This window comes from Acomys russatus, chromosome 7, assembly GCF_903995435.1.
Source record: "Acomys russatus chromosome 7, mAcoRus1.1, whole genome shotgun sequence".
NCBI lineage: Eukaryota > Metazoa > Chordata > Mammalia > Rodentia > Muridae > Acomys > Acomys russatus.
The window spans coordinates 38,302,796-38,364,667 of record NC_067143.1 but is presented as its reverse complement, the minus strand read 5'-3'; the positions used below and the strand labels follow the sequence as shown (position 1 = coordinate 38,364,667).

At 45.4% G+C, this 61,872-nt stretch overlaps 1 protein-coding gene across 1 annotated transcript; it reads right to left on the bottom strand.

The window, feature by feature from the left end:
* Positions 1-1,150: 1,150 nt before the first annotated feature.
* On the bottom strand, positions 1,151-57,019 carry Tmc3 (transmembrane channel like 3). Its single transcript, XM_051149311.1, has 25 exons — positions 56,957-57,019; positions 56,765-56,838; positions 55,406-55,524; positions 40,016-40,130; positions 38,755-38,901; positions 33,312-33,387; positions 28,062-28,143; positions 25,762-25,868; positions 24,964-25,062; positions 24,717-24,859; positions 23,194-23,341; positions 22,371-22,414; positions 19,943-20,090; positions 18,505-18,614; positions 15,752-15,830; positions 14,274-14,522; positions 13,614-13,742; positions 12,807-12,874; positions 11,191-11,319; positions 8,405-8,515; positions 7,532-7,657; positions 6,864-6,942; positions 5,712-5,754; positions 3,819-4,074; positions 1,151-2,051 (listed from the first exon to the last, which is right to left on the bottom strand). Exons 1-25 carry the CDS (start codon positions 57,017-57,019, stop codon positions 1,214-1,216), a joined length of 3,582 nt encoding a protein of 1,193 aa, XP_051005268.1. The 3' UTR covers positions 1,151-1,213.
* Positions 57,020-61,872: the final 4,853 nt, after the last annotated feature.

The window sequence follows — 61,872 nt, the reverse complement described above, 5'->3', positions numbered from 1 at the left end:
CTCACGGCTTAGTGTCAATGTGATGCTCTCTGTTTCCAGAGAAATTCAATTTGTGAAGAGTCTTCATTGTTATTCTGATCGACAGCAGTGATAGAAAACACACGTGTAATGTCTATTGTGTGCCAGTTACTGGGAATGGAGAACCATGCTGCCATGTTTGTTCCAAAGACACTCAGAGTAGAGTAGACAGAAATGTTAAAAGTCAGAACTTAACAAAACAGTGCTATGGAAATAGGAGTCAGGGCACTGAGCTGGTTACCACGGGATGGAGCACACACAGCTGCCACGTCCTGCACAGGACCTGTCAGAGGAGCCAAAGAATGATTTCCGAGAGCAAACACAACAGAAGTGGGTAATGTCGGCTCTGCTCTTTTCTGTGGGCTTGTTGGGTGGAGGCTGCAAGCCTGGCATCTCTGTGGCTGTGAATTCCTCACCTCCTACTTGAACTGAAAGCAGTCTATGGGCAGTGGGGCGGGGGGAGGGAAACAAAGTCAGCAAACATGGAAACAGCTGAGAGGAGAGAAGCAGGTGCTCTTGGGGATGTTTCAGCCTCGGTTCCAGCTGAGCATACTGCATCTTGACCCCCCCATCCCTCGTACTGAGCCAGGAAACCCCAGCTATAAATTTGGGATCATTTCTAACCTATGTCCTGATGAATACAAAGTTAAGTAAGTTTGCAGTGCACTAACTACGCTGGCCACTACTGAACTAACTGTCCTCATAAACGAAGTACTGTGAACCCATCAACGGTGGCCACCTGATTTTGGGCGCTCACTATGGAGTGTTGATGATTATATGTCGAAAGACCATAGTGCAAAGCACTCATTCATATCATGAAAGATAAACAAGAGTGTCAAAGTTGGTGTTTGCAGTCCCAGTAAGACGGCCGGCTTGCTAGTGAGCACAGCCACCATGAATGGAATCAAAGGCTTGGCATTTTCTTGAAATGACAGCCTGATGTGGTGATGTGCGCAAGACATTAAAGACACACCAGGCATTGTCACTCGCTCACCATTGCTGTGAATAGGAAGTTATAGCCTCAGGGTCTCAGAACCTCAGACAGCAGCAGTGCATACGCCTAAAGAAGCACCACAGATCTCTAAGACCCCACCCCTGCGACATGTCACCTCTTTTAGAAAGGGTGGGGCCGTGCGTTCCCAATACTTCCAAAGGGGTCCAGCTTCAGGAAAGGACGTGGAAAGAAGCCGAAAGCCTAAACATTTGAGCAAATTAGGTCATTTAGATCCATGGGCAGCACCTGCCTGGGCTTGGCCTTCCTCCTGCCCAGCTGGCTGGCAGACCTCGGGCATTTGCCCTGGCTGGACAGGACCTGCAGGTATTGGTCATTGTTGCTGTTTTGCTGGTCACTGCTGGATGCTGCGGACACAGAATCAGATTCTGTGAAGGATGGCTCGAACTTGGCTTTGCCTCTGGCCTTCAGAGGATGCTGTGGGTACCGGGCATTCCTGGACCGTGGTTTTTTGTTTATAATTGTGGGCCTATCAAGCTGGCTTTCAAAATTGTTATCCCCAGATCTATAGTACACCCTTTGCTGGTACTCAGGGTCTCTGTTGTCACTTTCTGACCTGTAAAAACAAGAAGCCCGAGGGAGATCTGTCAGGGAGCCTGGGGGGATTGACCGTTGGACCAAATCTCTCCTCGGCATCTCTTCGTCTTCTTCGCTCAGCTCTGGAGAGCAAGGCTGGCCGGGGGCCCAGGACATGTACTGCTGCTGCACATTCCTGGGCTGAAGCTCTACAATGTCACCAAAAGCATCTATCTTGAAATGTCTTTCTGGCCAGAAAGCTGGCTGGGTCTTTTTGTGAAAGTCACGTGCATTAACAACATAGTATCTGGGAGCACGGGGCCTGTGACCCCGTGTCATCAAGGCAGAGACCTCAGGTCCACAGAAAGGAGGTCTGATGGGCTGAAAGTTTTTTCTGGAAAGAGGCTCAGAGCGGATGTCTTTGAGGGTCTGTGTCTGTGTCACAGGTGAGCAGGATCTCTTTTTGTGGAGGTTGCCGGTGCTGGCACACGACCCACGTGGATACCTGTAAGACAGAAGTAGCTAAGTAGATATAGCCTTGGTCTCCCTCCACATATCCAGTAATTCCACAGCATCTAGGGTGATCTGTGAACTGCAGTGGACATCTCAGCACCATGAAGTGACAAGAAATGCGCCATGGGGGTGCACAGAAAGGCAGGCTTCATTAATATAGCCTATCACTGCTTCTGTAAGCAGCCTTTCACCGGACCAATGTTTGTGGAGTTCATGTTGGGAATGTTGCTCTAGTGGGCTAACCTGCCCTCCAGCTTCTCAGACACTCCCTTGAGTGTCCACTTGGGGGAAACAGACCTGCTCAAAGGATCAGTGAGTATGGCTTGACGCTCTCTACCCCCACCCTGTGATCTCCCAAGAAGGACTTAGATCCCTCCTTGTCACGGTACTACAAGGATAGGAAGACAACTTGCTTAAAAACAAAATCTCAAGTTGTATGAAAGCTTGAAGAAAGGAGGGAGAAATTTATATTTATCTCCATGGTGTCTACTGTGCCACAAATGATGAACATAGTTGTGGTTGTGATTTTGGCTCAACACAGCGCTGCTCCCCCATTCTGGGATCCTGGGTTTGCCCCTTTCCTTGAAGATGACACCGAAACATTTGGCCCATGTAGTAACACCCTCAAGATCTTGCCAATAACATAGTCAGTCCTCATGTGAAGCAGAGACCGTATGCCGTTCCAGGACTGAAAACAGAGTGAGGCCAGGTAGACAGATAGGGAAGCTATGGGACATGGGGGAAGAGGAGGATGAGCTCTTCACCCCATCACCTCACCCCAGGGTGTAATTGGAGCCTCTCACCAGCTGAGAGGCAGGAATTCCAGCCCACTCAACACTGGTTATGACAGTTAGGACATGGGATCCATATTCATCTCATACATAGATAGTTCATGTGTAGTAAGGAACCAGGGATAAGGCCTGAGTGTATGTGACCTCGGACAGAGTCTTATTCCTCCCTTAGACAAGGCCTGAGACTCTCAAACAAGACTGCTCACGTTGTTTCCAGTGATGGTATCCTGACATTCTGTGTCCCTGAGACCTACATTTTTGCCTCGTAAACTGTAATCCTGTCAGGTGTTCCTCAGAATCTCATTGAAGTCTCTTAATTAATCTTTGCATATAGTGACTTCAATCCCACCAAAGTCCTATTATATAAGACTATCACAAGCAAAGGGCAACAACATCAACAAAGCGAAACTAATGAGCTATGACTGTTGAGGAGCCCACTGGTGCTCCCCAGGGCATCTTACTTTTCCTTCTGAGTGTACCCCTCTTTCACTTAACCCTCCTACTTAAGCCTGAATTAAAATGCCTTTACTAACCTCAACTCTACTTCATAAACTGGCTCTTCCTGAAATTCATCCCTGGGTAGATGCAAGTTTGGCCTGAGTCAGGTTCTTAAAAGTCTTGGTGACCTCCCTTGGCTACTGAGGGTGACAGCCGGGGGGCTTCTGCACCCTAAAATGCTGACTTGGGATATCAACTGTTAAGAAGATAGCTTACTTTCCAGGGCTACAGAAATGCATACTAGGCTATGAGGGAGGCATACTTACAGATTACATGACAATGCTGCTTTCAAAAATCTTGAGCTCCCCTCTCCCACCACTTCTACATTCTCAGGGTCCCAGCAATCCCTGCCCTCTGATTCCTCCAGGCAGACCTGGAATTTAGTGGCCTTGGCCTCCTGTAGTTCTGGTCCACCACTGGCATCACATTCAAGAAGGCTGGTTTCTTTTTGCATCAGAGTTCACCCTCACCTATTGGTGTCCTGCTCTGGCCTTGATGTAGATCCACTTGGGAGAGGTGAGCACGGGCCCCTGGACACTTGTCCAGGGCTCTGGGGCAGGGGCCTTGTGACTGTCTCCATCCTGAGACTCTTGCTACTCAGAGAGTCAAAGTTGACCATGTTGCCATTGTTTTGGGGCGTTGCCATGTATGCTGAGGACAGCTGGCTGATGAGGTCACTGTCCTTCAGAAGCCTCTTGGTGCTTTCTTCATGAGTCTGGATTCGAGCTGCAGGCAGAGAGAAGAGCAGGTGACATGTCCAGGTTCCCCACAAGACCCACATGCTAAGATTTGGTCTCTTACCTGGCACTCTTAGAGGAAGGTGGAGCCTTTAAGACTAGGGCATGGTGGTAAGTCCTCTCTGGTCATAGCGGTCGTGTGCTCTAAGGTAATTGTGAGAACGCTTTCTGCTTCTGACTATGAGTGAACAGGTTTGCTTGGCATACATACACACAGCAAAGGGGCTGATAGAGCATAGATTGGGACCTGAAACTGTGAGCCAAAGTAAACCATTCTTTTGCCCCAGTCTGCTTTTTCCTTTGGGATGTCCAGGCACCATTGTGCACCGGGCTAGATTGGAAGCAATGCAGCTTATCCGGGTCAGATGGGTTACACAGGATATCCACTGTCATTGAGACCAGGACAAACAGCCATCTCAGAGATAGTGAGAGAGGTGTTTTTTGATTGGGAGTGAATAAAGGGCTATACAAACCTTGGGGAGTGCGTAGGGATTTTGGGGGTGATTGTATATCATTGGCTGGGGCCAACATGCTGGAAATGCTTTATTTGCATGAAGAGGAAATTTCAGGTGCTAGCTGGACAAGTCCTTATAAGGAGATAGGAAGTTCAACCTGAAACTTGGCTACCAGGCTACATGACTACCTCAAGGGTGGCAGAGGTGGGATTCACGTGGCTTTCCGGCCCCACACCTTTGTGTCTTTATAAGAACATGATGTATTTGTCATTGCAACAGAAAGTTCGCTGACACAAAGCAGATACAGTAGGTTTTATAGCACAAACCACAGTCACTTTGTGCGTGACCTTGTCACCTGGTGACTTCTCCACATGGAGTGGACCCTCAGGCTTGAGTCTCCTGGAGGAGGAGAGCTCTCTTCCAGATAGTTCACCTTAAAGTAGTTACAGGGGCTGGCTCATGGGATCGTTTGAGTTCCATTTTGTTTTATGCTGGGGCAGGTAGTGTGGGCTGAGCTAGCCCAGTGGTACCAACTGAGTATCCTGGCTCTCAGTGTGCTCTACCAGGGGCCTCAAGGGGCAGAGCTACTGACTCTTATTTGAACTGCACCTGTGCCCCCACCCCAAAATCTGACCTTCTAGCTACACTGGATATCTGTTCACCACACTCCTTTCCTTCTGGGGGCTTTCTCTTCTCCTTGATGAGAGGGAAAGAAGGTATGGCCTTGGAGAGTTTTCAGCTTTGTGTCTTTACTTTAAGATCTGCTTTGGTGGCTGGGCCTGCCTGGCTGGCATCACTAGGTGGGAGCTAGGCCAGAAAAGGCAGAACTTAGGAATGTGGGAGCCTGGGCAGAGGCTTGGGAGGTGGGCTCACATGGGAAGAGAGCGGTGTCAGCGATGACATACACAACATGGTGAAATAAACACTCTTGAGCATTTTATACTTTGCCACACAGAGTTTTCTGTCCCGTTTCCAAAGCCCCTTCTGATTACAGCGGTGTGGGAATTAGTTCCAGCTTTGGGCAAGCTGGGAGCAGTGCGCAGCATGGGTTTTGCTTTAGTGTGCCCGGTGAGTCTTGCAACTCCAGCACCGGTTTTGACCCTCTGTCCCTTCTTTAAGTGATCATCAATCAACTTAGAGACCAGACATTTGTATTTTAAGATCCACTTACCCTCCACCATCTGTGCAACCTTCTTCTTATCTTCCGATCTTGTCTGAAATGTGAATGACAATCAGTTTGCTTCGGTTTTAAGGGGAAGCGGTTAACATTTTATTCTGAGGAGATAAAGACTTCTGTGCTACTGTTCACACCTTGAGCATGGTGGTCCTGCTGAGCACAGAACGCTCAGGCTATAGGAGCTGGGCCTGTTATTTGAGTGAATAAATGCAAACATGGAAGAGCCAAGGTTTTTTTTTCCCCCTGATGGGTTTCCTCTAAGAACAACTAAATCATGGGTGTGTGAGATCCTGCCAAGGCAAGCAGAGGATCCTGTATCTGGAGGATTGGGAACCTTAGTGTTTCATATTCTGGTTTCTTTGAGGCTGAGACCCACATCTCAAATGAGATGCCTTTCACTTCAGGTGTACTAAGTACATTTGGCCCGGAGGTGATTTTATACAATGTTATTTTTGACAGGTCTGTTTACAAAAGAGTGTCACGAGTGGAATTTTACCCCCGTGACCTCATGTTGACAGTTTAAGACTTTCAGGTCTTAAAGCAGTTTAGATCTTTAGATTAGGGAGGCTCAGCCTGAAATGGCTTGAGTCACAAAGAAAACACAGATCAGCCACTAGGGAGATACCTATGGGCAAAATGCCCTGCAACTGGAAATGGATTTCTAACTTGACATATCACAAAGCTAGATTGTTATCCTTTTACATAAACTTGTATTTATGGGGGCAGTTACTTTTCTCCCCTTAGTGAAAAGGCTACAAGGTTTGTTGGTTGGTTTATTTGTTAAATGAAAGTAAGATTTAAAAAAAAAAGGGGGGGGGAAGCAGACTGGAAGTATGACTCTCAGGGTTATGAAAGGCTGTATAGACAGGGCTCAGAAAAAGCCCCTGGATGCCTTCCTGCCCTCCTCTTGACACTGAGGGAGGGGGATTCAGAGAAGCCAGAGAGTACTCAAGTGAGCAGGCTTGCCCCCAGCAAATGAAAGCAGCCACTGTCTTAGAAATAACTTGAGGCGGGCTTTGGGGATAGCCACTCTGTACCACAGGACATGGTTTGAACTACTTTGCACTCTCCTGATGGACAGGGTGCAGGCGTATGGGCCGGGGCGGACCTTGGCATGGATGAGAGCTGAGCTCACACAATACTTGCGTTTTGGATCTGCATCCGGAGTTGCTGGCTGCTGAGCTTCAGCGATCTCGCGATGCTCTGAAGGTAGTAGATTAGCATGCTGGGATGGAAGGACATGGAACAGTGAGAGGGCTTCAACTGACGGTCAGCTTTCAGGTCCTGCTCAGGTGGCAGTGGAGTGAGGGTTGCTGGGTTCGATGTAGGCTACTCACTGACCCCTGACCCCTGACCCAAAATACATCTTCCTTCTCTCTTATAGCCCGTGGCCACGGGGATAGAGCAACTTCACTTTTTTTTTTTCTTCTTTTGCTTCTAAATTCTGCACCCTGACAATAAAAACAAGGTCCCAAAATCAGTAGATACCTCGCAACCAGTCAAGCCATGGCTATTGGTTCCACTTCTCTCTGTAAGCCCTAATAAACCTAAGCTTCTCAGCTGAAATATGATATTTCAAAATCATCTATCTACATTTTTGCAGAATACTATATTGGTACTAATAGTGTCCGGCCCCCTTATAGTGGCCACAGTAATCTCCCAGGTGCTGTTGAATTAGTAGCCATGCAGCTGTCTCTGCGGCATGGTGGTTTGTGCTACTCTGAAGTGTGGCACCCCCTGGAGGCTGGGAGGTTTAGTATCCCCCAGGTCAGAAGGAATGGCGCCCTCTGGAGGTTGGGAGGTGTATCACTCACAACAGAAGCAGTACAGCTGGGAGTATCACCACAGGGCTGCTGATGTGTCCAACCACAGCGTGAAACCATGCAGGGAAGTCATTCTCTATCGTCTCTGACACAATGTCATAGATTTTCTCTTGTCCGCTGTGAGAAAGGAAAGAGGTAACTCCAGGTTTGACTGCTTTTGGCTAGGGAATGTTTCAAGACCTATCAAAAAATGTTTGGATGTCTATATGCTGATCTCCAAAACCAGCTATAAAAACAAGAAGCAAATCTCCAAATGGCAAAGATTCAAGACTTTCCCAGAAGTTCTATAAAGTAGCCATCTAATTACCCACTAGGCCTGGAGGCGGGGCCTCTAATCACACTTGCATACACAGGCCTTTTAAGGAGTATAGAAGACACCTCTAAGGGTTCCTGTGTCAAAACCGCTTTAGGCACTGAGGGAGAGGACAGGTGGGACTTCGTTATAGTTACAGTGAGATGCTGTAGACTGAAGACTGAGATGGGCTGTCTCCAAATAAAGCCTGGTTTTAGCCACATGGATTTCTATGCAGCCATCTGCTCCTTTTCCCCTCCTCTTCTTTTCTCCCTCCAAAACCCCTCTTTAAGTACCTCCTTGCTCTCTTTCAAACTCATGCATATACATAGATCCCTAAATACACAAGTACAGCTGCTCAGTCTGTATGTTACTTGTATGTAAGTTGTCAGTTTTGAGGCAGAGTCTTACTTGGTAGCTCCAGCTGACCTTAAACTATTGACAGCCCTTCTGCCTAGACCTCCCAAACACCAAGATTATAGGTACAATGACCCACACCATGCTTTCGTTTTCTGCTTTTTAAAAATATTATATTTGTCTATTTGCTTGCTTGGGTTTCCTGTGTGTGTTACCTGAAGGGGCCGCAATTCAGAGATGGCTTGTAGTGGACAATAGCAAAGATAGTTGGCAGCATGCAGAGGAAGAGCATAAACAGGAGCATGGCCAGGTAGAAGTTGTTGGATCTGCAGAAAGACCAAACATCATGCCGCAGTCATTCCATAGTCAACGTGGGCGCCTCCGTATAACCCACCCGGAAGCAGCCACCACCTCCTACCAGGGGCCTGGAGAGATGGCTCAGTTGGTTAAGTGCCTGTGACACAAGCATAAGGACCTGAGTTCGATCCCCTGCAGCTATATAAAAAGGCTGGAGTGGGCAGCATGCTTGAAATCCCAACAGCGAGGAGACAGGGATGGGAGAGACGCTGGCCAGACAGGCAAAACATAAGGTGGAGAGTAATTGAGAAAGACGCCTGATATCCACCTCTGGCCTGCACATGTGCACCTTCATGTGCAGATGCACTTGCATGTAGACGAAATCTCTTGTGTATTGTGTGGATACAACACCTGTCAGTTAAAAAAAAAAAAAAACCTATGGCCTATGGCTGAGGCAGAAAATAGGTGGGACATCCAGAAGGCAGAAGAAGGCTGGGAGAGATCCAGACATGTGAGATTCCAGCTGGCAAGACGTGAGAAGAATGGGTGCACAGCACCTGAGCCCAGGTAACCAGCCAGAACATAAATTAGTATAAATGTGTTATTTTAAGTTATGTAAACTAGTATAAATGGGTTATTTTAACTTATGAGCTAGTCAGAGAAGAACCTGGATATATGACTTAGGTATTTGTAAATAATAATTGAGTCTCATGAGTCATTATTCTGGGAGCATAGGGACAGGAGAAAAACCTCCTACAACACTTGCATACACACACACACATAGAGAGAGAGAGAGAGAGAGAGAGAGAGAGAGAGAGAGAGAGAGAGAGAGAGAGAGAGAGGAAGGGAGAGGAAGGGAGAGACATACATTTATCTGTGCTGTGTGTGAAAGGCATGCACAGCTTAGAAACCTGGAAACCAGATTTCATAGAGAAGCTTCCAGTCACATTACAAACACTAGCTGGGCACTTGTGAGCTGTAAACCAAGAAGGCAGTGACTCTACTGTCTTGTGCACGGTTTCTCCCCAGCTAGCTCTACTCATCACAACCTGAGGACTGCCTTCCACTCAGCCGGGTCCTTACCTAATGCCGCCGTCTCCTGATGCCAGCCTTGAGCTCCCCTCTTAGGTCTATTAGTTATGACCATCAACCATCTGACTTGGTACACATTTACTCTCATTTTCTTTATTTCTCTGCTCCTTATTGCTCAGAATGAATGTTCTCTCTGGGTAAGCCTTGGTACCTGGTCCCTGAGTCCCAGGTTGGGATCAGGGCCTTCAGCTGCCCAGGCTTCCCCAATGGTGGCTCAGACCAATTTGGCACATGGGGCCCTCTATATAGTCCATCTAGTGATGTCCAACTGCTCTGTCTGAAGGTTTTCCCACTGTTTTCATTCTCTGCCGAAAAAGACTTAACCAGAAGTCCTGAATGAAATATGGTTCGCAGGTACGAATGTCTGTACTCTCCACAGTGCACACTGACACATGGTTGCCTTTGTGGGATCTTTGGTCCATCAAGACTCCATTCTCATAAGATATATAAATTCACCTAATCCCATTTGCTCTTTTGGTCTTTGTGTTTTCACATAGGAAGTCCTGTTCTTTCCGCTAGAGGACATCTTGTATGGACTTTCAAGCCTTCAGAAAAGTAAGCCAAAAGATGTACTTTGTAGACTTCCCAGATTCAGGCATTCGGTTAAAGCAGTTCAAATGGGATTGACAGAGAAGGTCTGTGAAGCCCCTCTCTGTCTCTATCCCCCCAAACTGTATGCATATGAGCATCCACACATATGTATTTAGAATATGAATAGATTAAATAACTACATGTAAACATATAAAACCATATATATCCAAACATAGCCATGAATGTGTGGTCATAAGATAAAATATAAATAGACTGTTATCCAGGTCACGTTAAAAAAAAGTTTGATAGAGACAGGCAGACACTCAGATAACTACTGTGACAAAGTATTGTAGCCATGGGATTCAAAACGTGCTATGAATTCACCCCTGTGGCTACAATGAGATGCAGGAAAGAGTGAATGTTGTCAGGATTCTAGAACAATTCAAACTTTTATAAAACTATGAAAACTAGTGTGTATGTGTCTTAAAACTCAGCATTATACTTTGTGGGATGCTCCTGACAAAAGACACTTAGCAGAATATTCAGAGGTGTCAGCCTTTACAGTGAGCAGCTGGAAGTGGCCATGGCTCAGATAAAGAAATCAGGTCAGTGTTTGTATTTGCTCAGTGACATGAAGCTGAAATACATAATGTTGAGTGGAAAAAAAAACCCTGAACACAAAAAAGCACATTCAGTGTGTCACATTTTACATAAATGACAAAACCACACAAGCCCTACTAGTTCTGTGGAAATCAGGCATGACTGCAAAGGAGGAATGGGGCATTCTGGGAATCACTCCTATTCTGCCTCTCCATGAGTGTTGGTTGTACCTTTGTGTTCAGTCTGTGACGTTCAAGTCTGATATTTCTAACTTAGGCGTTTTAAAAATGTATGCCAAGAGGTTCAGCGGGAGAAAAACTGATTCCAAGGGGAAGGGGGGCGTAGGCAGTGACGTCATGGGGAAACCAAGCAGAGAAACAGCAGGGTTTTGAAGGACACTGTGATAAGAGGTTCCTTGTTGGAAGAGCTATGCTCGGAGGACAAACAGTCTCAGCCCAAGGCAGACACTACTGCTACCAACCTGGAGGCTCGAAACACCTGCTGGTGGGGTACATTGCAGGTCAGCACCGCCCAGCTCCTCAGGTACATCAGCCCGATAAGCTTGAGGACATTGAAGGCTGGCAGGCACGGAGAGAAGAAGGCCCCCATCCTGAAACAGCAGAAGGTCAAATCAGCCTCTGTGTGTCCACATTCAGGGCTATGTACCCGAGGCCCCGTGGTGGAGCAAGGATCTGAGTCATTGCATTTACACCTTATACTTCAGGACCTGAAGAAAGCTCTAAAGAGCTGAGACACAGTCTCCACATTCCAGGGCTATGACAAGGCCCCTGTAGCTGTGCTGTGGTATAGTCCTTTCTAAGTGTTTGTCCTTCTGCTCCTAGTTTAGCAAAGGGAAAGGCCTCTTCTGGGGAGAAGCAGACACTGGAGAACCAGGCCCTGGCCTAAACCCTAGACTTTGGAAGTCTGGGACAAGAACTCAGTTAATAAATTACTGAGTTTCTGACCAAATCAACACAGGTCAACTACCCTTGTTGACCCTTTGTTGGCCCCTAGTCTCAGCACCCTCCTCTATCTTATTTAATTTTCTGGAATTGTGAAAAGAAGGATAGATAACCAAAGTTAAAAGATCAGAAAGGCAAAGCATGGAAAACTAATCAATTTGCTCAAAGACATATTGCCAGTAAAGTCTAGAAGAGGACATTTTAAAGATCAAAGGAGGTGAGCTGAGAGAACTCAACTACCCACAGGCAAGCTAGGGCACCCAACCACTGCGCAGATATCAGTGCACAAAAAACCCAGGACCTCCACGTTAGCTTTCAATCAATTTATATTGGACATGTAATTGAACCCATCCCTTTGGAGTTCACACTTAGTGGCAGGAAAATAAAGTGTTTAATAAGTAAAATGGTTTTAAAAGCGAATGTTTACTTTTTTATGGCAGACATGTCTCCTGGGCCTCTGTTCCCTTACCTTTTACTGTATACAGTGACTGCAGTTGAGGGGCTTGGAGTAAAAATTAGCTCAACATTCCAGGGATCTAGCATATACTAAATAAATAGTATATATGGTTTCAAACACGAGATTTATATACTACTGGTTCCCAGTGCATTCTGTGACTGATGGTGCAGGCTGTATTTTCTGCATGCATAGAATATCCAAGCCTCTTCCTCTTTTTCCTTGTCTGACAGTATTTGGAGCTACAGCACCATTTGTGGGCCCATAGGTAAAGCCAGATGTCTCCATCCATAGGGAAATGCCCAAGACAGGCCTGGCTCTCAGTGCTCCTGTGTAAGTACGGAGTTCCCAACACCTTCCTGGCAAGAAGCAGCCCCTCTTCCTGGCTCACCTGACCTCCCAGCTAAGGGATTCCACCTGTCCCTCTGCAGATGCTCTGGGGGCTGTGACCAAAAGTTGTTTAAAAAGGAGCCACTCCCTCTGTCACTCTTTCCTGTAAAATCCTCAGAAAAGTCACTAATAAAAAAAAAAAAAAAAATCACCTCACCTGAGAATTAGTCCCTTATCAATATCCTTTCCTGATGCTGCTTATGGCTGCATGTATTCATGGGTCTGTCTGAGCTCACTGAAACCTTAGCCCAGACCACAGAAGCAAAGCTGGGAAGTGGCTCTGATACCTACCAAATCATGCCTTGATTGTAGACGAGGTGTAGCACATTCTCCGCAATCTTGAATTCCCCGTATTCAGGCTGTTAGAGAAAAGCATTCGTATTAAGAAAGTCATGAAGTCCTTTGCGCACAGTGGTCCATTATGGCCACTTGTTTGGACTTCCTTGCTTGTGCAGATACCCAGAGGTCACTGTCTTACTGGTCACCCCGCAAGCGGTGAAATGAAAGGCTAGGGCAAGAGCTCAGTGGTACGCACTCTCTCCTCTTCCCCCGCAAACCCCCTTTGAGGATCTCTACCTCACTCCCTGGGCCATGCTCTTATGGAGCTGTTTCCTTGAACTGAAGCATCCCTTCCGGGATGGAGGAGGGTCAGGCAACTTAGGAAAGCCAAGACTTAGAGGCTCAGGAGATGTCCAAGGCTCAGAAGATCCTCCTCTAGGCTGCATGAGCAGTTCACAAGGAGAGAGAAAAGCAACTCTTCCATGGAGCTGCCTGCAAGTTGTGCAGCAAGCTTTGCTGTCGTCACCACCTGGGCTGGGGTAGGCATTTCAGTGAAGTAGCTGCCTGAGCCACGCACGTGTCTGTAAGTTACCATTCCCCCCAGGCTCTTGTAAGCAACTCCAATAAGCCCACAGGTTCACCAAGCTAGACTTGAGTGGTAATCACTTCTTGGGTCTGTTTCCCTCTACTTGAGGTGAACAGAAGTAGACTTCTCAGAAAAAGCCATCTAACATGTGCCTGACTGATTCCTAGGCGAGCCAACAGAAGGAGATGGATCTAATTCTAGAACCTTCCCCAAGCACACAGTATTGTACTTACAAACTTGCTTTCGAGGTCCCAACACCAATAGTCACTGAGGTAGCGGACAAAAAGTCCTCGGAAGAAGTCTATGAGAAGGATGCTGGCCACCGTGAAGAGCATGTCAATGACAGACAGCTTCAGCATCTCCTGCAATGCATTGGTGCCACATTGCAATACACTGCTGCCACCATGCCCCGCCCACCTCTGTATCCTCCGTTGTCCTCCCCGGTCTGCTGTCTCTGTCCATTCCCCGGAGCCAGAGCCAGGGGCCTCTAATGTTTTCCCTTCACACTGTTATCTAGCACAGTGGCAGATGGAGGGGTTCTACTACATCATGGCTTTTTAGAGAAATATCTGTTAATTAGAATTTGGGTCACAAGATCCTAGACAAAGCTTGGGAAGACCCAAAGGTCTGAGGTTCTGAAACACAGGTTCTCAAACACATGTGCCTCAGTTTCCCTGTTTGTGCCTATGAGGTTGATGACAGCATCTCACAAAGGACTTTGTTTAGTTACTACTTTGCTCTGATCACCATGATTAATTTTGAGAGCTGGAACATAAAAAAATAAAACCTCACTGGATTCCATATTCCTTTTCTATGAAAAAGGGACCGTAATGACCTAGGCAGTTGCCAGGGTGAGATGTTGAAGGGACTTCCCAAGGGGCAGAGGGAAACACCTGGCCGACATATGTCTCCCAGCACTGGCCTTGGGGGCCCTGCATGTAGGGCACCGTCTTGTTGGCCTTCGTGTGTGGCATGGTAGAAGTCAGAGTGCTTGTCTCTTCCAAGCCCCATGTGCTGGTGTTTCCCCTGAGCTCCACTCCTGACCCAGGTGTGGGCCATTGCCCTTCTTCGGTCACTGTCCTGGTGGCATAGACGGTGGAAGGATCTGCCCAATGGCTTGTGATGTTTTTAGTAGCAGCTTCCTGTTGGGGGGTGCAGAGAAGGAAGAAAGAAAGGTTGTTTACTGTTTATAAGTAGGAATCCAGCTTGGATGAATGAAGGAGGACACTGCATTGCTTTAGAATAACCACATTCTCCTCTCTCTCTCTCTCTCTCTCTCTCTCTCTCTCTCTCTCTCTCTCTCTTCCTCCCTCTTTCCCTCCACACTCTATCTTTTTCCCACCTCTAGTCTCTCTTTTTCTCAATTCTTGTTCCTCTCATTCTTCCCTCCCTCTTACCATTTGAGTACAGCTGGCCACACTCACAAGACACCAGCTGAAACAGACAGTGCTCACTGTTCCCTAATGAGTATCAGAAATGGTTCTATGGTTTTGACATAGCACCATATTCATTTCTTTCATAGAACACAGTCATCTCTTTTCAACCTCAAGGGAATTTTAGGTCAAGTTCACAAGGACACTGGACTTCAATGAGTGGTAAGTTAATGCTCCAGACAGGCAGGTCAGGACAAAGGTCTGTGTGACTTCAAAGCCCTGGATCTCCATGGCCTCTTTGGCCTATCTGCCCTGAAATTTATGTACACTTTGAGTAAATGACCCTCAGGAAGCTCCTCTTTCTGCTTCCCCACCCACTCCCACTCAAGGTGTCCTCCAAGGCTGAGCAGGTTGAAATGAACATTAAAGTTGCCCTGTGAGGTTGAGTCTGGAGCTCACACTGAGCTATTCTTGATGAGCTTATGGCCTGCTCATCTTCCTGGAGTTATTTGAAAGAGCCACTAACCATTTTTCCTGATGGAGCCATGAAAAATAACATAGCATGGCCCAGGGAAGTGTGGACGCAACAGCTCACAGTCTCATAACAGCACTGTTAATTTTTTTTTAATCTTGGAAATGGGTCTTAAGTTTCTCTCCACAGCTTAAAAGGACCACAGTGGTTTGGGCATGCCAAATGAGACACTTACATAAACACTAAATGGGACAAAGAAGATGACAACACTGGCATGGGGACACTGTGTGGGGAGCAATGAAAAGGGACTGTCCAGTCTGGACAGTGATGGGTCAGGGGCTGTTCAATCTAGGCCTTGATGTTGGGTGACCATTCAGTCAAGGCAGCAGGTGACTGTCCAGTCTGTACAGTAGTGGGAGGAAGGCTGTCCAGTCTGTGCAGGGATGGCAGGTACTACACAGTCTAGGCAGCCATGACAGATACCATGCAGTAGTGATGACAGGTGCTGTCCCATCGGGACACTCACCTCAATGTTCATGCTGTTCACTTTGTCTAGAAGAGCGATGATCAAGCTGTAGAGATTTCCTAGATAGAGTACCAGGACCCTGAAAACCACAAGCTGTCTTGAGAAACAAGATCACTAACACACAGCACCAGCAGTCTAGAGCTACCAGCAAGTTCTAGCATCATGGACATGCTAAGAAGACGATGGTTTCTTTGAGTTACCCGAGTGTCGCTGAAAAACCAAAGATTATAAGGCAGGTGAGATAGCTCAGTGAGTAAAGGCACTTACTGGTCATGCCTGACCTTTTACTTTGATCTCCACGAGCCACAGGGTGGAAAGAGAAAACTGGCTCTCACAGATTGTCCTTGTGATGTATGGATCACGTACATCATGCACACGCACACACACACACGATAGTGTAAAAATGAAGACAAAACACATCTAGCTTTAGCAGTGTAGATGGGGCTTGGAGTCTACATCTTTCCCAGGCGATCCCATGGTAGCCATGCCTGAACCAGACTGTTTGAAACACCGGTGCAGGAGAAAAGAACACGGGTTCAGTGGGGTGATAGCATGTCTGGTGCTTGCTTTCTGGTCTGTGAGTTTTTAACCCAGCATCATTCCACTAAGTCCTCAGCAAGTCTATGTTTTACTCCCCAGTCAAAGGAGGAGTGAACAGAACTGTGGAGTGCTGAGAGTTGCTCAGTCTATGAGGCTGACAGGACCAGCACATCACTTGGAGATCTCAGCACTCATCCTTGGAAATACTGTCTGGGCTCCTTAGCAGCGCAGAGGGACAGTGCTACCATACCCCACCCAAGCAGATGCCAGAGAGTGGAATCGCTTGCTACAGTTGGTGCCAATCACTATAGACACAATGTCTGTTCTTTTATACTGGGATATTTGGGAAACACATCCTGGCGTTGCCCACAGTGGAGCCTTGTGTCTTACAGGGGATCCTGGCTGAAGAAATAAGATGGGCAAGGAAAGTAGCCTCGGCAGACCCTTTGCTGGGCCAGTGATGTGCAAACGTGGACTCTATTCCAGCAATAGGGAAGCAGCTGTGTCTTAAGGAGAATAACTTCAACACAGAAATGATGATTCAGACATCCGCGCCAGCCTCCATCATCTCTACGGGATGCAGGTGACTCCATGTGTAGGCAGACAACTTCTCTAGGAGACACCCTTTGCTTTTTCTTAGCATTTGCCTCGCCTATGTGGGCCACGGCCCCGCCAGTGGTACTCGTGGTGAGTGCTGATGGAAAAAGGGCCTTATTAGCTAGCATTCGGCAGAGCCTGGGCTGTTGTTTGAGATCTCACTGCATCTCAGATGAAAGGGATCATGGTTTCCTGGTGAGTAATGGACCTGAAATAATATGCTTTGCTCTTATTACCAGAATTATGCCTCATTTGTCTGGGGTTACGTCTCTCCGTGGCTCTGTTTCTCTAGTTTTGAATATGAAAAACGAGGCCAATCTGTGTAATAGGATTGCCGTTACACCAAATGCAATAACGGAATTGATTCTCTCCAGTGCCTGTGGGCAAGGAAGGAACTGAGGAAGGCACTTCTCATCCAGGCTGGAGAGGTGCAGAGTGGAACAGAAAGCAGCAGGGTGAGGGTGTGGGGGCCCAAGGCTTGCCCAGGTCTATCCCATGCTGTGAGGTTTTGGTCAACTTCTGGATCTTTCTAGTGATGGTTTTCTGTCTTTATGGCTGTAAGGTTTTAGGAGTCAGGGAACTAGAGTCTTCAAGTCAAACAATACCCTCACCTATTTTAGTAAATCAAGTGCTGGCTGACAGCCCAGCCCTTTGTTTGCTCTATCAGCTGTGGCTATTTTCACAGTCCTCCCTTAGAGCTTGGATTATGGCAGAATCAAAGATGGCAGAATCAAAAATATTGACTGCCGTGTCTTGTTCCAGAAGGTATCTATCTACTCCTAAGTGGAAGCAATCCTTCTTAGAGTGGTCTGAGGTTTAGGGAGTGTCACGAGGTATCAGTGGGATGGCATGGAGAAGACAGTGTGGACAGGGTAGGGAGCAAGTGACCAGGGCTCCACTGTCCCCTATGCCATGCTCTCTGCTTACCAACACATCAACTAAAGTGGAGGAGACAGAACTTCAGGGAAGAAAAGCAGATTTTTCAGAAAGATGTCCACAAAACCCCTGGTAGACATTAATGTGGCTCTAGCTCTCCCAGAGGCAGTCTTGGGATGTTCCCCTGGACTCAGTCTGCTTAGGCCACATCTGTTGATGACATCTGCTGTGGCATCCACTGGCTGTCTTGGTATATCCCATAGCATTATACAGCTTGTGCTGGGTAGTTTCTAGTGGAGTACAGGCTGTCTTTCTCATGTCTGGCAAACAATGATGGTCTATTTCACCACTCAGAGTCAAACCACAGAGGGAATTCAATAACGAGGGAAACCAGACATGCATTCCATCATCTTGCTGCTCTTCTGCATCTGCTTTTCCTGTCGGCTTCCCCCTTCTTCCTCTCCATCCCTCCTCCTCTTTCTCTGCTTCCTTTTCTTCATTACCCGTAACTCCATCTATGTTGTCTGCACCATTCTGTTCTCTCCTTCCCTGACTCCTCTCCTTTCATTCCTACTGCGCCCAGCTTTTCTTGCACTATGCCCCTAGGGAAATCTCTATGCCAAGTGTGGAGGAAAAGGAAGCGTGCCCTTAGCTCTGCAGGGATTCAGCCCCTCTGTGGATGGACCGTGAGGCTGATGAGCCACCTTGAGGCTCCTCCCACCAGAATGCTATCTATATACCTTGCTAACTGGAAGCGCAGCGTGGTTCGTGGGTGGTACATCTCCAAGGCGGCGATGAGGTCGAAGGCAGATGGTGCTAGCATGGTGACAAGAGAGACCACCACGCTCACCTACGGAGAGAGAACGTGCTTCCTCATCCCAGCTCTCTCATCCACATCTGGTTTTGTATTTGGCCATCTGCCAATGTGAATGGTAGTTCATGGGGACACTGAGCCCCTGTTTACAAACCTCCCCAGGTCTCTGAGCCATACCCCCTCTTTTTTTTTCCCCAGGGTTACCACCACTCCATCATGGTGTGTTCCTTTCTGGAACTCTCCTTTAGGGTTACGTAAGCATGCCGACTGGGCTTCAGTCCTATTTCTGTCACATTTGATAACCACTATCTCATTGTATTTATACCTCCCTGACCTTGGGTGGAGGATGGAAATAATTGTGATTATTGCGATCAGAAAGGGGAAGGCAGAGAGGTAATTGAATATCCCTCTCTACGCTGGGGATTAATTATCTGGAGCGCCATGCCTGGCTCTTGTTTGTCTGGACTTAGGCAGAAGATAGGAGTTTAAGCTGTTATCCAAGATGTTTGAGCTAAATTAAGAAATGATTTCTGAGCAGATGTTAAAAGGTCTGCCACTTTGTAAGTGTGCAAAAAGGTACAGATTTACTTAACCCACATAACTGGCATAAAATGAAAGGAGGTGTGAGAAAGACTACCTGGTATAATCTCAGTCCTAGGAAACAACTGAGCACAGGTGAATACAGGCCCTTCTAACTGCTTTTAAAATGGATGCTAGTTGAGTTTTGTTTTTGTTTTTGTTTTTGTTTGGAGCTATTTTTGTCTTTCAAATCTTGGCGGGCAAATTGGGCCAAATGCTTAGGACAACAGTCACAGAAATATTAGAATTCTGAAATTCTCCCTAACCTCTTACTGGTACTTTTTTATTTGTGGAGATAGTTACACAGTGTGTGTGTGTGTCTGTGTGTGTGTCTGTGTGTGTCTGTGTGTGTGCACGTGTTGCGGGGGGTGTTATTCAATACATGAACAGTTTGTGTGGCTGGTTTTGGAAATGACCTCAGTGGGATGGAGGCAGCGAGTGGGGTTTGAGGCGCACAGTGTGGGTCAGCGTGGTTACCGATGCAGGCCTGTGTGTGGAGTTCATGCCTGAGACTGCGGGTGCGAAGGAACAAAAGTTAGGTTGGCAGAGCTGAACCATAAAAGGGTCAGTGTGAGCGCCTGGAGGAGTTCTTCAGCCAAGATCTTCCTGGTTACTTCACCAGGACCTGATGCTACCAGAGCTGGAGACTGACTCTCACTCTGGAGCTAGCAGGCTTTCCTCATTTCTAGAGAGCTTCCTATCTAATTCACCTATGAGGAGGCAATGCTGCCACCCCCCCTAAAGAGCATCTGCTTTATAAAGCCTAACTGCTGGCCACTGGGTACCTCATTCTTTTCCCAAAGTGTCAGCTCCTTCTTTGACTGCTCCAGTTTCTGGGACCGGTCCACCACAAAGTAGATGAGGTAGATGCTCCCAGCCAGTGAGAGGAGCACCAGGATGTTGGCGATGATTCTCAGGCAGACAGTCACTGCCCTGCAAAAGAGAGAAGCAGGACCAGGATGCGGACTGCGGGACTTGGGGAGGGGGTCTTTCCCCTGCTTGTGGGCCTCTCTGCTCCTCCCCCACCCCCACTTCAACTTCCCATTTTCCGGAGATCAACAGTTGTAAATTTGGCCAGCCAGCAGCTTGGAACAAAGAAACCATCAAACATTGGTTTTAGGATCCAAGTATGTGGGTTTCAGTTTGAGGTTTGGAAATCAATAATAATTCTGGAATTTACATAGATCATATCCACTTTTATAAGTCCTGGGAAGCTGACTGGCTGGTCTGTTCCCAGAGCCTTTTCTTCTGCCTATTTTTCAGGGCCAGCCTTAGCCCTGGTTTCTGTAAAAACAGAGTTCTAGGTAAAGGCTTGTCTGCAGTTGGCTTGGGAAAAAATTCCAGTAAACAGGAGTGATGGTTGGGGGAGGGGAGGTCAGGCGAGCTATCACCATGAGGGTGAGTGACAGGACTGGCCACAGCTCCAGGCACCTGGATGCTTTCTCAGGGCAGTGGACTGCTCCCCAAATACCTAGCATGAGAGAGAGAGAGAGAGAGAGAGAGAGAGAGAGAGAGAGAGAGAGAGAGAGAGAGAGAGAGAGAAAGAGAGAGAGAGAGAAAACGCACTCCATTTCCTGTGGCCCCTGGGTGAGTCCATGGGCACTCTCTCCAGATTGTACCCAGACTATAGACAACAGTACATGAGTGTGGATCAGGACCCTATGAGAACTGCTCAGAGCAGGGTCGGGGTTGCTATGCTACATACAAGCAAGCTTGCTCAGCTCTGCCAGGAGAAAGGGCCAAGATGATTTGAAAGGGCACACAAGAACTGAACCACTCCTCCCAGGAAGTCCCACTGCTGAGGAGCTTGGGCATGTCAAGATAATTCCCTTTATGTATATTTTGCCCTTCATATGCATAAAAAGAAGCTGATTCCTAAATGGAATGTCGAATGACATCTTCCAGGTATGAAAAGAAAACCTAGTGTGCTAAATGACATGGCTACTCCTCATTCTGGAAGGAAACTACCATAGGCCCAGAACTGTGGAACACTGGGGTAGAAAAAAACTGAGTGAGGTAGGCTCTCACCTCCAGAACACACTGTTACCATGGCCAGGTGACTACTCAGAAGACACCAATTAGGAGGAATGTAACAGGGGATACAGGGGCTGGCTCCTCACGGCCAACCACCAGACATCTTTCCTGATGATCACACCAGTAAAGCCATACTGGCCTGGAGTAAACTGCCCTCTTTCTCTGTTTCTGTCATGCTCCTGGGTACCTAGTATATGTCTGCCTTCCTCTGAAGAAGAGGACCGAGACCAGGGTTTGTGGAAGAAGATTGAGAAAACTGGTTCCTCCTTGGTTCACCAGCAGTAAATTGTTGGATAAGACCTCTTGGATCAAGAGTGAACTTAAAGGTGGCCATCATTTTCAAATGCCAGGGATCATTTAAATAATTTGATTAGATATGCTAAAGATATAGACTGTGAATCTCAGTGCCAGGGATGCTAATGCAAACTGATGTCAGTGCTTTCAGGGACTGTAGGTGCCTGTTGGGGCTTGTTCTATGGCCTCTGAGAGACCTGGTGGACCCCATCCTGCCATTTCACTGGAGAGGAAATGTAAGTCCAAAAGGTGTGGGTCAGCTATCTGGGTCACCGGGTTTATGCCAGGGAGGGCTAGAACTCACCTCTCCCAGATGCCTGTGTGAAGTTCTTTCCAGCACCGCCCCTGCTCCCAGCATTCCCAGAAGGACTATGAAATCAGCAAGGACGTGAGGCAGGTGGAGGTGTCTGTCTTACTGAGGACAGGACCATCTCCCCTTTGTGGCAGCGCTCTTGCAGTGGGTCTCTGTTTAAAGACCTCACAACAAATGGAGCCCCCAGGAAATCATCCACGAGGACTGTGGTCATGGCAGGATGCTCTTTGTCTCTTAGGAACTCAGAGGTTTGTTTCTAAATAAAATTAGTCCTACCTACACTCATGTGTTCCCTTCACTTAGCAAACTAGAAATTGTTGCTAAAAATAGCTATTTAATCATGTAAGTAAAAGAATAGGAAAGTGGTCCATTTCAGACCTCCTGTCCAGTTTCAGCAGGTTCCGAAGGATAAAGTAACCCAAAAGGCTGCTGTGGAAAGGAGGAGGTTCCCCCAGGTCACATTGCTAAGGAGATTGACATGATGAGGAAAGAGTAGCTGCCTAACAATTATGAAAATAAGATAACTTTTTGTACCAAATGAGGCAAAAATTAATGGGCATATTAATACTTACATGTTTTTGTGTTTTTTCTTTTCTTGCTCTTCCAGTATGGCTTCCTTGGAGGAAAATCACACACAGCATTAGAAGCTTAGCATTATAATCAATTATAACCACTAGGAATAATTTATCCAACTGGGCATGATGGCACACCCTGTAATCTCAGGCCTTAGGAGGACCCAGGCATTCTTGGCTACATACTAAGTGTGAGGACAGCCTGGTGCTGAAAACAAAAACAAACAAACAAACAAAAAACCCGGATCTATTACCTCAATCTTATCATCAACATCTATGGCTTTCTTCTATAAGTTTCTACTGATAGCAACAAATTAGATATCAATCATCTAATACTTAAGCAGAAGAATTGAGATTAGGAGGAAAGAATGCAGAGAAAGGCTGTGACACTTTGAATGATGGAAGTGTTTTTTCTCTCACAATAAGGTTTCTCTGTATTTTGGTTACCTATGACATTCAGATGACCCAAAACTCTGACTGATTTTGATCACATTGACTTGTAAGTTAAAGATAAAAAAAACTTATATGTATAATGTAAACGTATTTATTCATTTATAGACTTTAGTCCGTTGCGTAAATTATTAAACATACACAAATAAGCAGTTTAAGACCATGGAACAATACACAGAAATAAAGAGACATTGGGACCTTTTGTTCTCATATCCTATGGGTTCTTGAGGTCCATTTCCGGTTGTGTTCACGTCTTTTTTTTTTTTTTTAATATATTTTGTTTGAGCCTGTTGAGTCTGGGAAGGAAGGGAGCAGTGCTGGCTTGGCCAGCAGAGGGCGCTGACTGTCTTGGTGTCTGGTCCCCTTCACTCACCCTGATGCTGTTCACTATGGCGGCTGTTTTGCTCTCTGCAGCCTCTGGGTTCCCAATGAGGTAATCCCAGGCACAAAACACCCGCCAGCAGAAGGTGTAGTTTTCATTGGAAGCACTGGCCAGGCTGGTGCGGGAGTTCTTGGCCATTCTGCAAGAGAGGCCCCAGTCACATGAGGAGTGAATCTCAGGGGTGGGATCACCCCCTCCATGGCGCCACAAATGGACATGGAGCCTTTGTGTGACCTGGGTAAAGCTGTCCTACAAAGCTCCTCAGGCTCTGCTTTGCAAGCAGAGTCACTGGCTGGACTTTAGTCACACTTTGCCCCTCAGTTCATCTTTTCATCTGTGTGTAAAGGGCAAAGGTAATCAACACGTGAGTCCATCATGTGATCGCACACCACCAGCGCTGTGGTGGCCAGTGAGGTGTGCTTGTCCCTGGAGGTCTCATGTCTGCAGCTGTGATACTACAGACCTCCCCTTCCCTCTGGGCTGACGCTGTGTGCCTGAAGCTTCTGCCTATGGTAACTCCTCCCCATGGGATCCCCAAGAACTGCCAACTCCCTCCTGCATGGGACATTTTTGTATATAGTTGAAGGCAGGAGAAACCCCTCTCTGTCCTTTAGGCCATTTCTCCGGTAATAAGCTTTGGCCTTCTTTCCCAGTTACATCTCTTGCTCACATCTACTCTGAGTTGCTTTTAAAGAGTACCACCTAGTAAAGGGTTGAAGTTGTTCTGGTGGGGTCTCGAGGCCACCAGCAGCTAAGCTGGAGAGCCTTCGGTCATCTGAAGAGCCTTTCCAAGTCACTGTACGTCTCTTCAAAGTTTGTGGGTTTCCTATGTATTTGCTATATAGTTTCTGCTCTCAAGCCCTCTATGTGCACTTTGCTACCCGGCCACCAGGGGGCGCGGTAATGATGTCCAAAGACAAGAGATGGAAGCCATGGGGGCCAGGCCTTCCCTAGGCTCCTTTGTGAACTCTGCACCTCCCCACCCCGAGCTTTATACAGAAACATAGAACGTTAACCTGAAAAGGAGCCTGGTACTTTTCTGAGCCAGTGTATGCACAGAGGAAAAGTGGATTGCCACAGGTCTCTAGGTGAAGTTGGTGGAGCTCACAGTGGTACATTGTAGGACACTTAACTCTAGCTAGGTTATTTTCTTTTATACTGTGACCTTCTCTCAATAACGAAAAGGAGGCTGCTTTATCAGTGGGTCTCAGGTAAACATACAACCAAAGAGCTGTTTGCTTTTTTATCACCCCCAGTCACCTAGACATCACTGCTCATATGTTATTAGTGCAGCTATGACATCTAAACCAGACCCCCTCACAGAGCCTTGCACAAAGCAGTCACAGTACAGTAAGTGCTGGCTAAAATGAGTGTAACTCTTGAGCCTTGGTCTCTTCCTCTCCAAAATGGCTACAGTGACTCCTAACTTTAACAAGCCTACTGACAAGATAAGGTAAGGTCACACACGTTCTAACCTAACTCTGGGCATGGTTTTGAGAAGTTGACAGTCATACTTTTTTAAGAGAATGATGAAGCTGTAAGCAAACACTGCCATCCCGACCAGGAAATAAGCCAAGGGCAGGCGGTAGCCGGCCCTCCCGATCCTCCTCTCTCTTCCATAGTACCCGTAGAACAGGACGGAGTACTGAAGGTAGCCCTGCAAAGAGAGTACTGAGGTGTTTCTGATTTCCAGGTCCCAGAACTGTAGCCCTTTCAGTCCCTGCCCCCCAATGGCCTGGGTGTAGCCAACATTGGCCTTACCCCCAGGGACCAGACAGTATCCAGATCTTGTGCAGACATAACCTGCTCCCGGGGGATGGTCTTGCTGACTGTACTTCCAAAGGGCTGGCCTGCGATCAGCTGGCGAGAGAGGAAGGGTTGTTATGTTTCTTCGGGCTAGAGGACCAGATAAAAGGAATGGTGGGTCCACATGTGTCTGTCCAGATGCCATGATGGCATCTCTAGGGCTGCGGTAGATTTTTTGCTTGATTCTCTTCAATGGGAAAGTAACGTGTGCCCGAGTTTTCTTTCATCTGATTAGTGTGTACCTGCCTGTACTGTTGCTGTGTAAGCCCATCTGAAGAAATACAAGTGGCTTCTGTGGCTAGGTTGATGAAGCCCCTGGACCTCTTATACCTTGAGGGAATGAGTGGCTCTGTTTATAAGGATGGAGTTCAGTTGGAATACTGGGTAGGCAAATTAGCATGGAGGCCATATGGACATGAATGTTTTCTTTTCTTCTTCTTTTTTTTTTTTTTTTTTTTTCTTTTTTTTTTACGTCATTAAGTGGTTGGGGAAAATAATCAAAAAGAAAAACACTACGGTATGAAATTCAGATTTCAGTCACCCTCACTGGTCTCTGCCAGTGCTCAAGCCTTTTGGGATTCATGGCGAATTTGAGTAGTAGTGACTGAGTCTGACACAATCACTGTGTTCTTTGGCAGAAAACTAGCCACATCCTACCCAGCCTTCCTAGCACGACAGTAAGAGCAGCAGGCAGCAGCACCCACCTGTTCTTTACGCCTTGCACCTCCCAGCGGCTCCTGGGACAACACTTACCTCAGGAATGACAACAAATGCACCAGTCATCATTGTGAGTACTATGTTAATTCCGAATAACCACCTCAGGAAGATGAAGTAGGAGGCCACGCCAGATCCGAAGTGACCTATGGAAAAAGGGCAGACTGGCTGTGCTCAACCCTCATGGCGCAGAAAGGCCACACCCAGCATCACTGTCATTCACCTTGGCCAGCAACACACGCAGGAAGAGCGATGCTATATTGGTGCTGTGTTGTCCTTGTCCCCTGCCCCACCCCATCATGCCCAGCTTAACTGGGTTAGCATCCTGTGCCTGGCCTCTGGCTCTACATACAGAAAGACCAGCTCTAGTTTACCAAAAATACTGACAATCTACGCACTGTGCTCAGCTAATATGGTGAGTCACATTTACTGAGTCATGTATGTTTTGGAATGTTAGCAACCTAGAAGAGTTTCATATACTTTCCTCCTATTTTGCATTACTTTTCATTTCCCAAGATTTGTCTCAGGCCCTATGTCTTAATTTCAACATTAAAACTATCATGGTGTTAACTGGGGGAGCCAGATAAAGGGTAAGTAAATGCTCTGTGTTCACTCACTTCCTCTAAATTTAAAGTTAAGAGAGCATTTAACTCTAGTGAAATGTTGGAAATGTGTTTTCTAACTTTCCATCTAGCTTTTGATTTTTTTTTAAAAAAGATTTATTTGTTTATTATTATGTACACAGTGTTCTGCCTGCATGTACATCTGTATGCCAGAAGAAGGCACCAGATCTCACTATAAATGGTTGTGAGCCACCACGTGGTTGCTGGGAATTGAACTCAGGACCTTTGGAAGAACAGCCAGTGCTCTAACCTCTGAGCCATCTCTCCAGCCCTGAATACATATACATATACATATACATATACATATACATATACATATACATATACATATATATATATATATATATATATATATATATATATATATATATATATATATATATCTTCTGAGGCTAGCGAGGTGGCTCAGTGGGTAAGAGCATTGGCTGCTCTTTCAGAGGACTTGGGTGGGTATGAGTCCCAGAGTTATATGGTGGCTCACTACTATCTGTAACTCTACTTCCAGACAGCCTCTTTTGGACTCTGTGGACAATACACACATGTGGTGTGCAGACACATACATGTAGGCAACACACCCATGCACACAAATCTTTAAAAACTATTTTTCCAATAATTAAATTAAAAGGCAGTTTTCTAGACAGTTTCCCCCATTTACTTTAGTGGTCAAACAGGTCTCCAGGCTAAGATGTAATTTCTTATATTTTCTCTAACGATTTCATGATTTCTGATCATACATTCATATATTCAGTGTAAGATTAAAATGAAAGAGATTATTTCCTTTTTGAATTGGCTAAGCCAAGGGTCTCAGCAATGTTTACAGAGTGATCTCTGTTGACCAGTAACAGTGGGGTGCAGAAAGACCATACAGAAACTCCTGTTTAGAAATGCTTGCCTTTTCTTTAAATGCTGGTCAGTTCCTACACTGCACCACGCTGCTTGCTTGTTTAGCTTTTAATAATGTATTTTATTTTAATATTTTAGTCATGCAGTTTTCAGGACTATTTTCTTACTCTTATCACTACATTTACCTTTCGGATGTTTTTATCTTTGCATTTTATGGCTATTTGATCAAGGGCTCTATGCAATACACTGAGCATGTTGTAGAATTGTATTAAAGTCAGGAGCTGGCTTTTGAGAGAGTCTACAACTTCCAAAAAAAAAAAAAAACCAAACAAACAAACAACAACAACAACAAAACCAAAACCACTCCCCTGTCTCTTCAGAAGAACACTGCCATCTTGGCTCCAACTTTATGGTTTTCTTTGGGACTTTTTAAACTCGTTCATTCCTCTGTGTGTGGTGGGAGAGGGTAAAAAAAGGGACCTGGGTTATGATCTGTTTATTTTTAGCATGTACTTTCTAAATTCTTACAGTCTTTTCTATGAAACATTCATTTCCACGTTTATATCTTGAAGTCACTATTTTATCCTTGCATGTTTCACTGATCCTTCAGAATGTGCTGTCTGGCTGACCGACTGAGCTGGGAATGAACACGGGGCAGTGGAGGGATGTGGAAAGGCATCACAGGGACTCTTCCCATCCTGGGAGGTGGTGAGGGCACTAGGACCTCATCTCCGAGTCCCACATGAACAGGGCCTCTAGCTGCACAAGTGCCCTGGGCTGATTCTGCTCCATGACAGCCAAGACCTATCAGACTCTCAGGCCATGTGCTGGCCACAGCCGTACAGTGCCTATGTTCTTCTAGAGGATACTTACTCTCAATTTTCTTTATCCTCATTTCCCAGGGGATGAAGATGACCACAAAGTTACAGGCCAGACGAGCGCATTTCCGCCAGAGCTAGACAGGAGAGGCCATGATTAGAAAACTTCTCATTCATAACCTCGGCAATAACTAGGGCTCTGGAGTTCTGGGTGCAGGAGGGGCTCCCAGACATACCCTTTAATTATGGCTTCTTATGCCATGAAGCATTTCCAAGAATAAAGTAGCCCTTTATCTTCCCTGTGTCCTGACCAGGCAGTATACATATGGTTTGTACTATGAGCTATAGGGTCAGCCTTCCTTTTTTGGAGATGGAATCTCATTAATTCTGGACTGGCTTCGAGTTCACTATGTCCTTAAGGAAAATCTTAAACTTCTGACCCTGCTGTCACTACCGTCCATGTGTGGGGACCCCAGCACATCCAGTTTCCGTGATGCTGATTGAGACCAGGACTTTGTACATGCTAGGCAGCTGCTCTCCCAACTGAGCTACAGCCCAGCCCTGAGAACTATATTCTTTTGGGCCACAGTCTGCCTTATTCATGGGTAGAGGGCTAGGGAAGTGGAAATCACATGAGGAATGGTATCTCAGGATACCCATTTGATCCAGCCATAGAACTCCAGTAGCTCTTTGAGTGGAGCCTATGAATCAGTTTGATTCACCAGCTCCCCCCAGTGATTCTACTTGCACCCCAGTTGAAAGACTAGAATCTTCCCTGAAAATGAGATCCACCATAGATGCATTTCACATCCTATAAGACAGTTCTCAGCCCATGTCCTAGCTGAAGCTGCCAGGAATAAGCTTGGGAATTTTGTCTTATGGACTTATTACACAATGGCCAAGAGTATAAAACCATGACTTTCTCAAAGGGGAATAAAGCAGAATGTGGCCCAGGCCAGCTCTGCTCTCCGGCAAATTTGACAGGTTGTGCATTCTAACACACAAACAGTCCTGGTTTGTGTTTGAAGCAAATGATATCATTGCACAAGGAAGAACCACAAATGTAATTATTGCATTCCCAACTGCAAGACGGCACACGGCCCTGACACAGACTCACGGGGTAATGTCATTCTGGATGCGTCTGCTGAGGCCAGACGGCTGCTTGCACATGGAAATCTGAGGTTTATCAGAAGTTGGAATTGTCTTCAGCTCATGATCTGAGAGCCAAGTCAAAGACAGCCGCTACTCCCGTGAGTAGCCAGGAAGAAATATGTCTGTCTCTGAATTCTCCTTGCTAGGGTCACTGGTCTCTCTTGCAATTTCCATATGTCTGCCTGGCATCCTCAGCATATGGCACATCTGCCTCATACCCAGAGCTGGAAAGTGCAAACTTTCTGGCCCTTCTTGTCCCTAGGACCCCTGAGGCAAGGCTGCTCAAAACTTCCTTCAGCAAAGGCAGGAGCTTAATAAGCATCGAGTCTCCACACTGTTTTAAAGTCCTAAATCAAAGAAACCCAGGGCAGGAGTCCAGAGAGCTGAGCTCTAGTGTTCACTGTACAAAGTTCTTTTCTATCCCTGGGCAGCCATTGGCTCATCTGTAGAAGGAGCAGTGGGGCTCGGTGAGTGGCACCCAGTCTTTCCCCCAATTTTAATTGTCTGAGGATTTCAGTGCGTGAAACAGGCTAAATCAGGGGAGCTATGTAGGTGAGAGGTGTAATCTTCTTACCAGTGTGAGGTTTGAGAAGCCAGCTTCCCCATACGTAAGTGGTATTTGGTAACAAGAGCTCTGCCTAGAAGGGCCTCCGGAGCCAGGCATGGGGTGGAAAGTCCTGGAATGCTGTCTTCCAGGCGCAGCATGGCCACTGCACTCTCCCAACTCTGAGCAGTGGCTGTGATTACCTATAGGACTGGGCCTGTCAAGGAGCATCAGGGAGGGAGGAAGGACTTAACAGCTCCTGCCCCTCTTCTACGACTCACAGACAACTAAGGACTGCTGGTGGAGCGGGGGTCAGGAGGCTGCTGTTCCTGTCCTTTAGGGTCTATAGGCAGTTAATGATTGCTGGGTGGCAGGGTGGGGGTTGGGGGGTGTTGCCCCTGGGAAGTTGCTCATGCTCCTGTAAATAAGCCCATGTTAATATAATTAACTTAGTTAAACTTGCTGATTTATAAACAAACAACAAACAGACATGGGAGTAGAGGGTCTACCTGGGGACATGAAGGGATCAGCGGGGCAAAAGGGAGACAAGAGAGAATAATGGTGGGTGAATATGATCAAAAGGTGAAACCCATGTATATATAATTAGCATATGCTAATAATCTTAGAAACAAATGTGATTGGAAACAGTGATTTGTTTATGACCACCATTAGGTAAGGCGTGGCCAAGACATCCCATGCTTCTCTGATGATTATCCAACCTTCCTGGACCCCCACAGCAGGAGACCTAAGAAACTAGACTGGGCCAAGGTTTTAAAAGCTAAGTAAAAATGGATGGGAAAAAAAACCAAAACAAAACTCCACCAATATTACATGAACTAAGTTGCAACTGTGGGCTTGGGTTACCGGGTTTTGGTAACTTTATTTTGGTTAGGAAATTCTGGTAATTGGTAAGTTTGGGTCATTTGGTAAATTATTTTACCTAGTAAATTTGTCTTTTTTTTTTTTTGGCACAGGGAGTTCTTATCCACCTGAGCTAACTGTTAAAACAGCACGCATGGTATTTCCTGAGAATTATGCTTATTCCCAACGAGCCTGGAGCCTCCCCAGGCTGTGTTTTTTTGCCAGGTAGACAGTAAGCAGAAGTGCCAGCTGGGGAAGAGGTCTCATCCCTGTGCAGGAAAGGGAACCACAAGCAAGTCTGTACGCCAGGCGGGCCGTTGCCAGTGCTGGGTGCCAAGGCTCTTCCATGCCGGGAGGCTGGGATGGCCTAGTTTCCAAGGATGCACCTGAGCTGCCGCTGAGTGGATACACAGCCATATTTAGCGAATATACTGGAGCGGCAGGTACCATCTCTATGCCCTAAACTAAGCTTAACTGGAAGACCACGTCCTTTACCTCAGGCATGGGCAACGCTGAAGGAGCTGGAGACTTGTGGCCTCTGTGGTGGGTTAAGTGACAAATGTCCCCCACAGGCTCAGGTATTTGAACAATTGGTCCCCAGTTGGTGACGCCACCGTTTGGGGAGTTAGCTATGCAGCCTTGATGGAAGAAGTATGGTCACCAGGGAGTGAGGTGCGAGAGTTCATAGCCTCACCCCACTTCCTGTTTCCTCTCGGCCTTGTGTTTGAGATTAAACACGTGATCTCTCAGCTCTCGGCTCTGGCTACGGCAGCCATCCCTCCCCTGCGGTTATACACACCCTCTTCTGAACTGACAGCCAAAATAAATCCTTCTATAGGCTGCCTTTGCTTCCGGTGTTTTACCACAGCAACAGAATAGTAGCTAACATACCCAATAAGAACTAGATAATGTCCAAATAAGGCAGAAAATTTGGGCTTCTTTTTTTTTTTTTTTTTTTTTTTTTTTTTTTTTTTTTTTGCTACAAAACCCTTCTTCTGATAATTCAGAATACCTCTCATATAAGACATCTTCATCTTTTAAATACTTTTTGGGTCAGAGTTTTGCTTTGTAGCCCAGGCTGGCCTCAAACTGGAAATCTTTCTGTCTCAGTCTCCCAAGGGCTGAGATTACAGACATGTGTCACCATACCTGGCCTGTTAATGTGGTTTCACCTTAAATAAGATTATGCTTTTTTTTTTTTAATCCATAGTGAATTGGATGATGCTAAAATGTTTCACACACACACACACACACACACACACACACACACACACACACACATACACACACAATTATGGGCTGTCTGAAGTCAAGCAATGCAAGGTCTCGTATTATTGGAAACCATTTCCCTGCCCATCTCATATGGCTTATAGAACACTAGCACAGATCAGAAAGAAGTACACAAGAACATAGGGAAAAGATTTTGTTCTGGATCTTTATCTCATCAACTCTCTTTCAGAGCAGCTGGCGTAAGGAGTCAGAAATTATTTTGGTCATACAACAAGAGGATTCTCTGAAGAGTGAGAAGGAAGCACACCAATGCCTACCTAACCTTGGAGGATTTTAAATAATAATTCTTAGACATAGAAAGTTAATAGCCAGCCTTAATTTGAGATTTACTAAGAATATTTTTGTTTCAGAAAATGTAATAAGAATGTATTTGTATTTTTCCTGTTTAATTAATAAACTTAAAATATAACATGCAACAATTGTGTAGATGTTATAAGGCCAGGTCAATTATTTAATTTTTTTGTATAGTAATATAAATGTCAAGACTTTGGAAAATAATTTACGATATTTACCAAGAAACAACCCCTCCCCATAAAACAAAAAATAAAAGCCAACCAACCCACCAAACAAACAAAACAAACAAACAAACAAACAAAACTCCAAACTCAGTGTTTTCTAGGTGGACACAGCTCCTACATTTAACCTAAAAATGAATTTAAAAGGACAAGAGGATATACATATGGCAAAGATGTCCTTTGTAGAATTAGTAATAAGGAAAAGCTAGAAGCAATTTAAATATCTCTTAGCAGCTGAAGAACAAAACTAATAGACATTTGTGTGATGGAATATTAAACAGTTTTATAAGATGATAAACATAGAAACTATAGGTCATCATAAAAATATTTAGAATTTTAAGTGGGGGAAAAAGTTAACCAGAGCTGTTAACCAGATTAAATAAAAATTACATATTTATCTAATGTCTTAAATGAGATTTAAGATTAAATATACTTTTAGAAAGATAGTAAGTTGAGGATGAAGAATTATAGATATGATTTTCTGTGTTCTACGAAAATATGGACTCTCTTTGACGATGAGGGATTTCAAAGTATAGTTTTAACCTGCTGCTTAGGAAAAAGAATACTCAAATCCCGTAGCTTGGATTATTAGATGAGAGATGGGACACCTGAATCACTGCCAGTGCGAGTCCGTGACGACGTAGCCAGACATGGGGACTAAGCAAGTGACACTTGTATGTATGGGGTGGAATCAGGAAGGTGCTGGATAACTCCCAAAAATGTTCCTTTCCCCAAAGAACTAGACTTACCTATACTAGACCACTGATACCTGGTGGTACCCAGGTCGAGGTTGGGCGGAGCTCAAATGTGCTGGCTCAGGCCCTGTTTTATAGTTAACAGTGGTGGATCCTCCTAAACTATGTGGGACGACAGAGACAAAAGCAGCTACTGGGTTCAAGAGGCAATTGGAACCGCGCTGGCCTGCTGCAGGGTTGTGCTTTACCTCTGCTCCGGCTGCTTGGTAGCCTCGCGTCCTGGTCAGCCTCCCTTCGAACTTCAGCACGATCTCCTTTGCTCGTCTGACAGAAGAGAGACACAAAAGTGACCGCAACTTTACCACATTCACCAGTTTTCAAAATACACGAAGACACGGCAGGAAAAGAACACCCAATGATACAGGGGTAGAGGTTAAAAATATTTCATTTCCTGACTTCTGATCATGAGAAAAAGAAATGCCTTTAAAACTGTTTTAAGGGGCTGGAGAATGGTCCAGCAGTTAAGAGTGCTTGCTCCCCTTTCAGAGGGCCTGAGTTCTGTTCCCAGAACCTACAAGGTGGCTTATAATCACCTGTAATTCCAGTTCCAGGGGCCTGGATACCTCCTTCCGACCTCCACAGACACCTGTACACCCATGGTGTGTACACACACACACATCTTAAAACTGTCTTATCATTTACATGGATGAACTAATTGCAAATAGTGAGTTCATATCAGCTAGTTATGACTGATTTTCTCCAAGTGTGTCCTAGGCTGGTTAGGATCACCAGCTTTGGGCATTCTGATAGTGGCCACCGTCCCATACCTCAGCTCCTCCACTTGACAGCCTGCCTCTCCGAGGTATTTATTTTTATTACATTTCTTGAGATTTTATTTTATTTTATGTGTGTTAGTGCAGTGCCAGTGGAGGTCAGGGAGTTAGATTCCCCTGAGACTGCAGCTACTGCTCATTGCAAACTGTCATGTATGCACTGGGAAATGAGCCAGGTTCATCAGGAAGTGCATCATCTTTCCAGCCCCTTCTAGTCAGTTCTTTAATCATGAAAACCATGCCTACCTTTGAGGAGCCTGCTTCAAGTGACAGGCCCTGTCAGGTTAATGAGTGTGACAAAGTTGTGTGCACATGGCCATAGACTTGATCCAGTTTCAACAGATGACCAACAACACATGTTTCGTCCTTGTTTTGAGTTTCTCTGTGTAGCCCTGGCTGTCCTGGAGCTGGCCTCAAACTCAGAGATCCACCTGCCTCTACCTCCCGAAGGCTGGGATTAATGGTGTGTGTCACTACCACCTGGAAAATGCTTGGTCCTTAAAAATGGACAGAACTTGGAATTGGAGAAATGATTTAGTCAATAAAATGCTTTCACTGCAGCATTAAAACATGAGCTCAATCTCCAAAATCCACATAAAAATGCTGGCATGATAGTGACTACTTGGAATTTCAGTGCTGGAAACAGGTGAGCCAACCTAACCTGCTTGGTGAGGCAGGTGCCAGACAAGTGAGACACCGTCTCTCACAAAATGAGGCTGAAAGGGTCCTGAGGCATGGCACGGGAAGCTGGCCTCTAGCTTCCAATGTGTACACACACACACACACACACAGAGGTAATGGCATGTACGTACATAGAAGGGATTGATTTGATTGGGATAGTTGTAATTAACATAATAACCAGTGAATAACAAGACTGGAATGTGAATGTTAGCACCATGGGCCAGGATGATGTCAGAGGCCCTTAGAGATGCATGTCATTCAAATAACCCAATGATACCCAACCCCACGGCAGAGATGCTCATCCACAGCTAGTGATCACCGTCTCTGTTAAAGAGTTAGTCAGTCAGCTGGTTTGACAAGTCTATTTAGTAAACCTGTCATTTATTCCTGCACATGCCTTCCCCAAATCCTCCTGATAACACCAACAAGAAGGAATTCCTTTAGGAGACACAAGAGGCAAGTCAATTTCTATTTCCACAGACAAGGTAACCTCCCCAAATCATTATTTCACCAAAATTTGCATTTTAGACTTCTGTTCCACTAACAGGGATACCTTCATTATATTTTGTTTTTTTGAGACCATGTCTCCTGTGTGACCTAGGCTATCCTTGAACTTGTTATATTGCTAAGAATGACCTTGAACTTCCTCATCTTCCTGTCTCCTCCTTCATTATTGTAGCCCATCACTCACACTGGGTCTACTCTGATCAAAATAACAAGTTCAGAAAAGTAAGAGTTAATGTCCTACCCCATACCATGACCATCACATTATTAGCATGTTTTATACATATACATAGTATCCATTTCCAAAAAATAAAATACTGTAAAAGTCAAACAACAAGTATCTCCATAGTCTTATTTGTAACTTTGTTCCCTGCATGTATTTTCTGCACTTTTATTTTAGGTCAAGGACAGTGCCCAGACATGAAAAAAAAGTGTTTCTGGAAGTGCTCCCTACTCAACAAAGATGACCCAGCTGCCAAGATGCAGTGATGAAGAAGAGTGGGCACAGCAGCTGTATGGTAGAGGATGACAGGTGTAAAGAGATGAGGGAGAGGACCACATAACACAGGCCCAGGAGCAGGAACCAAGTGTGTGCCGCATCCTCATGGACTAGTAGCTTTTCCTGGTGCTGGTGTCACTCCTTGATCTAAGCCGTCAGGGTTTAGTGCTTTCTGCACCCTCCACAGACACCAGGATAAGCCTCAGTGGATCCAATTAGTGAAGTGGCAGTCCAGTAGCTTTTCAAGGTAAAGGGCAAGAGATGTGGGTTACAAGAGGATGACAAAAGAGCCTTGCTGTCAGCTCTCGAGGCATGACCCATGTCCATCATTTTGGGGCTCCGGTGAGTCAGGGAGCAGGACTAAATCCACCAGACACCTGGGTTTGTTTTATTCCTGAAGGCATCTGAAAGTACGGTAAGCATTTATTCTCTCTGGACTCAATATTATAAAGATTTAACTTGGTGCTGGGAAGATGGCTCAAAGGAGTGAATTACTTATGGTATTAGCATGAGAAACTGAGGTTGAATACTCAGCCCAGATAAAAGCTGGGCACAGTAGCATGTATTTGTAAGTCTAGCTCCAGGTGGGTGGGAGAAGAGACAGGGTATTGAGTACTCACTGACGAGCTAGTCTAGCTAGAATAGTGAGCCCCAGGTTCAATGAGAGACTCTGTCTCAAAGAATAAAGTGGAGAGAAACAGAAGAGGAAGATGCCTGATACTGACCCCTGGCCACTACTAGTATACACACAGGTCATCTCTCACCCGTGCTGCCCCCCCCCACACACACAGAGCGAGAGAGAGAGACAGAGACAGAGAGACAGAGAGAGAGACAGAGAGAGAGAGAGTTTAACTTCCCATTACTAGATAAAAACTGTCATTTCTGAATGGTGTTTGGAAGTTCTAGTATAACTTATTCATTTTTGGCTTTTGGTTTTTTTATTTTCTGAGACAGGGTTTCTCTGTGTAGCCTTGGCTGTCCTGGACTCACTTTGTAGAGCAGGCTGGCCTTGAACTCACAGAGATCTACCAACTTCTGTCTCCCTGAGTGCTGGCATTACAGGTGCATGCCACTGTACCAGGCTACAGGACTTATTCTTATTTAGTTTTCAATTAATTGCTCCAAAGATTACATAAAATCCCTATGGTTCAACACAAGAGACCCTGGACTTGGGAGTCCAGGTATCAGGTTCAAAGCTGAGCTTGGCACTCACAGGCTGTATCTGTGCAGGCTGTTCTCTTAATGTCTCCTTTAGTCTTCTCATCTGATAAGTGGACAGAGTGCTGCCCACCCTCAAAGAATGGAAATGACGAGATCCAGAAACAGCCATGGAAAGGGGGCAGAGGAGAATCTGTTGCAGCCTTCTGACATGAAAGTGTGGGTGTTTTTAGCCTGAGGGTCATGTTGCTGAGACTGGGACTCAAGTCTCAGAAAGGGATGATTTGATAGGACGATGTACAAGCATGGTAGGTAGAAAGTATGAAGGGAAAACAATGCATACTGGCATCTAGAAAAACCACCTTGAAGAGCAATGTGTGACTGCCGTTCTGGACACACAGTAGGTGCCTGCACATCAGGTATAGGGCTGCTTTCTCAGGAATGTGCACTGCTGGTTCATGGTAGCTAGGTGACATGGGTCATGAAGACCATACCGCCAACTCCCCTTATGGGATCTGTGGCAATCACCCCCATTCTTAGGTGTGAATATTTCATACTCAATGTAAAGCTAACACCAGCAGTACTTAGCACATCTACTGTTCAATACGCTTAAACTTCAGGAGTTCAAACTTGAGTGAACAAAAGGATCAAGCTGACTGAAGATTTAAAGTGCTAGAGACATGGGATGTTGTTCAGTGGTTGAGTATGGACTCTACAAGCAAGCTTTGGTTTCTATTCCAATGTCACAGAGATGAAAGAGGACATGGAAGACTGGCTTCATCTCCTATAGCATGTGGTCCTGGTTCTGAGGGGTACCACTAGCAGTGGCTTTGAAAACAACTGAATGCCTAGTTCTTGGCATTTTTCCAACAACACTGTTACAGGAGGTAGGAGTCACTGTTTACCAGAACTTCAGCTGTAAAGAGAAGATGCTAGTGGCGTGGTGGTACACACCTTTCATCCCAGCACTCAGAAGGTGGAGGTAGGCCGGGTCTACAAAGCAAGTCTGGGACAGCCAAGGCCGCATAGAGGAACCCTGTCTTGAAAACCCATGAGAGAGAGAGAGAGAGAGAGAGAGAGAGAGAGAGAGAGAGAGAGAGAAAGAGAGAGAGAGAGAGAAAGAGAGAGAGAGAGAGAGACAGACAGACAGACACAGAGAGACAGAGTGAGACAGAGACAGAGACACAGAGAGACAGACAGAGAGACAGGAAGAAAGAGAGCCAGAGAGAGAGAGACAAAGAGAGAGGAAGACAGAGGGACAGAGATACATACAGAGAGACAGAGAGGAGAAACAGAGAAATGAAGGGGGGGGGGGAATGCTGTATCTAGAGCAATTAGGAAACTTGCTCAGTATCAAAGAGTGGGAGATCTGAAGAGGTAGCATTTGAATTCAGGGAGGGATTCTGTCTTCAAAGTCTAAGCAGTTAACTATGTCTGAGACAGACTCTCTAATAGACTCAAAATATCCCAATAACCTGGCTTCCTGCAGAGATGTCCTTCCCAAGGGAGATAAAAGCATGGAAGTTAAGTGGATGTCTCTTTGACTCTCACCCTGTCTTCTGTGAGTTTGGAGATAATGTGAAAATCTAGTATTTGGAAACCCTAAACTGTCTACCAACACAACACAACACACACACCCACACCGCACACTCACACACAGACACACACTCACCCCATCCTACCCACTCTCTCTCAAACCTTCCCCACTCATACAACACCCCCCCCACATTCACACCCCCCACATTCATACAACACACATACCATACACACACAATCACACCCCCACACTCATACACCACACACACACACACACACACACACACACACACACACAAGCATTGTAACAACTATGTGACTAGATGGCTCCCTCAAGCATCTTTGGGACTTCTTTGAGTAAGATTCAAGATGGTCAGAGTCCTTGCATCGCTCTTCACCTCATCCTTCCATGGGCAGGATGCAGTTGGTTATCAGAATGCACATTCACTCTTAATCAGTGATTGCTGTGGAGGCCCTTACCTCAGTGCCCGCAGCTTCTGCCTCATGGTCCAGGGTCTGCAGCGAATATTTGCCACCAGATCTTTCTGGAACTGTATATTTTGGAAGATTTGTTCTGGGTCACTGGTGTCTCCCGTGTCATCAGCATTGAAGCTGTCGTCGGAGTTACTGAATGGAAAAGGGGCATCGTGGAGGGAGTCTGATTACAGAATTGTTCCAGTGAAGCACATATTTCCTGTGCAGTTTCTGCCCCTCACTGTCTCAGGGTTGTCTGGATAGTGTGCGTGTGTGTAAGGATCCGTGACGCAGAATTTGGTAGTGTCAGCAGTCCAGAGAGACTCGTTTGTGGGAGTCTATTACTTCAGTGGTCAGTGAAAAAGAGTGACTTCTCAAGACAAGACACGCCAGAGGAGAAAGGGGAAGAGGAGCTCTTAAGGAGCAGTAGTTTGGACATGGGACACAATGTCATCTACAGGCTCACCGAGGTGACCAGCAAAGCTTACAGACAGGATTCCTCTTCTTTCGACTCAGAAGGTAGAAGAAATAAGCAGAAACCTGTGTCGCCTAGAGATGCCTCTCGGTTCACTGTGTTCATTTTAAATACAAGGCAAGAGAGGTAGAAGCAGGCCGTGTTTTTTGTAAACAAAAAATAATGAGTTAAGGGACAGCATGGGGCAAAATCCTCCAGGGCATTGCTACTGTGTAGAACAATTTTTCAACATAATAATAGGGCCGTTCCCCCTCGTAATACTTAATATATAACTCAATACATTTTTAGGAGGAGATGAATAATCTATGGCTTTTGTAAGAGAAAACATTTTCTCCGATTCTAACTGAGCTGTCTTTTATTTCCTCAAATGAAAGATTTCTCTAGACTCTGAGAATGTATCAGAATTTAACAAAAAATAACCCTCATAGAAACCTAACCCATTCCGTTCCTACCCTTGCTCACTTCTAATTTATCGGAAGTTTTTCCCAACAGACACCTGATTTATCCGAGGTGGCAGGTGTCCTGTCTGCTCTCTTCCGGCACTTGAGGAACAGGGACTAGCAGATGAAGTCCATGTGTAGAATTGGCGGGCGACAAAGTGAGTACAGGATACAGGCTTTGGAGCCTGGTGCTCTGGTCAAGAAACTGTAGCTTGCAGCGGTCTCCCTCTCGGAGCATTGCTGTGACCCCACCCCAGTTCCACATGACCCCCTGCACCCCTCCCCCATACCACCACATCCCCCACCAGAAGTAAGTCTGTATTCATTTTGCGGAACCCAGCAGGGCACTCACCTAAGCAGCAGGGAGTCCTGGTAGAGGTAGCACTGGCTGGCATTTCTCCGGATGCTTCTGTAGCGCTGGGCTGCCTTTGAGGCTTTCATGAGGCCTGGTATGCAGTCAGTGGTCCCTGGGGATAGGCAGGGAGTTAGGAAGCTGGGAGCCTGCAAGCAGGGGTCTGTTGCAAATGAGCTTTCGGAAAGGGGCCTGCAGAGGGTACCTGCTCGCCTCTCTAAGACGCTGGAGCAAATGCCTGCCTCTGTCTGGTCCTGGGGGCAGAAAAGAAGCCAGGAGGCCAGGCAGGGTTATACATATGTAACAGTGCAGTGGGCGTGCCCACATTGATTGGCTGGGATCTGGACATCAGGGGGCATGGCCCAGCTGCCTAGGGATGCTTTGGATCTTTCCAAACTCCATCTACAAAGTTCAGTGCCCAGACAGGATTTAAAGATTTGGGAACTCGCCTATATCTTACTGTGATTGACAGCTAGGGAGCACAGAAGGCAGGGTGCGGTGTTCCCATTCTTATCGCTTCAGAAGAGGCTTAAAGACAGCAAGCACACTGCCTACTTGGTCACAGACAATAGCACCACTCTATTTCCCCACCTCTGTATCTTTTTGTTTTTGTATTTTGAAAGATGCCAAGCTTACAGAAATGCTGACAACACAGTACCATCACCATCCAGCTACTTTCACTGTAGACTTACCAACTTATATTTGACCACAGTTGCCTTAGTTCTACCCATGTTTTCCTTGCCATCTACCATTTACAAGTAAACTCCTGTTTACTTGTTGAAATGCCACTTCAACCTGAAAGGCTAGCATGTTCTGGTAATTACAACTAAATTACATTAGTTATAGTTTTATGTGTATTAAGTATGAATATAGCAACATGCATAAAGATCGAGCCCATAAAACAGAGTTTGAGAAAAATTAAGATTTTTTTTTTTTTTTTTTTTTTTTTTAAAGTTTAAGGGCTAGAGAGATGTCCCAGAAGAAAAAACAGTGTACTGCTCTCGCAGAGGACCCAAGGTAAGCTCACTAAACACCTGTAACTCCAGCTCCAGGGAACCAGAAGGCCTCTTCTGTCCTCTTGTGCACACCTGAATGAACACGGTTTTCTCTCCCCGACCCGCCTCCACCACCCTCCCCCTGCCGACCTCTCTCCAAAAAGAGAAATCTTCAGAAAACAAGATTCTGGAGAGATCCCTGTATGTTGGAGAGCAAACAATAAATAGCCTCTGAAAATGGGGCACCTTTCTCATCCAAAAACCAGAAACTCTTCCCGGTCCTAGCCATAGGAAAACAGGGCCCGTCGCTGGGCTCCTCCTCATTTCCCCTGTTAGCTGTACGCTGGCTTTTCAGCCAAACATCTCACCTCAAGCAGAGGACTTTTGTGCACTTGTGAATTGCTAGTGAACACCCAGAGCACTCGCTGCCCTCAGTGTGTTGTTCACTGACTTGTGTATTGTCACTGAACAGGATAAAACAGTGGTGAAAGGCATGGCTCTGCTCTGCTGACTGATCTGCTCACCTTAAGGACTCCACATATGTGAGAGGAGGCCAGGGCAGTGCCGCAGATGACAGAGCAGGAAGGAAGGCATTGACAACTGCAAGTGTGGGAGCGCCAGAGGGTCTCACTTGTTTGTTCATTTATTCCTTTTCTATTTATTAGCAAATAACTCCATTGCTCTAAGTACTGGCCACAAGAAAAAACTCTGGTAAAAGGCAAAAGAGAACTCTTATGAAACGAATAATTCTCTTTTTACATTTGTTTTGATTTTAACATGTTCTTACGGGTATCGATAAAAGGAATTTAAAAATGATTGTTAATTAAATAACTCTAAATTACTACTACTACTACTACTAGTATTATTATTATTATTATTATTATTATTATTATTATTATTAATTTTGGTTTTTCAAGACAGGGTTTCTCTGTGTAGTCTTGGGTGTCCTGGACTCACTTTCTAGGCCAGGCTGGCCTCGAACTCACAGAGATCCACTTGCCTTTGCCTCCCACATGCTAGGATTAAAGGTGTGCACCACCACTGCCAAGTTTTAAGTTATTTTTAATTGACATGATTGTACATATTTACAGGTATTATGTTGTGCTGATATACAACAGTGTGTAACTAGAGTGAACTAGGATAATGAGCAAGCCCTTGGTCTGGAGTGTTCATTGTTCCACTGTTCTGGGAGTATCCAAATCCCCTTTCCTGGTTATTTTGAAGTGCACAACAAATGCAAATAAAAAATTTTCACATAGTGACATTTGTAGGTATAGGCTCAATTTTCTTAGCAATTATATTTTATTATGAACTTATTAACCGAGATTACCTCAATTATAACCCGACTAACCTAAACAAACGGAGAAGGAGATAAAAGAACAGAATAATGAAACCTTAAGGAGATCCGCTCCCAGGAATGATTCTCCTGGTGCAGTCGGTCTCAACCGGAACCTGGAGCCTCAATCAGAGCCCAGAGCCCTGAAGTCTTCCCTCGAAAGGTTCTCTCTGGGACCGCAAAGTGGAGGGATGAACAGCTAAAACCATCTCCGGTCTCCAGAATGACTGCCCTGCCGCCTGTCTTGAGCTTCTATATATACCTCCCCCCCCCCCCCCCCCCCCCCCCCCCCGAGTCTGGTCACGGGTTTTGATCACGGGTTTTCTTCAGCTGGCAAAAATCAAGCTCCCGCCGCACAAGGTGGTTTGTCTTCTAGATTAACGTCACCTGTTCTCTCAAAAGTCGGTTCCCCATCCCACTCTTGGGATCATATAAAAAAAACATGCTTATCTCTTCTTCACGTAGGGATCTCCTCATGGTTTCTTTGGTCTGTAGTCTCCCGTCCTGCTAGGGACAGACATGTGGATGAGGCCCTGACAGTTGGTTCTTACTGTCCTGTGGGTGAACTCAGATCCAGTGCCCCCCTTTTCTTCACCGTTCTGTCCCTCTGGACTCTAGAGATGGGGGGCAGAACGTGCAAGTACAGATGCGTCTTTCCGAATGCATGAATGAATGACATTCACTCTGAGAGAGTGATTAGACCCTGAGAGCTACTGGATGACTCTAAGTCAGCTCGGCATTTGCATAGTGATAGCAGCAAAACGGACCGCCCCCAAATGTTTACAAGTCAAACATTCTTAAAAGGGATCCCAAAAAGGTCAAAATGACATACAACTATTATTTTATGTACTATAAACGCTTACAGGGTTCACATGGTGGAAGAAGAAAGGTAGTGACAGGTGAGAGGAGTGAAGACAGGACCTAATTTTATAGCATGTGGATCTTGTCACTTCCAAAAAGAAAACAGACTAAAACTTAGTTATAAATCCCAGAAGATTTGAATAAAAATTACCCAGTGGCTTAGCTTACAGGAACAAAACCGCTCATTTCCTACATTGCTGATCAAGTATTTTTTTTTAATCCTCCTAAGTGAATTCGATTCCGAGGCATTAGTATCCCAAGAGCATCTTGACCTGTAGTCTGTTGCCTCCATCTGCCAAGCGCCTGATTCTCAGGTACCAAGGTTTTAGCCCTGTGTTTTTATACGAAGGCAATTTATTCTGCTCTTGGGATTTAGTTGAATGCCTGGTACATTGTTTTAACAACTCTGAAAGCTCTGGTTTGAAGCTGAGAAATGTTTAGGGTTTGTAATACGGAGAAGATAGTCAAAACAGAGTTTTCAGAGATCTGAGCTGTAGCTAAATTGGTTGAGACACCAGGACAGTTTCTAGCTGTTTCCAGTTACAAGTCACCTGGACACTTAGGTGTGTGTTGGGGGGGGGGGGGGGGCGGGGTGCTGGGGAGGAGCTGGCCTTTACCAGAGTTGCTCCTTGAAACAAGCAAAAATGGGCCGTCAGCACAACACAACCTCTTCAAAGAAAATGCTTTCGCTGAGTGTAGTGCCCCCACCCTAGTAATCCCAGAACCAGATGGTGAGGCAGGAGAATCACTGTGAGTTTGAGGCCAGTTTGGGTTACAGTGTGACCCCATCTCTCCCTAATCCCTTGGAAAAGAGAAACACGCTTTTACCATGAAGAATCAGGGGATATACATGTTTAGCCTGTAGGAACACACAACAGAAACATCGCACGGTACTCAATAAACGCATACAAGTTTTTATGTTTTAACTTAAAAAAATAATCAATATATTGTGACTTTCAAAAGGATGAAGAGGAACTGATCCGAAGATGAGATGAGGGTGACATATACGTGAGCTTTGGAACCCTCTGCTCTGACTGTTGTCAAACTTTGTCAAGGAAGAAGATTCTTCCTGCGTCTGATCAAGCATGCACACACCATCTTCAGAAAGGGAAAAACAGAACCTCTTTAAAGTTAAAAAACAAACAAACAAACAAATAAACCAGCAGTTGAATTGCATGTCAAATAACAGCTTGGGAATTGGCTGAGATTTTCCCATAGTGATCTTTAGGTGGTCTTCTTTCATCCCTGTGGCTCAGGGACTCAGTCGTCACAGTGGCCACTGTTGTTGAGGGTACTGAACTCTGGCAGTATTTCCTTAGAGTTCTTGTGGAGCTACTGTGTGCCCATCAGCAAATGAAGGGAAGCCGAAAGCATCTGGCGTTCCCAAGGGCACTGAGCAGACCAGTTGCCAGAGGAAACATTGTGCTGTGTTGAATTGTTCCTGTAGCACAGATGTGTCCAGGTTTCTGCTTAGGTCTTGGGATGAAATTAGAAAATCCTTTCGGGAAAATTATCATTGTTTCCTTCAAGATCTACTGACATCTTCCTCTCTTTATGTTTGTTTTAAGAAACTTAGAACGTCCGACACAGATTGAATGGACTCAAGACGCATGATGACTTACTTCTGTGGGTGTAGACATTGTGTCCGTGTCACACTGGCTAGCCTATTTTGCACAGGACGCTTTCATTTCTTGCTTTATAAAGTACTTTTAAAATCTGTTCTGGGGGCTAGAGAGATGACTCAGTGGTTTAGATCGCTTGAGGCCCTTCCAAAACATCTAGGTTTGATTTCCTGTACTCATATGAAAACTCACAACCATCTGTAACCCCAGTTCCAGGGGATCCAATGCTCTCTTCCGGCCTCCCCAGGCAGCAGGTGTGCACAAGGCACAAGGACACATGTACAGGTAGCTTATAATAGGGAGGAAGCAGGGAAGGTCTCACCCCACATTGCAGAGGAGGTGACAGGGAGACAGGAAGAGGCAGCTTGGAAGATTTGGGTCTTCAAGACTGAAGGAATGCAGCCACAAGCCAAGGATCATTAGCTCTCTCCAGCACCTGGAGAAGACAAGGGAGGCTTTCTCCTGGAGCTCCCAAAGGGAGCGTCCTTTCACTATACGTGGGCACAGGGACGGCATCCTGCCTGGAGTTCACACTTCTGTCTCCAGAACTGGAAGGACACAATTCTGTCTGTTGTTTCTTTTCTTCCTTGTTGTGGAATATTAACTATAATGGCTTGAGTGAGAACAGCTACCGTAGGCTTGCTGCAGGATATTTGATCCAATTGTGAACTCTAAAAACCTGTCTTTTGTTGAGCCCTCCTAACACACACCTTTAATCCAAGAGCTTTCTGTACACAGGATTTAATAAAATTAACCCTAGGTATAGAAGCAGAGCAAGAAACCAGATGACAGGGATTAAAGAATAAGAGGTATTTTGAAAGGAATTTAACACAATGTGTAGAAGTAGAAGGCTCTTTTAGCTTTTAGCTCTTGAGCTCCTTGGTCTTTGGCTTTTTGGGTCTTTTGAGATTTGAGCTAGCAAGCCTTTGGTCTTGGGTGTCTTGGCCTTTTCTTCCTGGGCTGTTAGCTGAGCTAGTGAGCCTTTTGGGCCTCTTCCACTGAGACGTGAGCTGAGGAGGAAGGTCAGCTGGGCGATATCTCTGCCTCTCTGAGTTAGCAAGTTTTCACCCCAGCACCTGGCTCCTGAGTCTTTATTGGTAAAATAGAACATTTGGGGTTTTCATTTAAAACAACTGAAGCTCACATGTTTGAATACTTGGTTCAGAGTTGATGGAATTGTTTCAGAAGGATTAGGAGGTGTGGCCTTGGAGGAAGAGCTATGTCACTGGGGATGAGCGTTGAGGTTTCAAAAACTCAGGCCATTCCCAGTGTGTCTCTCTTTGATTCCTATCTGTGGATGAGAATGTCAGCAAGCTCTCAGGTACTGCTCCAGTGCCATGTCTGCCTGCCTGTTCCCATCCTCTTTATTATATTAGTCATGAATTCACCCTCTGAAACTGTAAGCCCCAATAAACTCTTCTATAAGTTGCCTTATTATAGTACTTGAAAAGTAACTAAGATACCATCTCCCTACACTTCTGAGGTGCATCACAGGTTGGCTGAAGACTTGGTGTCTACCTGCCTCAGACTCTTAACTGCTGGAATGATGGGTATTTGCCACCCATGCCTAATTTCTGTTTCTGTTATTTAAAATACCAGCTCAGGGTAATTTGTTATAGTAACAGTAGAAAATTAATAGAGTCACTTTATCTTTAAAATGAAGTCAGTGCTAATCTATACTTTGAGATAATTTTTGTAAGAGTAAAAATGAATGAAAACTCTAAAAGAGACTCAGAAGAGTTTTTTGGCCTAGAAAGTACTTTTAAATGTTACATGTAGTTGTGATAAATCCATTTAAAACATTGGGCTAATATCTGTGATAGATGTATTAATTTAATTTGTTGATATATTTGAAATATAGCACAAAAAGACACTCAATTTTTAAGTGGATAAATAACATGTTCACTGAAATTAAATATAAAAGATTAACAAATTCAGGTAAAAATTTCACCCTCTCAGACTCTTTGGCCACCCTACTACCATAAATTGTACCCTCTTAGCTACTCAACGCACTACAAAATGAAACAAAAATAAAGTAAAATTTGATAAGAAAGATATTTGAAGGAGAATATAAAAATCTGGTGTTCTGTTTTGCTTTACTGTTGTTGTGATAGTTTGGGGAGGAAAGAGTTTATTTGGCTTATATTTCCAAATCACAGTCCATTGCTGAGGGAAGTCAAGGCAGGAACTCAAGGCAGGAGCTTGAAGTAGAAATCACAGAACACTCTTTCCTCTTGCTCCCCAGCTCATGGTTAGCTATGTTTCTACACAGGTCCACCGGCCCATGGATAGCACCACCTATGGTGGGCTGAGCGAGCCCTTAGACTATTCTTTTATGTTGACAGGGGAAATTAACTAGGAGAGCTGTCAAGATTTCGGAAGGCAGATTTTCCTGAAGCACATATCAGGTAAATTGGTATGCTCTTTGGTGAAAAACAGTTTCATAATAAATGTTTCTAATGTTGATATTCTGTCCTAAAGACAGAATGATGTTTGAAAGCACACACAAGGGTAGCATGGTTCTTTATTACTCAAATACAGAAAAATAGCAATAGCCTTAATGTTTTTTCAACAAATGTTTTTTGATGCAGGGTTTCCCTCAACTCTCAGTGCTCCTGCCTCTCATTTAAGGTTAACATGTTTTGTTGTTGTTGTTGTTTGTCATTAAAAAAATTTTTTTTGTATCCAGGTGTGGTGGTGTACTCCTGTAATCCCAGCACTGAGAGACAGAGACAGTTGGGTATCTGTGAGTTCAAGGCCAGCCTAGTGAAGGGATCCAAGGTGGGAACCAGAGAGAGAGAAGTGGCTATGAGGTCACAGATGAAGAAGGAACAGCCTGGGTGAGACTAAGATGGCGGGTGACAGGCTATGTGGTTGGGAAATAGGCCAGGCCAGCATAGTTAGGTTAGAATAGCTCAGTATCTGCCCAGCTATAGTACATACAGCTTTTAATAAATATAACAGGTCTCTGTGTCATTCATTATTCAGGAGCCAAGGGGGGCATAGAGAAAAACATGATTTTAGTTTGAGATGGTACTCAGCTGGCTTTGCTAGGGTGGGCAAAAACAAAACAAAACCAAAAAGAAACAAAAAAACACCCATGATTTTATACTTTGGTATATTTTAGTTTGAGATGATACTAAGCCGGCTTTGCATTCACTCCATGACCCAAGCAGGGTTGGAACTTGTGATCCCCCTGCCTTAGTCTTTTTATTAGCTGAGATTTTAGACATATGCCACCATGCGTGGGTTAATTGTATCTTGTCTTTTATTTGTTCATTGTTCGCAATGGCAATGTCGTTAAAACTCCACTGCAGAAGCATAGCCAGAAAGCTCTGCACTGTCTTTATAGCCCTGATTATCATGACTATTAACATTTCAACATCAGCGGGAAGCTTGGGGAGGAAGCTTGAGATGAGCTGGTGGAGAACCGACCCAGCTCTCTGGGGAGAACTTGAGAAGAGGAACACTGCAAACACATCCGTTATAAATATGCTTCCTGCTCTCTCCTAGCCACTTACAAGTATGGTAGACCCCTTACCATGCTTCCCCTCCTCTGAGAAATGAACAACATTCATGTGTAGCTTCATTTAAAACAATTTGCCCCTCTAGTTCTCTCTGTTCTTACCACACTGCCCTCTTCACTGTGCCCCAACACAGCTCACTCAGGGTGCCGCCTTACTCAGACTCTTTCACAACCAAGTAGCTATAACAGCAGACGGATACCCTCCGCTGATAGCAAATTATGCTTTTATTTACAGTAGCTATGTACACACACACACACACACACACACACACACACACACTTATTCCGGGATAGTTTGGTTTTTATGGCACGACAGGAAAAAAAGTGAACACAACAATTTCCATATTCCATCTTTATTTAAAAAAAAAAAAAAAAAGGACTATTTGGGTGAATTAAAAGCAGCAACAACAACTGAGTCCTTAACAGTCTCCTAAAATAAAATCTATTTTTTTTTTTTCAGCCAAAACCAATCTGCTTGGTGCTTGATTATGAACACAGCCTTTGGTTACATAGTCTAAACCTTAACTTTGTGTTTGCCTGGGGCCAGCACTGATAGGCTTTGAGACTTTTCTTTTTACATGCAATGTAGAGATCACTCTGCAGGGTTGTCACACTGAAACCTGGCAAGTTCGTAGCTGTTAGCAATGTTGTGGATTATAAGGCCAGCACAGTTCCTGGTCACAGTGTGAGTTCCCAAATTGGCAGCCATGCTTTTCTGTGTCGGTAATAACAGCGTTATTTGTTATTTAAACTTCACGATAAAACTCTGGCCAGGATGCTCTGGGTTTATTAATTTAATATGAATTGTTGTTATAGTGATGATTATCACGGCTCTCAAAATCATTTTAACACCAGCACAGGTGTTTGGCTAGACAGCTTGGTATTAGTTATAGTTTTGATAACTGATCCTATTTCATGTAGGAATTTGCAAAGGAGACGTTGCAAATGTGTTTCTGATACACCACGATGTTACTCCTGGGTGAACACACTGCACAAGCTCTTTTAGCCTGTTACATACACAGTCAGAATGCTGAAAATACCTTCCTCTTCCCGAGGAACTAGCCTGAAGACAATCGGAGTCCTTAGGAAGAAGCTACCTCAAGTTACTGCATCTTCCCATGGACTAAGGAAACAGCTTGCCAACGCTGAGGATACAGGGACTTGTTTCTAGACCCGGTGGAGGCCTGCTGTCTGGCCAGTGAGACTGTGCTGGGTAACTGAGCATGTGGTCCTGCCCAACTGCAAAAAAAGATGAAGTTCATTAAGTGGTGATGTGACAGTCCCGCAGGAAAGCAGGTGTTCTGTGCCCTTCTCTTTGGCTCTCTGACTAACAAAAACGATGGTCCCTAAGAAACTGGGATTTCCCCAGGAGTCTCACTCTAGGAGAAGGAACACACTGAAGCCTAGTGTCAGCTAAAGGAGAGACTTGTGTCTGGAAAGACATTCCACACTGTTCCCAGCTTCAGGAGAGACTGGAGCTGAGATGATGGGTCAGTGATGGGCAGGACCACACCCTGACCAGGACTGGTTAGCTGTACATTCCTTCGCCTGCTATTTAAACTGTGTAAGACTGAATCTCTGTTAGGACCCTGAGGATGGACTTGGGTAGGGCATTAACTGGGCTTCTTTATTTCTCTCCATATTGATTACAAGTATCTTTTCTGCCTTGCACTATTACATGTTTCTATTTTTCTTTTTAAATTTGCTTTACATCTCAATTGTAGCCTCCTCTCTCCTCTTCTCCTAGTTACACCCTCCCTCCTTTCCCCTATGCCCCCTCTCCTACTCCTCAGAAAAGGGGAACCCCTACCACCAACCCATTCCAGCACATCAGGACTGAGCACATCCTCCTCCACTGAGGCTGGGCAAGGCAGCCCTGCCAGGGGGAAATGACTGAAAAGCAGGCAACAGAGTCCATGTCAATTTTCTTTAACAGAGCTATTGAGGAGAGATGGGCACACCTAGCTTGATGGAGCTGCCAGGGCCCAGGCCCTGACATCAACAACTCTGGTAACTGTATCTTTGATGAAGTTAAAAAGGAATCTTATTGCATTTCTAATTTACTAATTTGGAAACTGTGATGATTCGGGCTTGGCATGCATGACAGAGGATAAAAATGAAATGCTATCATTTGGAAAATTTGCATTATACTGCGGGCCTTCATTTAATTATTGTACCTCTATTCCATGGGCCTATTTATCACCCTTAGGTGCCATCTGCATCGATGTGGCCTGGGTTATCAAGGTGCCTGCAGAGCACTTGGGTGGTGGAAGATGGAGAGGAAGGTTCACGAGGATTAACTTTCTAGATCCTTCTTAGGAAAGTGTCAGAGATGGACTCTGAAAAAAGAAAAAAGGTACTGACCTATGCTGAACACACCAATCTTGTAAAAACAAGCAGAGGACTGAGCCCCATACACCAGCCCTGTTCAGGATGTACAGAAGGCTGAACCACTGCGCCTGAGAGCAATGAGGACTTGAACTCACGTCATGGGGCAGGGCTGGAGACCACAGTTCCTAGAGGTCAGATTCTAACCCTGTTAACTAGGACCCTGAACACAACCCCAGTGAGGCATGAATTTCAGCAGGACTGAAGGGGAAGTGTGTGCTGTTCTGTTGTTGTCACTATGTGACACACAACCCTGTAAACTAATTTCCATAGGGACTTTTAAAAGCATTCTAACCACATTATCTTTTTTTTTTTTTTCCCTGTGTAAAGGAAACGTAGCAAGAACACAATTATGGGATAGACATCAAATGATCCCCAAATGGCCATAAAACAGAGATGGCGGTCAGCAGAGAAGTGGGGAGAGGGTGGCACCCTACAAGGTTCTGTTTGCTAAAACCTGTGATTGTGGAAGCTGTGTAGTTAAATTCTTCTGTGTGCTTGGTTCTAGAATTTCTACTGCTCTCCTTCTGTCTATGATCTCTCTTCTCTGGGCCTTACAAGCCCACTCCATTCTAAGGTCAGAGTACAAGTCATTAACTTGGTTTATTCTAGAAGGAGATGGCATGGTCTGGACAGGGAGGAAGTGTAGGTCTTTCTGTATAATCCAGAGTGAATTAGAACACTCATCACTCCTCCCACAAACTGGTGTAGAATGGCATTGTCCAGGCAGTGCACTTTTGAACTCAGCAGCTGTGATTTTCCCCAAGGAGATCTGCACAATATTAGGCTTTCCGTTACAAAGAAAGGCAGAGGCTTTCAGAATATATAAGGAGTTGGCCAGGAGGATGGTGAGAGTGGTGAGATGGCTCAGTGGCTGAGAGCGCTTGTTGCTCTTCCAGAGGACCCAGGCTGTTCCCAGCATCTACAGAGTGGCTCACAAGCATCTGTAACTCTAGTTCAAGTTCAAGAGATCTGACTCCCTCCTCTGGACTTTTCCAGCACTCACCAAGAAGGTGCCCAGACACACATGCAGGAAAAACAATTATATGCATAATTTTTTTTTTTTTTTTGGTTTTTCAAGACAGGGTTTCTCTGTGTAGCCTTGGCTGTCTTGGACTCACTTTGTAGACCAGACTGGTCTCGAACTCACAGTGATCCCCTTGCCTCTGTCTCCCGAGTGCTGGGATTAAAGGCATGCGCCACCACACCTGGCTATAATTTCTTTTTTTTAAAGAAGCTAACGGGAGAGAGACTTTTGAGACCTCCAGCCCCAGGATTTACCTATTAGCTGCTAACTGTTGGGGGAGGGGGAAGTGATTTTTCCCCTTTAGCTGTATAGTTGCTTTGGCTTCTGTAAGCAACCCCTCATGCATACTCCTGCAACTCGGATTAAGTTCATTGATTTGCCAAAATATGCCTGGAAGGCGTCATTTCTCTGTTTCTCCCACTGGTGATCTATCTAGGTGAGTCAGTGTTCAGCTCAAAAGCGTTCATTCTTGCACAAGCACTTAGAGGTCTGCATCTGACCCAGTATACTTCCTTAGGAAATGGGACAGAAGTTTCCAGCCCCTCCCTGCCTCCCTCGCCCCTGCAAGCCACTTGATATTTAGCTGATTGGATGACAAAAAACGCGAAGACTAGACAGAGTGAGGCAATGGCTCTTCTGGATGGATGCTTAGGGCTGAGGAAGAGAAGGGTTTTCATAACTGTTGGTGGAAATGCAAAACAAAGAGGCAGTTTATTGTGTAACTAAGTACATGCTGTCATCTAACAGTCAGGAAGGAGGGGACTATTGTCTTTCTGCTTATTCTAGCTGTCTCCATGCCTGTTTCCAGATCCTGGAGAAGAAAGCATCTGAAGGAAATGAACAGTTATTCATATGTGCGTCCAGACAGACACAGGGACCCAAGTGACTTTCCCCACCCCAGCACAGGTTAGGGTGGTTACGTCTTCCCTTGTCACAGTTATAGACTTCTCAATACATGGAGCATGCATTGTGGGTCATGTACAGGAAAGTTTCCCTCCAATTCTACTTCTTTCATCATCTTGGTGGAAACATTGTCCTTTGAGATTCTACCACTCTTTCAGAGCTCAAGGGCTCTGTTGTAGTTTTGTCTGACATGTATCCTGGACAAAGGGACCTGCATATCCACATGGGGTAAGCTGAAGGGAGACTTCAGCACATTCTGAGAAATGTCATTCTCTCTGGACAAGGCAGATCCTGTGACTGCTCTACATCTATAATTTCATCTTGTTAGCAAAAGGGAATAGAGTGGACTCTGTGTCCATGGTGAGTCCAGATGCTTGTTTCTCTCCAGTGCTGGATATAAGAAAAAGTTTGTCCCAGAATTCTGAGGCCAGAATTGGAGCCTCAGCATTTGTAGTTCTTAGTGGAGACAAATCTTCCCATGAGACAATCAGCCAATTCCAGACCTTGTCCAACTCAGGAGCCGAGGATGGGTAGAGGGGACATCTGGAGATAACGTGTGCTCTAAATAATCCCACTCTGAAGACATTACCTTCCAGGCCAGAAAGAAAGAACCCATCGGCCCCTGCTCGCCTTTTGTGCACCTTGACTCTACCACCAAGCTTTCCTTCATCCATCCAACCTGTGATACTTCTTCCCTGTCCACTTGTCTGAATTTGGAAGCACCAAGCAGATAGACTTCTGGCTATTTCCAAGAAATTGACTGAGCAGAGAGAGGCCTACTATGAGTGTGAATTGTACCATCTTGGGCCAGGGCCCTCATGTAAATGAAGGACTGACTTCCAGTGCTTGTCGTCCTCTGCCGGTCCCCCCAGAGCTGACTACACCCTGCTGCATGCTTCCATTGCCATGAACTCTGCAATTTGTTCCCCACCATAACTGACTGCACCCTCAAGCTATGAGCCAAAATATAACAGCAGGGAAGAAGGTAGCACACAGGAAAGCGCAGAACTAAGCTACTGTCAGAGAAAGGATCTGTTGCTCTCTTCCCATTTGGAACTACTCGGCTAGAATTTCTCCAGCTTTGGTCTACCCTTCTGGGTGGCCTGTTTCTGCTTCTGGCTTTACAATTTAGTCAGCCCTTTTGAAACTGGGGCAAATTTGTGGATGCCTTCTGGCCTGACAAGCATGTTGCTTCCCAGGCACCTGTTGAGTACTCTCCATCATCACAGCCTGATCTGGAGGGTAGAACACACAACACATCTGAACTACACCCATGTGGCAATGCTGACAATGGGGGGTTCTCTGAATCTGCAGACACTAATATTTCCCTAACGTTGGGATTCTAGGAGCAATGGTTCCAAGAATGATGTGGGACATCAGAAAGACTTCCTAACAATTTCTGATTCAACTAGAGTGTCTTCAAGGGCTGTTTAAAAATAGAATTTATAAACAAATGTGTCTTGCTTCATCAGAAGATAACCATGCACACTGTAGCTCCTGTTCTTGTTTCCCCGAGGTGAAGTTGATAGCTGCATTTGGCTTCTCTGTGATGTGGAGAGCCATGGGAAGCAAGTCCTAAACCCTCCAACTTAAGGAACAGACTCAATTGTCCCTCGGAGTCAGTCAGATTTACGGTTTTGATATCTGTTAGATCCAAATGCTGGTGGTTAGGCAAAAGCCACTATTCCTCAGGAGCTACCAAAGGAGCTAGTTCCCTTATCCCTGGCAGGAGAGACAAATGGCCATCTGTGGTACCTATTAGCATAACAAAGTTCATGGTCATCCTCAGGCTTCCTCCATATCACAAGGACATATTGCACATTTCAGAGTCCACGCTGACACCCTGGCTCTTCTCACACCACCCCTTACCCCAAACTTCTCCGGCTCAGAAACTCCCTCCTCCCAGCCTCTCATTTTTCTTATAGCCCTACTGTTTCTGCTACCCTCTTTTTCTTCTGTCTTCTTCTGTCAGTCCTCTCTCATACCCTCCCTTGATCCTAGCTCTCCATCCTTTCTTTTTCTTCGTCTCCCACTCTCCTCTCTTGGCGAAGTCCAGTCGGCTGGCCATGTTTAGTCTACTAGTTTCTCTCTCTGCTCTGGATCATTCCAGATGCTTCTGGCTGTACTCCTCCTCATACCTACAATAAAAACCTTCTGCTTAACAACACGTCGGAGCAGTCATGTCATCATGTGCCATAGCATAGAACTACACAGGTCAACCAGATTCTCTCTAAACCTCACGTCGTTCTCTGTAGTAAGGCGACGCTTACCACAGTGCTGTGGTACTGTGCGCTTTCCTAGATGCATGTCAAAAAAGGAGAAGGGTGCTGTCTTCCTTAGGCTGTCTATTGCTGTGACAACTGCAGAAGAAAGCATCTAGCCGTGCTTCCCGTTGCAGAGGGTTAAGAGTCTGTGATGGTGGACTGAAGGCATGGTGGCAGGGACAGCTGAACTCACATCTTGATCCACAAGCACGAGGCAGAGTGCTAACTCAAAAGGGTCTTTTGAAACCTCGAAGCCCACCCCCAGTGGCATTCTTTTGTCAGCAAGGCCACATCTTCCAATTCTCCCCAAACAGCGACCAACTAGAGACCAAGTATTCCAACACACGAGTCTATGGGGGCGAGCATTCTTAGTCACCACTCCAGACAACATTGTGGTAAAGTCTGTACACACACAATACTTGAAGCCACCTAAAGATCAGTGACCCTACCCTCTGAGGCTATACCTACCTGGAAACTGGGGGATTGGTTTCCCTTGTTTACACTGACATTTGGGAATCCAGATCTGGCTGACAGTAATACCTGGAGCTGTGTGAGGTCCCTGGATGTCATCCTTGCCAGCAGTCCTTCTACAGAATTAATTACAAACCTTACATACACCACCAGAAAAACCCTACTTTCTGAGTTTGAGTTTTGGCAGAAAACAAAACAAACAAAAAAACAACAACAACAACAACAACAAAAAAAAACCCAAAACCCAAAAATAACAACAACAACAACAACAAACAACAAACCTGGCTCATTGGTCAAATGTAAATTCTATGCATTTAAAATGGAGTTCTGATTTTCTCAGAATTAAAGCAACTCATTTGTCTCTCATCAAGGCTTGAATATTTTCTATATTATGACTCAAAGAGGTCAATTTTGTAATTCTCCAGTGGCAAAGAAAGTAATATGATTCAAATAGTCCAGATGCTTATATTTATTTAGAACCTGTTATGGCTAAAATGCATGAATAGAGTCTACAGCTACCCCTTCAGGCAGAGGCAGTGGGACAGCCAGTGAATAATGCTTCAATTTCACTTTCCCCACAACGGCAACTAACATGGTGAACCAGCTGACAGAGATGCAGGATGATGGTTCTGAGCTCAGCCTGGGTCCCTGGGTGTGCTGGGCAAAGCTCTGCTGGCATTTGCATAGGCAGCAAGTGAGGAATAAGACTGTTCTGCAAATGTCTCATCTCATCAGTTGGAGTCATCTGCCACCACTGTGTAACTGACCTAACATACCTTCCGTTCTCTCGGTTTCTGCTTCCTTTCCTGGTTGCATAATTTGCTCAAGCCATCTGTCTGCTTATGGAGCCATTCGTCCTCTTCCTGGTTTATAAAATTTTATGTACCACGCATGGCCCATTTCATGTTATCTTTTGCCCAAGGATCACCTCAGTTTCCAGTTGCCAGTGTCACCCATACTCTTCTCTAGTGATAGAGGCGTGTGTCTCATTTATGTCAACCGTTTTATTTCCTTCTCTGCATATTTCCATAACTCAGAGCCCCTGTGGCTGCATCTAAATTCATTCAGAGACCCAAGAGCCCAGCTCAGCAGTCAGTGGAAGCTATAGGAGGAGATTAGTTCGTCTGAACCAAGTTTTCTCTCTGTCCCATGAAGACAACAACCCACTGTGAGATGATCTTTAGTCTTCTGTTGTAGGTGTAATAGTGGAAGAAAAGGAAAAGCAGAAAACAACAAACAACAACGACAATAGCAGAGGGAAGAACCCGTTAGGGGCTGGGCTAAAGAGCAACTAAGGGGGCTCAGAAATTCTTGGAGTGGGGATGTTCCCAGTGCTAAGCAGGACAAGGTCTCCACCTTGTGGCAACATTCAGACCTGCAGTCGCTCTTAGGACAACAGCATCAAGTTGTCCGTGAAAGGTCAAGGACATCTGTGAGAAACAGAAACGCATTTCAGTAGGTTAAGTGCAGGGAGATGGGTTTTGTCCACGGCAACTGGCCAAGGACTCCCACTTTGACAATTAACCGTAAAGCGGTTTATTCACTCACGGAATGAGCTTCCCTCATCTTTCCAGTTTCTAAAGCTGCACCTGCCATTCCATACTCCCCCATTCTGTCTCCAAAGTCCGCAGGGTAACAACTCGCTTAGGTTTCCGTTTGCCTTCTTTATTCCACCCTCTTCTCACGTTAAGTCCACTCAGAGCACACAGGGGCTATTGCCCCATCACGGGATCCTGCATTTAATCACATTTAGAACCCCATATTTGTCCTAGAAGAAAATTCTCATAGCTTTTCAGGAAAGACTTGGGTGTTTCGTGGACCACTGTTCAGCCTATCCTGAGGAGGAAGCGGAACGGGGTCGCGCAAGCGTAACTGTAAGCACACTGGTCCCTCATGGTCCTTTCTTCTCTGCCACCACTGGATTGCAGTGTGACCTGCCACAGACGCTGCCTTTAGCGTGCTCAGAGTGGGCTTCCGGATTGGCGTAAGCCCAGTGTCACTGCCATCCCGGAGTGCTCCAATTGGGAATGAGCACTTGGACCCTTTCCAGCCGGCCCAGGAAACCCCTACCACCACCATCACCACCGTGAAAGAGAATTTACCTCTGTGTCAGCTATTTCAAGGGGCAGTACAGAAGGTCAAATGACTGTAACCTTTTGTTTGTTTGTAAGCCTTTTTTTTGATTTTTTTAAAAAAATTACATATGTGTTGGGCTGGAGAGATGGCCTCGCCAGTGAAGTCTTTGGCACCAGAACATGAGAATTTGAGTCGCATCCCCCGAACCTATGTTTAAAGAGCCAGACATGGTTGTGGCATGCTATTGTAACTCCAGGGGCGGTAGAGGCGAATAGATCCGTGGGTTGGCAGGTTAGCCAGCCAACCTCGTGTACTTAGTGAAAGTCCCTGTCTTAAAGACAAGGTAGACAGTGGATGAAACATCAAAGATTAATCTCTGGCTTCCAAAGTCCACATGCATCCATACACACATGTGCCATATGAATAGGTGCATACACATCCCTGAGCATCCACAGACACAAATTATGTGCTTGTATTATTTGGGAGGTTTTTTTTAAATTAAAGTTAAAAAATATGATTTAAAAGACAGAATTAACAAAAACAGTGCAATTTCAGGGTAATAAGATTATTGTTCAGAATATCTTGTATTTATTATTATTATTATTATTAATTATTATTATTGTTACTACTAGTACTATTATTATTATTGTTGATTATTAATTGTTTGAGAAGCATATTGGCTCCAAGGAGAATTTTCCACAAGGCTATCTAAGTATCACCATCGTGGTTACCCTCAATTCTTTCTGTCTGTGGCAGATGTTATCTAGATGACAACTCCTGTGACCTGTCAGGCTTTCCATGCAGCTGAAAACAGCAAACTCTTCACAATGCTGAACTGACCAATTCTCTTCCTCTCTTGAAGGATCCCTCCTGCTAGAGAGTTCCCGTAATTATTTGTGACATGTTCTTTGTGGGTCATTTCCTGGCACTAATAATAGATGTGAAATACTTTCTATTGACTACAGATGAGAAGGAGCACGCCCTCACTGAACGTGCTATTCAGAAGTGGCTGTGACTTCCCGGGCTGGAGGCCAGGCCCTCCTGCAGAGAATGAGTCCACACACGAGCGAGCAGCTAGCTCACCATCTGCTGAGGTTTGCTTCCTGCCCTTTGAACTTGGTGCTGGTGACCCAAGGGAGGCTCCCTTGTCTTCTTTGGAATCCTGAGAAACAAATTGCTTCTCGGTCTCAGTTTGCGCTCCATCGCCCCTCCTGCTTTCCTCGTTCCCTCGTGGTGGAGAGGGAGGACTGCAGCCCCTGTGTGTGTCAACTTCTTTTCTTTCCAGGCACCACGAGCGGCCTGGGTAAGGGGTGCTCACAGCTAGACAAGGATTCCCCAGCGTTGCATCAACAGAGGAAACACCTGTTGGAACCTCTTCGGCCTCCTTTTTATAACACATCGGAAAAAGTAGTTCCAGTTTCGGGAAAGTCAGGACTGAAATCCCTGACTTAAAGATTCAAAGAGGCCTTTAAAATGACCTCAGGGTTAGGGATGGAGAGGTTGCATGGCAGGTGAGAGCAAATTGTTGCTCATGTAGAGGATGTGGGTTTGATTCCTAGAACCCATATGGTGGTTCACACCCACTTATGAACTCCAGTTCCAGGGGACTCTAACGTACTCTTCTGACCTCTGTGGACAGCAGGCATACACGCAGTGCACACATACATGCAGGCTAAACACTCACATAAATAAAATGAGTAAATTTTAACAATTTATTTTAAGAAATAAAATAAAGAATCTCAGATTATGTTTCTCAAGGTGAGGACATTTGTCTTAGAATGTGTGTGTGTGTGTGTGTGTGTGTGTGTGTGTGTGTGTGTGTGTGTATTTAAGATTCAGCTTTTTGGGCCATTCTAGCAGTAGCCACGCTGTCAGGGATAACATTTACACACAAGCCCGGAAGAGGGATGCTTACACACCCTACAGCTTGAGGGCCAACTCTGCCTGCTGCTCTTTAAACTGCCTCAGCAAGCAGGTAGTGAATGTGATATTTTTCTCCAGGAAGATAACATATATTGGGCCTGTACTGTTGTCGGTTTTCACCCTATACTTAATATTGTGTACTCAATGCCATTGCCTTTTTAAAGCCAAGAGCGCCTCCTAGAAATAGGATTATGTTTTTATATCTAATTTTCTCTCATATATTACATCTATACTACAGGTTTCACCTCTACTCCTTCCATTTCTCCTCTGTTTCCATTCAGAAAAGAGCAGGCCTTCCAGGGATATCAACCAAACATACCATATCAAACAATGAGACTGGGTACTTCCCCTCATATTAAGAACACCATGCTAAACAACCATAATATATATGCAGAGAGCCTAGGTCAGACAATGCGGGCTCCCTTTGTTCAATATCTGTGAGCCCCTATGAGGCCAGATTAGTTGATTCTGTGGATTTTCTTGTGGTGTCCTTGACACCTCTGGCTCCTTCAATCTTTGCTCTTCCTCTTCCACAGGATTCCCTGAGCTCTGCCTAATGTCTGCCTGTGGGTCCCTGCATCTGCTCCCATCAGTTTCTGGGTGAAGCCTCCCTGATGATAATTATGCTAGGCTCCCGTCTATGACTATAGTAGAATGTCAGTCATTAAGGCTCATTTCACTGACTTTTTTCCCTCTTTCTTTCTGGCTGTGTTCGGTTCTGTCCTAGGTCTCTGGGCTATCCAGCCTCTGGTACCTGGCCCTCCAGGCATCATCAAGGGTGGGGGGTCCCTGTTAGAAATAGAATTCTTAAGATGTGAAATAAAAAAAGTTCCCCATGGTCTGTCAATTGCCCAAGTTTGGTTTGAATAGAGTTAGAAATAAATATCTAAATATTCATCTCAGATATGTTTTAGAAGCTGCAATTTTAAATGCCATTGCAGTCTAGGTGATTAAATCATCAGTGTTACAGAAGTGTTTCCAGATGAGCACAGGTAAGCTTGCACCAGCTGTCAATGTGCTAAAAAGGTTCTGTATATCCCCATGTCTTTATTTATTTATTTATCCATTTATTTGGTATTCTTAATTGCTGTGGTTTGCATTTAAAGCAATTGCTTGTATGGCCATGCAGGTATATATGTTGGTATGCACAACAATGTGTGCGCATGTGCTTGTGAAGGATGGGTGGCATCAGGTGCTTTCCTGTATCACTCCCCTCCTTATTTTTGAGAGAGAGTCTCTTACTGAACTTGAAGCTTACTGATTGGGCTAACCCAACTGGCTGAGACCCTGGCGCCTGCCCAGGACTAGCATTACAGGCAGGCACAGCTGTGCCTGGTTTCTCACAATGGTGCTGAGAACCAAGACTCAGGTCCCTATGCTTGAAGGAATTACCCACAACCTGTCTTGCCTTCAAGATGTGCTGGGCCAATAGTGACTTAAAGCTTATGGGAGTGGCCAACCAATGACTGGTGTAACTTGAGACCAAGGCTCTAAGAGGGAGCCCATGACCTACATCATCTGGATGGCCAGGAACTGGCAGCTGGATGGCTCAGAGACCTAGGATCAGTTTCTAGCCTGATCATCATCAGAGATGCTTCCTCCAGCAGCTGATGAAAGCAGTTGCAGAGACCCACAGCAAAACATTAGGCAGAGCTCAGAGAAACTTATGGAAGAGGGAAGGAAGGATTATAGGAGCCAGAGGGGTCAATGACATCAGGAGAAGATATCTCACAGAATCAACTAAGCAGGACTCAGAGGGACTCACAGAGACTGAAGCAGAAACCATAGAGCTTGAATGGGTCTGCACTAGGTCCTCTGCAAATAGGTTGGTTGTTTAGCTTGAGGTTTTTTTGTTGGACTCTCAACAGTGCAGGATATCTCTGACTCTTTTGCCTGCTCTTGGGACCCTTTTTCTTCTTTGAATTGCCTTGTCCAGCCTTGACATGAGGCTTTGTGTTTAGTCTTTTTAGATCTTCTTATGTGATGTTTAGTTGATATCCTTGGGAGGTCTGTGTAGTAGATGTAAATATGCTTTTGTTTTGATCACAAGTGTGGGATGTGAAACAGACTTGTGTGTGAGGATTTGAAGCATTAATTTGCTGGAAACAGACTTGTGAGAGGACACATCGTGATGTCTGATAGAAGAGGAACCGCCTCTTGCATGGGGCATGGTCTTTGTCAGCTGATAAACATCTTAGTACGGACTCTGAAAGGGGATATATATGAGCCCAAACCCATAGGCTTGGCTTTTTGGTTTTCACTTTGCTTCCTATTTTTGACTGTTTATCGCTCCACTTCAAGATGCTCCTAGAGAGAAACACTCCACAGACTGCTTTAAGGTTCTGGGTTCTGGCTGCTGCTCCAGGTTCCAGATGCTGTGGTTGTACTGAATTGTGTACTGAATTGTGTACTGAATTGTGGTTTTACTGAATTGCTGGTTTGCTGTTTAACTGGTCTGCTGGAAT

Excerpts from the sequence above, each read along its gene's own strand:
- Tmc3 (XM_051149311.1), bottom strand. The coding sequence starts at position 57,019 with ATGGGGGAGTATGGAATGGCAGGTGCAGCTTTAGAAACTGGAAAGATG. Across the intron at positions 7,658-8,404 it reads CTGAATTGCGGCCCCTTCAG|CGGACAAGAGAAAATCTATG; the intron begins GTAACACACACA and ends CCTTTCTCACAG. Across the intron at positions 5,755-6,863 it reads TCCGGATGCAGATCCAAAAC|ACAAGATCGGAAGATAAGAA; the intron begins GCAAGTATTGTG and ends TTCACATTTCAG.